General features: G+C 43.9%; 1 protein-coding gene across 1 annotated transcript; it reads right to left on the reverse strand.

Moving 5' to 3' along the window:
* Positions 1-1,276: 1,276 nt before the first annotated feature.
* arglu1a (arginine and glutamate rich 1a) lies at positions 1,277-10,253 on the reverse strand. The gene is made up of 4 exons (XM_069663037.1): positions 9,702-10,253; positions 7,434-7,659; positions 4,542-4,625; positions 1,277-2,812 (listed from the first exon to the last, which is right to left on the reverse strand). The coding sequence occupies exons 1-4, from the start codon at positions 10,031-10,033 to the stop codon at positions 2,648-2,650; spliced, it is 807 nt and encodes a 268-aa protein (XP_069519138.1). The 5' UTR covers positions 10,034-10,253; the 3' UTR covers positions 1,277-2,647.
* Between the last annotated feature and the right edge of the window lie 61,836 nt (positions 10,254-72,089).

The raw sequence follows: 72,089 nt of genomic DNA on the forward strand, positions 1-72,089 counted from the left end.
TTGTGTGTCGGAACTAACTATTATTTGATTTGAAGGTATGGAAGAAGGTCAGTAATGTACTATATCAGGAGGACGTGTTCTGTCTGTGGCCTGAGTTCAACACGCCGTTAACGTAAACACGGGGTTACTTACAGACCCCAGAGATGCACGCTTGTCATATCACAGCTGCTTTATTCCATCTTTTAACAATTTGATTATTTTGGCAATCCGTTGGTATCAAAAGACTTCATATTATTGTTTTGTTTATTGATTGTTTTTATGATAAAGTACTAATGCATTAGGGTCCAACAATCAATTCCATCTTTAATCTCATTGTTTTTTTTATTAATGGGACATTTTTCTTTAGTTCATGTTTTCTTTGGTGCCTGGTTTAAAGAATCTATACACTACATGTTTTAGACAACATGCAAATTAACTTTCCTTTTTCTCCAGTTCAACTACTTTCATAAAGCAAGGCTATTAAACCCTCTCAACTATTCCATGTTGTCATGTCACATCTGCAAATTAGAAGAGATTTCATTGGCTTGTACATAATGAAGGGGGGATAATACATGTGCGTGCTTTCATCATGTGTCTGTTTTCAGGACTGCCGTGTTTGTTAATCAAACAGTAAAAAGCACAAATAAGTCTATTTGGATTTCTGGATTTAACCCTGTAAAATGTGGAAAAGTCCAGGGGATGAATTATTGAAGAGACTGTAATGTTAAGAGAAGAAACGAGTTAAAATGTCCTATAATAGTTGTTTCATACAGTCGTTTTGTTCTCGGGGTAGTCCTGGGGTGTTAAAGACGCGGGCAGGATGAGGGTTAAATGTGTTTTGACAGCTACAATTGGATTGTTAAGAGTCCTCCATTAAAGCCAACCCTGGATACAGGACTAACTGGAATCACAAGTATTTGTTGATGTTGTTTGTGGTCGACTTTAATCCAATGAGCAGGAGGAGACGCTGTACCTGCTTAACTCAGGTCTTCACTTGCTGGAATCAAACCCACGGCAGCAGCTGAAGTCTCAAAACTGGAGCTGCCAACAAATTAACAGTGCTGTAGCAGGAGAACTTGATATACTGGTACGGCGCGGCTCGAGGGAAGAATCACAGTTTGCAAAAATCCGGCTGAAAAAAAAACAAGAAGGTGCTCAAAGTGTTAAAAAAGCTGCACTAACTGTGCAAACTTTAACGGGACTTCAGGCCAGCTTTGTAAATCACACTGAGGTGGGTTTATGTTACACTTGTCGGCAAATAAATGTGCATTAAAATCAGCGAGTAAACACGAGTGGAGGCATTCAATGGATTTATTGATCTGTTCAGTCCCTTGACAATTGGGGGGAAATTACATGACAAATTCAAAATTCCCACAATATAACAAAAAGTCATTATACCCACCTGAGGTCAGCACGTCAGTCACAACCACACACACTCGCACACACAGTCACTCATTCACGCTCACACACTCGCACTGCTGCCGACCTCAAACCTTATCTTACCTGAACTTGTCCGTCCTCTACGAATCAAGCGGAGTCGCCAAAGTTAATTCACTACGACAAAACTCAGGGACAGAACACGGACTGTACGCTCGAGTGTTTTTCCTCCAGAGTCTCATTAAACTATTTAGCATTACTGTGACTTTTTGTTTCTTATTGTGGATCAATTTCATACAACTCAGGAGGGGAGTGGGAGTCAGCACATCACAGCAAGGCTATTAACATTACGTCATACAGGAAATGTCGTCTCTCTCTCTCTCCTCCATCACCCACAGGGGCCCCTATCATAGATGAGACACATATCCTGTTGGAGGTTTATGGTTCGAGTCATGGGCAGCTTGGGAGTCGAGGTGGAGTCCACCTGCACAGCAAAAAAGTCGATCTCCAGATTTAAGTTTTTCTCGCAGAAAATGCCATTTGTTAAAATTAAATTAATACACATGAAAAAACAAATGTGAAGCCGTAAAATGTGTACAAGGACCCGACCTTTTGGGCGAAGACAGCGGAAGACACAAACCTGTCAGCTGGACGGGATGTTAACTGTGCTTTTAAAGGCCGTCACCACTATGACAGCCACGTTAGGACTCTTATTTTGAAAAGGGAAATCAAAACAGGAAACCACAGGCCAACTCCCAAGCTGCACATGAGCGTTTACAGTAAGCTGAACTAGACAGAGTCACACATATTCTTCTATATTAGGGACTGGCGATCTATTGTAGGTTGCTGGCTGTGGAGACATGTAAGAAGAAGAAGAAGAAGAGCACAGGCGCACAGTAACTCGCTGTTACACCAGAGTTAAGACTGTGGGGACATGTTATAGCATTCTACATCAAAAGTTCAAGTTCCCTAAAAAATAAAACCGAGAAAAAAAAGCACAAACAAGAGTCATCTGTGCAGAGGGGGATGAGGAGGGATGGAGGGAGCAATCAGGTCCTTTGAGGGGAGTAGAGCTGCCTCCTCTTCAAGGCCGGGTGGAACAACATGGCTCCTCACAGGGACGTTAACGCACCGGGTCGCACCCTCTTTCCTCGGCCTTCCTTCGGCACTTCCAAAACGAAGCGAGCGTTCCACAGAGGAGGAGGAGGAGTGGGGGTCGGATGATGAGGAGGCAGAGCTGGATGGGGGATGAAGGCAGGGCGCGACATGTGGAACAAGGAGGGGAGCAGTCTCATTCGGTGGCCTTGAGAGAGAAGGAGAGCTTGGGCCTGGACTTGCCCTTGCCGAGGATGATTTTCTGCTCCTCCTTCTGCTGTTTCTGACGGTCCTGCTCCAGCTTCATGCGCTCCTCGTGAATCTTTCTCTGCTCCTCCACAATACGCAACTGCTCCTCGGCCTGTCGAAACGCACAAACAATGAGGTCAGAGAGGGACAGAAAACAATAATCCTTCAAACCAAGAGCCCACAGACTGCTGGCATTTTCTTTATCCCCCCTTTAAGATCCAGCATTACACTGTCTGCTTTTCTTTTGTGTGCAGCTGTTTGCTCGCCTGAATCAAATAAACACTGCTTTGCAAATTAGTCAGACTTAAGCTTATATAGCCAGCAGGAAAAACAAACCCGCTGGATTGTTAACCACGGCTGATAACCATCAATTCAAAGCCACTCAATAGAAGTGGTTCTTGCCAAAAGGACTATTAAATTATTCGGTCATGTTGCGGTGTGGTGAAAGCCTCGAGGTCTCACACGGATCGAGGACAATCTTTGTAATGAAAGACACATTAGTGACATTCAAAAGCACAAAAACACACATGACGTGTCCGTCCCTGTTTTTCGTGCTGCGCTTCGAAATTGTGCGTGATCCGGAGAGCTCCCTCGCAAACTAATTAATCTGTGTGTTTAAATTTAATGCAGAAAGCCAAAACTGTCTATTAGCAAGCCTGCGCTGGTCAAGTTAACATACAGTACGTTGGCAAGTTGCAGAACAACAAAAATTACCTTTTTATGCAATGTTGCCACAACATCTCATATCCGTTCTTAAATACTTAGTCAGTTAGCTAGCTGCTAACTAACTAGCCAATTAGCAGCTGCAAGCCAGGATAAAGACAAAGGACTAAAGCTGGGCGGAGACTATGCTAAAGCTGAGTTTAAATAAACGTTCGGTCTCCGAGCTGGTGGTTCCCACAAATTCAGAATCATCATTGCTTTTGAATTTATATCTTTAACGCTCATTATGAAGGTTTTTTATTTCCCTAGAATGAATCAGTGTCAGCGTTTGTGATTTTTTTGGGGGTCTAGAATCTATTTTCTGTCACAAAATGCTTACATATTTAAATAATTACATTTTTAAAAGTGTGCTCCGATTGGTCGGGCAGGAAAATCTATAGTCAGTAGCAGCCCTTAAAATGAGAAGTGACTCGAGGCGGTAGAGCTGGGCGTGAAATCGTTTTGATCGATTCATTCGAATTTATGGTTTAAGAAGATTTAAAAACTGAAAATCGATTTTTAACTTAACTTTGGTGCACACAGCAGGAAACCGCCACAGCTTCACAGGGCCTCTGAGCCCCCATAGTTCATCGTCACGTCCACCCCCCCATAAGCTTACTTTAGACACAGGCAAAACGTCAACATCGCGGCACGCACTGATAAAAGCGTGCAGGGATACATTCATTCTTCAAGAGTCTCCTTTTTATTTGTTTAAAGAGGGTACGTTCGGTTAAAGTTAGGTTTAGCACTTTATTTGCATTGGTCAAATAAAACAAAATGTATTTGAAATAATTTCTTCATATTTTGTAGTTTGTTTTAAAAGACAGAACTTTTTTTTAATAAAATGGTAAATCGGGTTTGGTGTGAAAAAAATGTGATATTATATTTTTAGGCGCGTAGCCCTACGAGACGGGAAAACAACTCCACCTTTGTGTTGCTTGAAACGAGCATAAATGTTCGAGGGGGTTTTTAAGTGTTGCGTTAAATGCAGATGAATAGTCCCAGTCATTTTTATATGTGACCAAGTCAGCAGGCAAAAGCGACTAAATTGAAGGTTATGAAAATGACAGAAATGGTTCAAATGCATCAAAAAAAGAGGCAGAAAGCAGCAGCGTCGCTGTGCACAGAGCAGGGCGTACCAGCTTGGCCTGAGCCTCCGCGATCTTGCGGTTATTCTCCTCCAGGATTTTTTCCAGCTCCTCCCGCTTAGATTTTTCTTCCTCCTAGACGGGTGACACAGTTTCATGTTAGCTCACGAACAGGCTACAGCCACAAAGCACTTTATGTCCATACATACACACACGCTTGCCCTCTAATTGTCACACACACTCACCATCCCAGGACACACACACATACAACTAACTCATTTCACCACAGAGAAGTTTGTTTAGCCTCTCGCACGTAACCACACTGCGGCATTCTTTGCAGTCAGCCTGAATGTTTTAAGATACAAAAAAGGGGCAAAAAGCATAAAGAAAATGGGGGGAAATTAACCCGCTATTTTCCCCCCTCCCGCTACTGCTGTTAAAACCCTCCTAAAATAATCAAATGCTAAGGGCGCTCACATTAAAACTTAAACACATGACTTTAAAAAGGGGGAAACCCACTCATCACACTCAGATAGAAGACAGATATAAATGACAGACAATACAATCTAGAAGAAAATACATTTGCTGGTTTTAACATCATTATAAGCAAGAGAAAAAGGATACAAATAAAGGAGGGAATAGTTTTGGCTCACCAATGCACGTATACCTACGCATTTTCCTTGCCTGTGTACCTACACAACTGGTGAAAGCTTTCGGCATTAAACGGATGAATATTTACTGTCTCGTCCGGACTGTGTGGCCCCTGTAGAGACAGAAGCGCTCCTGGGGTGGGTGGGTAGGTAGGTAGGTATGGGGGGTATTCTGCCATACCGAGCCCGCGGCATTCCTCTTTATAACTCTGATCTCTGTACTGCTTAGCCTGCGCCTGCAGCCACAGCTCATTCTCTCTTTTTTTAAAATAGTTTTTTCCTTTCCTTTACAGCGGCTCAGTCCCCACTGAGACGATAGCAGAGTGAAGGAGAGTACAGTACAAAGTGGTGTCTGTGTGTGTTCGAGGAGGACCGGACCACGGTACACTTACAGTACAGGGCATGAGTCACGGGCTGAGCTGAAAGGCTGCAGGCCAGCTCAGGTCAAGTGCTAGTTAGGAAGGCTGGTGAGTTGTGTTTCCAAAATAAAAACAACACAAATGTATTTACAGATAACAATATCCAACTTAGCAGCAACCCTATAGGAGAAGCAGGTCATGAGTACAAAACACAGTACATTCGTTTTTCTGGGGAGAAAAAGCTCTTTAACTGTATAAAAAGCAAAAAAAAAATATTAATAAATATAAAAGGTTAGACCAGAGACAGCTATGTTTGTCAAACAGGAAACAGGAAATGTAGGAGTCCATCATATGTATCCCAGAGTAGATGCCATCAAAACAAGGATGGTTTAAGTGAAGGTAAGGGGGGGCCGGTAAAGAAAACCTGTCGGGATGAACTGTCTGTGAGTTAAACAACAAATCTGCACATGAAATTTATTTAAAATTTCAGAGTAACAGAGACATGAAATCTCCTGTTAGAGTAAAGACTGGACTGGTGCCTCGTCGATGACAGAGTGGGCGTCTAGCTAAAGCTTGTTTAACTCTACTGCCGTGCTAGATCTACTCTCCTAACACTGTCTACAACTGAGAGCAGGAGAATCAGACAGAGCAGAGTGGTAGCATGCAGACAGAGCATCAGGAGGAGAGAGATGACCGAAAAAGACCAGGAGGTGCGATCGGACTACATTTCTCATCCTATTAGTACCAAGCCACTGGCTGCTCCATGTACAAGTCGGGGTCACTAGGCTTTAGCTGCCCCCTCTCATTCACAATACATTATTACTGTAGTGTAAACAAATCCCATTTCTTAATGACGCCCGGGGAGGTGGGGCTCAGACAGCTGTCTACCTTTACTCTCTGAAACACTCAATGAAAAGCTTTAAAGAATGGTTCTGTTTAAGATCACAACAGGACAGAACTTTTTATTACAAGTCAAATAAAAGCCCGGCTAACCCAACACATAAAAAACTGTCTTATTAAAGGGACGTCAAATTAAGGCATTTAGAACGTTTAAAATGGCCAGTGATGTACAGAGACGGTGACTGTAAAAGAGAAGTGTCATCTTAATAAAAGAAAGAGAGCTTTCTATTACAGTCATCAAAAGATGCTTACAAATATGAAAGTAAAGATCAAACCGATCGAGGGAGGACAAAATATTAAAAATAATTAATTCAGTCAATTCTGTAACCCTGCCATGGCAAAACTCTCACTGGGAAGTCAGGAAATCCCTTAGAGGCGCCAAAATTTAAGGAGGCAATTATTAACGTTGCATCTTTTATTATAAAACAGGCTGTTAGAAGCCTAAATTCCTGTATTTTTAAGCTTTTACTGTGCAAAACCTGCTGCAAAAAAACAAAGATAGATAATGTGGAGACAGAATTTGTGACTGTTTGCACACATTTTATGTTGTTCCCTTTTTTAATAAATTTGGGGAACAGGTGCTCCGTAGGTCCTGCACAAATATTCTCATCTCAAATAGATGATATTGTAGAAATGACACTAAAGGACAGCGAATGCTAATTACTGATTATGGAGATGTTATTTTTTGCAGATGCATGCTTCCCTTTTGCTCTACATATAATCTTTTGCACACCGTGCAGAAAAGTGCATGGTTACACTTTAAATCAGTGAAATGTAGGAGTTCCCTGCTGGATGCCTATTTCCAGGCTCCGCACTTTCCCTCCCTGCAGTGAAGTTTCTACCATGGCTAGATTACGTTGTGAAAAGTAAATTAGATGGCGAGGGAGGTCCCTCCACCATCCTAACATGTCCCGTAGAAAGGCACCAGCCAGAGCAGGTGATTAGGAGGGAGATGGGGACAGAGGGGGTGGGGGTAAGGGACTGGGAGGTATGTAGGGAAGGGAGGGGATTCGTTCCAAACGACCGAGCGTTACCTCTCTGGCCTTCTGTGCCGCCAACTCAGCCTGCCGCTGCCTCTCCAACTCCTCCAGCAGCTGCCGCTCCATGATGCGCTTTGCCTCCTCGACGCGCCGCAGCACCTCCCTCTCGATTTCGTCCTTACGCTTCTCCAGCTCCTCCTCCACCCGCTTGGCCACCAGCTCCTCCACTCGCCGTGCCGTCTCCTCCTCGATCAGCTTCTCCTCGATCTCCTGCTGCCGGCTAGAGGACAGGGGAGGGAATGGATTAAGGATGGAGCGAAGCAGAATTATAGAATTTTTAAAGGAAATCTGGGGTCACACTGGGGTATCATAAAGCTGATCTACTCTCACCCTGCAGACTCAAAAAGATAAACAAGAATCTGCAGAACTGTTTCTTTATGCAGCTTCATAAGTGATATCTGTCCAAGTTATTTAAATTCCTGTAGTGTCCTGAAAATCAACATGCTTTTACTAGTGTAGTGTGGAACTCCACTTGTTTGTTGCATGCAAGTTGGTGTTGCCTTGTATGCATGTCCACTGTGCCCTCACGGCTGGGACAACCACAAAGCCATAATAATACAAGTTACTGTGGTCACTCCCCATTGAGAGTCTGGCCCTGCATAGCAGAATGGTTCAGGCTGAAGGGTTCAACGTGCTATCATGCAAAAATATATGGATGTGGTAAAAGAAGGTGCAGCCACAGTGAGCTGAGTAGATGAAGATCTGTGAGAGACAGGTGCTTAAGCTCCAACATGTCATAAGTAATCACCTTTTACCAAGTCACTCATGTATATTATAAGTAAAACTTTTGTTGATCTGCCTAAATCCCAAGTTTGCTGTGTACAGCACAGTCCAGCTTTAAGGCAAGTGTGTATATTTGAGTTACTTTATCAGCCTATTACCCCTGCAGGAATGAACGAGCCTTTCCAAAGCAGCAGCTGACAGATGGAGGTCACCTGCATCCTGTTTGCTTGTTGAAAACACTTTTAAATTGTTCTTTTTTCCCTTTAAATGCACTCTTAACAGGAAGCTATTAAGACTCGAGAGTTGTGTTGTCACATTGCTTCTGGCATAACTGTAAACACACAACGTACCCGCCCTGGATTTGATTTCACTCAGTCAACCAATGGGAAACCAAAGATCTTACCCAGCCCAGGCCCGAGTCCTTCCTTATCTACCAAGTCTCAGTGACATGATATTTACATTTGTATGCCTGGTTAAGTGGCCCTGCAGCTATTACGCAGTCAAAGAGAGCCACTCAGAAGGCCAGGTGTGGAGCAGCAGCTCGGATCTCAGGTGTCTGTGTGCCCCTGGCCACCACACACACTTTCACAATGGCAGCTTCCCTGTTCAACAGACTGAAGCTGCCAGCAGACAATAAACAGGCCGTGATCATAATGTGACACCACAGAAGTGCTTTACGACGCAGAGTTGTGACAGCGTGTCACCTAATCAGCAACTCCTGAAGCAGTAATTTCCAAGCTGCAGCAGCTGATTCTTCCATTGTTGCATGGTCATATACTAAGAAGTATAAACATACTAAAAACATGCTTTTGTGCATGCATACAGTGTACAAACTGGTAAGAGTTTTTATTGAAAATAAATAGCACAAAGTTAATACTTTTTAGCATCTCCAAAAAACCTTAAACCAGCTGTGAGGATTTTTTAATAGTGTGTTGATTTTGGATGCCACTGTTGAATAAGGGCAGCATATTATTACTTAGCTGATCCTGTACTGTACTTGTTACGACTTATATTCAGATAACTGTGCTATGGATTAAAAATGTATCAATGGTACCAGCACACTTCAAATAACACATTAAGGAGGAGCAGTCTTGCAATCTGCAGAAATGACAATGTATTCAAAACCAGACTGATATTAAAATATAGCCTATTGGATGGGCAGAATTGCAGCAATGATTCCTTACAAACTTTATGTAGATCTATCACATCCTCTTCACACTTCCAGTACAAATGAATAAACATTATTGTAAATATTTCAATATATGTTTGTAATTAATATCCAAACATAATTAAAATTAAAATCTCAGACAGGGATAATTATCTTTTCTGTGTGTCCAGGGCCCTGTGAAGCCTAGCTGACGTTAGCATGCTTTGGTGGCTAGCTTCATGGCATTAGCTTGCTAGTGCAAAGAGCTAATGCTATCTATTCAAGTAAATACAGCCAGCCTAGCTAGCATTTAGCTTAGCCCAGATTGCACCTCAATACGGGCAAGGTTATATAACATAAAACATCGAGTGTCTGATAAAAAATATACTTACATCTTCCGCTGTCTTTCCATTTCTGCCCTTCTCTCCTCCTCCTCCTTCCTCTGCTTCTCGTCCAGCGCATTTCTCTTGCTCAGCGTCCTGCCGAAGATGTCGATGCGCTCCGGCGGTGAGGCTGCTCTCTCTCTGCGGGACGAGGCTGTGGTGGACCGGGAACGAGAGCGAGATTCTCTGCGACGGTTCCTTTTCGATTCTCGGGACTTGGACCGCTTCTTTGACCTCTCCCTGTCTCTGGAGTGCGACCGAGACCGGCTCCGTTTCTTGCTGTGCTTGCTGCTTTTGGAGTGTTTGGACCGGGATGAGCTGCGGCTCCGAGAGCGGCCCATGTTGACCACCTCCGCTAGTCGAGCGCTAACACCAAACTACTGTCAATTATGGCTGATATATGTGCACTATCGGAAATAAAGTCCAACCAACTCCTTCTTAAACTTGTAAGTTGCAATAACTGAGCACGTGGAATTGCTTCAACCGTTCTGTTTAGCAGAAATAATCATCAAAAACCGGTTGTTATTTTCCCCTACAGATTCGCTACAAAGAAAGATGGCGGTTCTCCGAGTTTGTAGTTTCCCAGCAGGCACCGCGGCTTCGGCATTTCCCGGTGGTCTTCGGGTTTGCCAAGTCAACTGCATGCAGGAGTCAAAGGTACACTCCCCAAATCTGCTCTTTCTTTCTGAATAGAAATGGTTATGGATATTAATCTTCAAATCAACACAGATGGCAACTTGTTATGTAATTTTGTTTGTAGTAATTCGTGATAAAAATGCGATACGGAGGCGCCTTATTACATGAACTTTCTGACTTGCTAATCCTGTCCAAACTGTTTGGTAAAAATAAAGTTAGTAGCCTAGCGGATTTAGGAAAAAAGTCTTCCCAAAGAAACTCAAAGTCAAAGTTTTCTACCAAAATGTATGATAGAAAAGTGTATTACTCAAGCATCCTAGAATAACCCTTCCATTGTCCTTCTGGTCACATTAGCTGACTTCTTGCATTGGATGCAGGATGCAGAGGAGACTTTTCAAACAACTTAATCCATTATCTTTCTTTTATCTCTTAATTTAACCATTCTGTAAATTACCCACACAAAACATGTTATTTTTTGGTTGTTGTTGTTTGTTTCAGTACGATTTAAATCTTCAAAAATAAGGGGATGTAGCATTGGTTGCTAGTTAACAGATATAAAAGTTAGTCTGCTATGTTGGATTATGTACTTAGGATTTCCTAAATTAAAATAAGATTTTTTAAGTTAGTTCCTGAATTAGGCGGGTTATCGGCCGCAATGTGTTAAAAGAAGTGTAACAGCGCACAGACAGCAGAAACATGCTACATCACAAACTACGGATAACCAACGGCTATATTTATCCCTTTCTGTTTTCACTCGTAGAAACAACAGGTGTTTATCTTACTACCCGTTATATTCCTCCTTCTGGCTCTGCTCCCGGAGGTGTCCAATTCCCTAGTTAAAGATTTCAACCCCTGCCCCTTATAGCTCTGAGAGTTACTACCCAGTTAAGGGCACTCCAAAACTTGGGTTGTGGCCAAGGTGAGGAATTGGGTTTGGTCCTTGAATTGGCGAGACAGTTTTACTGTAAATGTTGTGGACATGACATTAAAAGAACTTTAAGCAGTCTATAGGTTCTGCCTCAGCTATTGAGCTTAATTTACCTTAGATGTATGCACTGCAATGATTTATTGCATGTGTGGCTCTGCTGCCATTTCGCCCTTATTTAACCTATATTTAACTTTGCCTGTGTCCATTTTCAAAGGTTGTTCTCATGCACTATCAGGGCTGAATTGATTATTTTATCAGACCTCGTAAATATAGCGTCAAGAACATCAGATAACCAACCAACAGACAGAGCAAGGGAGGAAAAATAACACAACTTGACAATGACACAGTCCCACACTAAAAGATTGCCATCCCACTCTGGTAAAATGAGGCCATTGTGATAACTCTCCCCGGAGTGCTGCGCTCAAAATAAACTGGCATTACTATATTTAAAAACACATAATTCAAACGGCCGGTGAATCAGCCATAAAAAGGTCACACCACTCAAGCTATAAATGAAAGTGTTCCAACTACAGAAGGATTTTTCTGTCATTTAGTTTTTTCTAATTACCTGCAGCTCTCAGCGCTCCAGTCTAATTTTAGTTGAAAGAAATAATTTGTTCACACGCAGAGTCACGCTGTGTGCAGCTTCAATTGTAGATCAAGAATACTCTTAGTTGTTGTGAACTGATAAAAGTTGTCAGATGAGTCACTTGCATACTCACACAGATGTGCTGAGTTACTGTGCAATCATCTGTGAGCCTGTGTCGTCAGATTAAGTGTGAGCAGTGCCGCAGAAATACAAATTTCCAAAGAATAAAAGCAAAGAGAGAAACAATGTGATTTTAGTGCCAGAAATTGAGGGCAAGTCTTGGTTCATCCATCCAGGAAACGCTTCCCCTCACAGCCCACCCCCCTTCCTCTCTTCCTTATTACTCCGCTGGAAGCCAAAGAATCAATTTTCTGTAACTTGTGGTTGTGTTTTACTTTAATGATCCACAATTTCTCTTCCCGGGGATGAGAGGATTCAGCATTAAAGAGCCAAAGATGTCTTGTTTTTTCCTCGTGTAACAGGAAGCGAGAGGTGCTTAAATCCCCTTTTGATGAATAATAGAAAATGTTTCACGGAGGTGCAGAGGAAAACAGTTCCAGTGCAGCTCCGGTGGGAAAAAAGAAGATGAATTGGAGAAGCGGTGGATGTATAAATGAAAGAATTTTGCAGAGTCGGTCTACTCTGCTCCTGGGTGGTTTGGGGTGAATGCTGGAGGAGAGGCAATAACATGAGCAGGGAAGACGGGGTTGTTAGAGGAGGTTTCAAAGAGCCCAAAGAGCAGGTTTCATATTTCTCTAATCCATATTTGAAAGGATTCCAAGCAGAGGTAATCTCAGGGAAAACAATTTGGATATAATAATCACATGTCAGTCAAAGCTCAAAGGTGTCTGTGTCTCGGGGGAGTGTTCCCCTTCCTCTGCTGCGAAGTTTTAGCCAAAATTGTGATTAACTTTTTCACAAAATGTCTCACTGATTGGCCATGTTATCAATGTCAAATAATCATTGTAGTTAATAAGATATTTTCACTTGTTCACACTGTTATCACATTCTAAAAGCCCCTTTGGTACTTTTTGAAAAAGATCTGAATGAATGAGAAATAACAATTAATGTGACACCTGTTTATTTTAACCAGCCAGAACTGTGCCAGAGTCAGTCATTTGGCTAAACCATTTTAAACCTTACATTGCTTTAAATTCCTGAAAACATAATGATAAGGTGCTCAACAGATCATATGTGAAAAAATGTGCTTAAAAATGTGCAATCTCAATAACATCGGATAGTTAAGTGATGTTGGGAGCTAATCAATGGCCCCTTAAAGGATATTCGATCGCCCCGAAAAGCAACCGAAACACGACAGTACAAGTGGACCCTGTATCCTCTTGCTGAGTGAGTGTGTCTGCTACACCGGCTCAATCTTCTTCAGCCTCACCAGGCTAATTTCCTGCTTGAGCAATTTAAAGCCCCTTTCACACATGCACTGCCCTCCTGAAAATTTTCCCGTAGGAACATCATGTGAAAAAGCCGACAATGAAACAGTTCGCCAGTTGCGGCGACTGTAGCGTACCTGCCTCATGAGACCCCCACCCCCGTGAGGGACGTGCGAAAGGGGCAACTCTCTGTTTTGAAACTTTCTAGAAATTGTCAGGAGTGCATGTGTGGAAAAAGCTTAAGAGTCTGAGCATCAATCTTTGCAAGCGCTAGTGGAAGACATCTGGATGTTTGTGGAGCTGTGTTGTTGGAAGGCTCACAGTATGGGACTAAATCTTAGCTGCCACAGGTGGTCACCCACTCGGAATATTTGCAGCCACACAGTGACTTTTTGTGGCCACCAAGTGCAGTGTCATTCCAAAATGATTTTGTGCATTTCTTCTAAAACCTTTGTTTAATAATTATTGGTGACGTCTGGTCTCGGTCTTCTTTTGTCTGTTCAGAGATCAATGAACAGCAAAGCCAAATTTACTGAATATTTTTAGTTTTCTATAAAAAAAACAACAATAAAGTTTGTAGTAAACAGTGGTAAATAGTGCATCTGTTATGGACTATAATCAGCTACAGATTAAAATATATTTACACGGCTGGTCTGTCTCAAGTAAAACTTAAGGTAATAATAGAGTCACTAATTCCTTTATGAACTATTAAATGAGATTACAGCCATCTCTGTTAATGCATCCACTGCTACAACAGTGCTTACAAAGAAGGTGTATATATGCTACATTATCAGAGAGCTTTTACTAATCTCACTGACAGCCATGAATAGAGATAAACCTCAGTAATCTTACAAGTCAACATAATTTCAAACTGCACAGCTACACAAAAAGGCAAGAGTGTGGAGAATGCTACGACTCACCCCGACACCAAATCCCTTTAACGCGTTTTCAAAACACTATAAGTCATTATAAGACTTTCTTAAAATACCCGACTCGTAACAAGTAAAGGTTTCTCATGTGTTCAGCTTATTTTAGAGAATTCTTGATTATCCTTAGAACTCAGATTTACTACACTTCAAGACGTAAAGAGAGCCGCTCTCCCGGCTCAAGTTAATCAAAAAGTCCATCCCTTTCACATTGTGTGATCAAAGTTGGCCCTCGTCTTTCATGGGCACTTTTCAGGTCCCCTGACCCTGCCCCGTGGTTGCTCTTCAGGGGGAAAAACACTTAACAAACACAGGATCTCTTTTAAAAAGCCCCGCCACATTGTCACATTGTCATGTTGATGGCCCAGGGGTCCTGGCATAAAGAGCCATTGAGGAGGGGGACCTGAAAGCAAGCTTTCCCCCTCCACTGCCCTGAATGAGAACCGTTCTTTCACCTCGGGCTGCGTATGGAAGAGGTGAGGAAGAGAAGGATACAAAGGGGGAGAATGGTGGAGGTGGAGATTCTAGGAGAGTGAAGCGATTGAGGATGTGGAGGAGGAGAGGGGAGGGGAGGGAGTAGTTTAGGAGGTGGAGGTTAGAGTTGCAGGGAGTCTGCCGGGGCTGAAGCAGTGACCAGTGATAACCACCAATCATTACCCCCTTATTAGAGCTCTTCATGACTTTCTTTGAGTAATCTCTAGTTGATAGCAGAATGATAGAAAGTCTGACTTGGTGTCACTGATCTACTCAGTTCCTATTGACCAAGATTTGAACAGTAACAGTATCAGGTTGAGTTAGAGATACAGTCTGATTTGGTTGTTGGGTATTTTGAGGATCATGTTGCCGTAAGGTTTGGGGTCCTCTCTTGAAATGGATTCATTCAAACTCTTTATTTTTTTTTGGATCCATCGGGATCAATTGTCCTCAGGTCCCTTTCAGATTGACGGTGTCGGTTGGTTATTCCACTGGTCAGTTTGTGACGGTTGGTTTAATCGTAATCTGAACCTGTCAGTGTAGGGCTACCTGTCACAGTTACTGAGACTTTTGGAAGCGCTGCTGACAAGTTTGGCGTTTGAAGACTCTTGGGGAATGTTTTAGTGTATACAGACCCAAACTGAGACTTTTGGAAAGATAATGCAGGACGCCTTTCTTTCTTTCTTTCTCTTGCTGATTGGGTCTTACCACTAAAGTAGTGTCGTCCCCTGTTTTTTCCCCTGTCATGCCCTAATCATATGACACATTTCCAGAATAAGACAAACAACATCAGCCTCGACTGGCCTTGAAAAAGTCACAAAGCTGTGATTTTAGTCTTGGTTTTCTGTGCTAGCTGTTGTTAAAGTCTGCATTTTGTATTGTTACTACTGTGTATTTGTGCAGGAGTTAAGATACTACTAACAGTATTCCTGTGTCCAGCAGCGATATCACTCCTACATGGAGTGGCAATCATTGTTTTATACCAGCTTGTTTTCAGGCATGTCAAAATGGGCTGTGATTTGTTTTGTTGTTATTGTTATTGTTTGGATGAAGCCAATGTTTATGGCTGCACAGGTGGGAATTGTCAATTTAGACAGACAGCTGGTGTCTATGTGGAACGATAACTTAAAGGTTATTGTCCTGTTCACATTGTGGCATATGTTTCAAGCGATAAGATAAACTAAGATAGAACTTTATTAATCCCTAAGGAAGTTAGGCTATATTGCCAGATAGCTCCAAAAATACTGTACAAAATTTGAGAAATATAAAATCTCTGAATGCAAGCACCATCAAATTTAAGATACCATGAATTAAAGACATGCCTTTCTTGATCTCAGAGTTTTGGTGCTTGTGTTTACTTGTGAAAAACTAGATTATGCCCACCATTTGTTTGTATTTTGTATTTTGTATACAACATTGAAATCATCAAGAGTTTGAACAAGTTTAATTCTCACACTATCTGTTACCGTGTGACCCTGACATTCTCCGCTGAGCCACTGACCAGATGTCCATCCTCTGACTGACCATTACTCAAGAATGACCATCCCCACGATTCACTCAATTCAAAATCACTAACCCTTAAAAGAGCTCCCCATTCACCACGACAACCATATGCCTAATGTCTTTCTCCTGACGATTTATTTGTGTCAAGGCGGGTGAAGAGCTCGGGTCTGTTTCGCATGTGTCAGCCATGTCCCCGTCCTCTTAAGAGATGTAATTAAGTGTTAGAGGAGCTTCAGAGCTGACCTCTGCGACAAAAGACTCAGAGGGAACTTGGCTGTCACCACCACATATATGTGACAAGCGATGGTCAGCACGGTGGATCATCTTTCCCGAGAGGGCTGAACAGGAAGAGAGAGAGAAGGGCAGGTGATTCTGACAGGCCAAACGGAGAGGTCAAGGGTCAGGTTTGAAGTAAAGGCTAGCGGGGAAGCTGATCTGACTAAGCTCTTGTCACTATCTTCATCTGAGACGAGCGGTCTGCGTCTCTTCTCGTCTTGGCGCAGCACCCCGGAGGTCTCTCCCTCCGCTGCCATTCAGAAGTCCACTGAGCAAAGGTTAGGTATCAGAGCAATTATCAGCTGAAATTAAAAACTGTGAGTGAGCGCAGACGGGTAGGCCCATGTTTGCTCAACTGAAAAGATGCATGAAAGGGCAAAGGATTGACAGGAACATGATCTACGCTGTGTGCCGGCACACCCCGTTCACTGAGGAGGCTGCAGTTTTATGTCAAAACATGGGGGAATAAAGTATTTGACTTAAAAGACTCTCCAACCTCTTGAGTGTGTCTTTGGCATATCCTTTGGTCCGAGGGGAATGAGATTTACTCCCGCGACTCTTTCATCTCCCTCCTCTCTTTCCGCTTGCACTCGCTCTTCACCCACAGCGTGCACAGAGAAAGCAATGCAGCGAGCGTGTGTGATTCACAGCATGGGAAAAAGAGCACTCCTGAGAAAGTACAAACAGGAAGAGAGACATATCCATCACAAGCACGCATCCCCCTCCCCCCTCCTCCTCCTACTGACAAACACACACACACAGTCCACAATTCATTCCCTTTGCTTGCCACTGTTCCCAGCTGTAACAATGGAGGTTTCCTGGGGTCACAGTGACGTTGTGAGCGACGAGCGGCCCGTGTGTGAAAGCTCAAGAAGCGGTGAAAAGGAAAGAGCCAAGGTCTTACTCAACATCCAACCATCACTCAAAGGGTTTGTCTCGAGAAGCCTGTGCAACAAGCTTTCATATTCATGCACCATTTCCTCACTCAGAATTCATCATCGCAGCATTATGCAAGCATTTCGCAAGGGAACATTCAGCTCACTGGACTGCTGCTTCTGAATACAGCAGATTAAACAGCACAGTGCAGACTCAAAGCACTGATTTCAATACCCACTGGCCGGTACAAGTTCTGTACTCAGATCTGGACTTTCTGGCTGCTGTATGAATCACTTGGCTTGTTCTGGTTTTTCATTCATTCTAAGCATAGAGTTGGTATTCATACCCAGATGAAAACATCAAGACTGCTTCTATTAATTTGATATCTTCAGAGCAACAAGTACATCAGAGTGAACGAGGTGTTGTGCCCCTCTGGCGTTGTCAAGCCGGCTCTCATCTGCAGCAGCTTGAAGTGAAAAGAAGCCGCTTTCTTATTCTCACAGAGCACAGGCAGCCGCGACGCTAAGCATGAACAGATGAGTTTGCCACCTTGTGATTATCCACCCACAACCCCACTGCCTCCAGCCTTCTACACCTGATTCTGGCAGCAAGAGTTACCATTTTCCCCCACCTTTTGTCACCACCATTTTTGTGCGTTCACACTGAAATCTGTCCAAACAGTTTGCTCTTCCTCTCCATGTTACAGAATCCAGACTAGAGACAAGAGGACGAGATGGAAATCTGTACTTTCAATTGCAGATTAATCCAAACACATGTTGTGGTGATATTATTGCAAAAACCATTAGTCCTCGTCCTCCTCCTGTACACGCTACCCAGACGCCACCCTTTGCTTCAACCAAACGGAGTATTTCCAGTAGTTGAGACGCGTGTGCTGCATTGTGCTAGTTTATATCTGATAACAGCCTGAAACCTTTAGTTATTATCTGCTTTGGGTGCACAAATGATTTGAGCACTGTTTTTGCCCTAAATGTTGCTTTGGGTGGTCTGATCACAAGGCGACACCTCCAGGTACAGTTGGGAATGCACCAAAGACACATCAAGGATGCACTGAGATCCTATAGCTCAGAACACATAGAGGGGTGGTCTGGGCCACATATGGCTGCATTGTTTTAGCAGTGAATTGAGTCCTGGGCCACATCAAAGGACCCCTGAGCAAACAGATAGTATGATAGTATCATGTTTACAATGTGACAGTTTCATTTAGCAGAGTCTTTGGTCCAAAGTGACGTACATCTGAGAGTTAATACAGCACAAGCAACGCTCTGGACAGGAGGGAACAAAGTCAGTAAATGCCAACAAACGATTTCTGCTTTTTCAGTTTTTAAAGAGACATAAAAACTTTTGTAAATGAAACAAGTGATTTATTTGTAGGACAGAACAGGTGATACCCATGGAGACTGTGACATAAATGAGTAGATGCAAATCATTGTCACACGTAAACACGATATTCAGAAACACAAACAAAGTGTGGACGACCCGACGAAGTATTGGTCTCAAAAAGAAGTACTCAAAAATGCGTGTGTGATGAGGGGGTATGGATTTTTCAGCTCTTTGGCTGGTCGTGTTAGCTTCATTAGCATTCTCAGGTTTGAAGGAATTGAGGACAGGGTTAGACACATTTACAGTGCCATTATTTTTTTGGCCTTTTTATTGGATAGGACAGCTGAAGATTGACAGGAAAGGGGGGCGAGAACATGGGCACCAAAGGGCTGCCAGTCAGAGTCAAACCTTCAGCCGAGTACTTTGTGTCTACGTGCGCTGCCTGCTCTACCGACTGAGCTAAACCAGCACCCCTTCACAGTGTGTTTTACAGGCTTAGTTGTTAAATAAGTTGCTGGGATGCTAAACTGAAGCCGTTTAACCAGCTTCTCAGAGCCACTGGCATGACTGTAGGCTGGGTTTGTGGGTTCTGTAAGCTTCAGGCTGTTTGTGCGAGTAGTTTAATGGTATTCTCAAATGTAAAGTTTCAGTGTAATTACTTATCAGGCCACTGATTTACTGATTAAATTGCAGGTAGAGTAAATAATTAAATCTATCTGGTCACTGATTAACGCTGAGGGGTTCAGCCGACTGTTAGTTGCCAGCTGTTGTTAATGTTGGACTCACAACACCTCAGATTATCCCATGATGTCAAGCCCGTCTGATTTTTTGTGACCGTATGGTCGATTTTCACAAAATCACCAGCTGGAATGATACCTGCTTACTGCAACTGCAACCTGCTGTTCCTCTTTCAGCCTCCTCTGGCCTCTTTTTGCCACCTCTCACTCTGCGAGTCCGGCATGTGCTTGTTACCACTTTAAATATGCATCATCCTCATTCCATTAACCCATAAAGATTCCCATCAGGGGTTAAATGTGGTCATAAAGAGCCTCCAGCTCTGCCCTGCCCTCTCTTCTCATCTCTCCCCCGCCTCCCATCCTCCCTGCTTACCCATCATCCCCCGTCCAGTTTGGTGACTGATGTCCTGATTAAACAGAGAGGATGATTGATCCATCATATCCATCACTCTGCCTGTCTCTGGCACAGTATGGTGTCATCCCTCCACTCTTTTGTGCAGAATTCCATCCTTTGTGCTGCACACGTGTGCATGTGTGCGTGTGCATACATGTGTGTGCCCTGCCCCGTGTGCGTAAAGCACCCTCCAGTCCCATGTGAGAGTGTGACAAATCTAATTCAGTCATCATCGTCAGTGGTAATCTAATTTCTTTTGCATATGTGTTTAAGTGTTCGGGGACACCATATGTTCATTGTGCGAGTCGGGGGGGTTGTGAAGTTTTTTGTGCATGTGTCAAACACAGTCTAAGATGTCACCGGGCCTAAAGAGACTTTCCCTCTCGGTGTGTTTCCCCCCTCATCCATCTCACTGACAGTGGCAGAAACAGTAGCCTCCCCGAGCGCTCCTACAGGGCCCTCAGCTAACAGTAGGAGGCCCCGCCTGTTATGTATGGAGGCCTTGTCTGCTGGAGGAAGCCTGTTTACAGTCGGGTTAACCTGTTGAGGACACCCCACCGTCAGGAGGTTGACCTCTATATGGACCTGAGTGGAGCTGCCAGGTCCCAAACTCATTTGTCTACTTGGTTTTCTGACAGCTATCCGCGGCCATTCACCTTTACTCAGAGATGTAAATGATACTAATACAAATGATCTGACAAATCCATCCTGTGTGCTGTAAGAGGAACCATGAAATATGAAGTTACGCTGTCCCTTTGTGTTAGTTATTTTTACAAGTCACATTGTACACACTATAGAGAAATAACACGTTTTTCAAGTATCAAATATAGCTCATTTAAACCCACTGAAATGGCATATATTTATAATAATAATAAACCTGTAACATTAGCTCTTTCACAGTGACACAAGTCAAGCAGGTATATTGAGGCTAACAGATGTTTTGGTGTAAGCCAAAGTGATGGACTGCCTGCAAGTCACTTCAAAGGACTTTTACAGCCATCCTTTGGAGGTCAGTCAAAAATAGTTCTGCATTATCAGCCCAAAGACAGTTCTAACCAAAATCAGACATTACCGTAACGTCTTTAGCCGACCGTCACTAAACTGGTCACAAACTGACTCCCCCTGTAGATGACTTGTGCGTCTAACAGCTTCCTCAACATCTAAACAAAACCTGAATGCAAACTGAGATTTGCTTGTCCGAATGCATAAAAAAGAAACGGCGGAAAAACTGTTTGCATCTTTCTGTGTGTCCTTTTCAACCTGCCTGCAGTGCCAGATGGGTGGAGATTCTTAATAGAAGACAATGCAAGTGCCAAGCTCTGAGACAATCACAGGAAAGCAATTGAAAATCATTCTGGCAGTTTAGCAGTGACCACACACAAACTGTCCTATTGCAGCATCACCCACACATCTGGTGCTCCCAGCAGGTTAAAGAAATATGAAGAATAATTTAATAAAACGTATGTGACCCTGCTGTGCTGGGGAGATCTGGGTGGAGAGGGAGGCGCAGTAATGAGTTCCATAAGGGAGCAGAGAGAGGAGCAGGAGGACAGGGACAAATGGAAAAAGGGAGCGAGGAGGCCTGTCATCAGGCTGAGCCAGAGGAGGCTGGAAACATGTGAAGTAAATTTAAGACTTCAATAGCTCAAAAGTGTGTAGTAATCAATGAGTGTGCACAATGAAGATGTAGCTCACAGTTTGCTTGTGAAGCCTTTGATCAGACAGATCTAAGTTTGATCCTAATTATCATATCAGCAGCACGCAGCCAGAGCTTTTCTTTTTCACAGTCCCTCCCTGTAGCAGCACAGAGATCAGCAGGGTTGATAGCAGGAGACCCAGAGGGCTGCTAACATCAGGACATGAAAGACAAGCTATTCTTTTATCCAGACAATAGAGGTGGACAGGCCCCCGCCCTAATTCACATTCAATATGCAGCGAGCTGCTCCTGCAGGAGGTGGCTCCTTTTATCAAACTCTCTGGTGAAACACTCGCTCCCTCTCCAGGGCGCTACTAAACTTAGCTGACCCTTGACTCTGAGTGTAAAACCTTCTAAACCCCGGTCTTATATGTGGCCCATCCAGGTCTTGTTAATGTTGGACAGGGGAAGGAGAAGAGAACATCTGAGGATCTGTAGTTCTGTGGGGAATTGTCAGAGCAGGACGCTGATGTTTAGGACAGTTAATTAATTGTCATGTTTGCAAACCTTCAAAGATGTCCACGTGCACTTGTAAAAGTCCCGAGGCAGGTGTACCGGAAATGTCGCTCATGGGGCCAGTGAAAGAAATCCCACACTGTGTCTGACAATCAGCAACATGTTTTAATACAACAAGGATCTCCCTCAGGTCAACACACAAATGTTCCTCATGCAAAACTGACATCAAGGACATTTCAATCAAGAACTTTAAACGGAAGTAGTAAAATTAGTAGTGAAGGGGGGCAGACTTAACAAATATAATGATGTGATCTTGTGTTCTTTTCCAATGGTTCATTATAAAGAGTGGGTCAGGACCTGCTCTGTATGAAAAGAGCCGTCATTTTGTGAATTGAGACTACATAAATACAATTGACTTGATAGCATCTCTCTTCAAAATAAGCACCACGAACTGTTTCACATACTTACATTAGAGTTCATGGAAAGTCCTGTTTATTCCATATTGTACCGATAGATTTATGGGATAATATTGGGATAATTTACATTTAAATTTGAATGGAAACCTGACTGTCAATGTTTCAAGTCCCTCTCTTTAAAGCAAATAAGACATTATATACACGTTTCATAAAAGTGCTGTAAAAATATGATATTTAATTGTTGTCTTGTGTGCTCTGGTGGACATTGTAAAGCAGGCTGTCAAAGTGATGAGAACTGATCTGGGGATTCACTTGTGAGAGGAGGGCTCAGGTGAATAACACTTTCTCATATGCAGAGAGCAGGTTTAGGGAATCCATAACTATAAAAGAAAACTGCTCAAGACTGCACTGATTGTTGTGACATCTGAACCACTGCTATCTCAAACTGCTGCAGGAAGAACTCCAGGCTCTCGAGATTAGGAACCACTTACTAATCAATTCTTTTCCTGCAGACCTCACACCACACGTTCGTGTCTCACACACTCACACTTGCACTCATCACTCCTCTCCCTGGAGTCCTCAGAGGTCCCCTTCCTCCCTTGACACTTTCGGGAACCCCCGCTGGACGAGCTCCCCGATCCCAGAGCCTGGTGCTGGAATTTGATGAGTCAGTGTTTCCCAAAGACCTCACTCCAAAACCCCCTCCTCCCCCTCCCCTACTTGTGTTGTTTAGATGGAGCTGCTGTGACTGACAGCTGCATTGAGCAGGATGAGTGGCGTGACACCGACTCCTTAAATGGCCGAGCCTGATTTGGGCACGCCCAGTGGCCTTATGACACCCGGGGAAATGAGTATGACACCTCCTGGGTGACCCTGAGCTGTTTAGCGCTGTCACCCCACCACAAACAAGCACTCAAATCATCCACTCACTCCCAACTTGTCAAATAGGGGGCCAACGCTTCAAAATAAGACGCAGTAGGTACCCCTCTTGTGTTGTGTGTGTGTCGTTAAGTCAGCTTAAGGAGCAAAAAGTCTAAGTGGCAGTTGAGGTGATGATTGAGTAGAAAACTCACAGGACTTTCATCAAGGAGACAAGTTCCAATGTGAAACCAATCACCAATGTTGGCTTCTTCTAATGAATTGACTCTTTTGTAAGATATGTATTATACATTAGTTGCATTTGTTCTGTTAAGTCCTTTATTTGTATAACTTCTTGTGTTTGTAGTTTGTCCACCAGTGTTTCATCGGGCTTTTGTAGCATGCAGGAAAGAAGTGTGTGTTGAGAGCAAAAGACGAGGAACACGTATGATGGGGAGGGTTTCTTGTTCAGTCTCTTCTTGTTCGTCTGATGGGGATGTGGCATTTTATCAATGTCTGTGAGCAGGCATCTTCATATGATCGCAGCTAGTAATCCTGTCATAGACATCGAATCTCTACTCCAACTCTGTTGCATCTCGAGTTTGCTTGTGTGACTGTGAACAGTGGTCGGCTTTACAGCCTAACTGAGTCTTGACAAATTGGCCATTGCTCCCAGACCTCAGACCTCTCGTCAGACCATGGCTGATGGGTTGTTGGATTGTTTAACTACTTATGTTAGTATTTATTTGAACCCAAACCGCAATACTTTTCCTAAACATGACGTTAACCAAACTGCTACCATTTAAAGAGTCATCACAAAACGTATTTATTTTGAAAGTCTAACCAGATTTTGCAACTGCTAACCATGACCATGGAGCCGTGCACATGGAGGGGTTCCTTGATAATCATATTTTGCAGCGTAGGACGTCTGACCAGGCTGCTGGATTTGAAGAGTTGGGAGTGTTGACATACTCTACACACACACTGGTTACAAACTCAATCTTCTTATTCAGTCCTGCAATTATTCTGCCTCCACAACGACGTAATTTTGAAAAATGCCAATTGTCTCCAAAAGAAATACGGCCATTTATCACTTAAGACTTAATCCAATATAACTTCGAGCCTTTAATCAAAAATCATATTTGGCCCTTCTCGATGTATACTCTTGGCAAACTCAAAGTTATCTAATTAGCAAGCTGAGTCTCCAGGCGCTCTGAATGCCAGGCGGTGCTACTGTAAATACACTTTCACCATCTGGAGTGTGTGTGACTGTGCGTCTCGCTCTTCTCTTGTGACCTGAGATAGCCTCTTGCTAGGTGGTAACAGCATGCCAGGCATTGGACAGCTGTCTCTGTCTCTCATTTCCCTCCTGAAACATGCCCCATAATCAGCAAGTCATCAAGAAGTTCTTTTACTTCCAACAGTGAAGAAAACTTCTGTTCTGCCATCTTGCATTTGAATTCTCGCCATTGCATTCGAAGCAAATGATTCCTACTCTTCATCCTGTAATGTGCGTCTGTTGTGATCCACCTCCCTCCATCCCCTGTAGCCTTTTCCTACTGTAAGACGACCCCCACGCATTCATGGTGCGTACTCCAGAATGTGGCCTTGTGCTGACCCTTTAGCTGCTTTCATGTCCCAGGTTAGCTGCTCAGCCTCTGGGGAATGTCCACCACCCAGCACTCCTACATCCGTGTGCAGATAAGGCCCTATCTGCCCCAGCCAGCACATTCCTCAGGTGTTAAATTAGCAGTTAACAAGCACTCTTCAATTAACACCCTGACAGGAGGGTTGCCTGATAGTAAAGGCTGTTTCAAACCTGCTTACGACGACTTCATCTCCTGCCTTGTGCGCAGTGGACGAGCGAGTCAGGATATAAAGAGACGGCCTCTGTCCTTCAAAGGGAATCTGCAATAACGTCAAGTTGTGGAGGAAAATAGGATTTTTCATAACGTTGTCAGCAGGAAGTCAGAGGCGATATCAATTTGGAGCGACCTCCTGTGTCAACATATTCCCAGTGTTCTCAGCTTCACGCAGCGTATTTTTGATGCCTTTAGTCAGGTAATACAGTGGGATCATAAATATATGACCATAGTTCCATAGACCATTGTCGTATTAGCATCGAGCTCACCACTTAACTCACTATAGTCACACATCTAATCTCCCAAACTAACCAGTCGAGGCAGCATTAGACCAGCAACCCCTGTGTTCTCATTGAATCATTGAAGAATTAGACATACCTGTAAGTTCCATATATAAAAAGATGGCCGACATGACAGCTCCCTAAAGTGAAGCCAAACCCTCTCTGTCGCCCCCTGCTGACCGGCTGCAGTATAGCTCATAAAGCCCGCCTCCTCCATGTTAACAGATGGGACATGAGTCAAACTATAAAATCTAAATACACGTCAAATACATTTTTCTCAAACATGGTTTCTGTCATTATAGTTAGTTCTTATCATGCTGATTTATGTCCAAGTGTTCACAAGTTTTCTTTAATTAGTTATTTGATGCTGTAAAAAGGGTGTGTGGCCTCATGATTGACAGCTCTGCTGACAAATGGGGCTCCTGCAGCGTTCTGTTCCCAAGTAGCAGAGTAGAGGAGGAATGGTGAGAGGAGACGTAACTAGAAGGAACCCTACAGTCATTGAACTTTCCATAAGCGTGAATATCTGCTTCAGACCGACGCAAGAAGCTGTTCTGCTGCAGACTGAGCCCACCTGAGGGCTCCAACACGCCAAGGACACCTGAGGGCTCCAACACGCCAAGGACACCTGAGGGCTCCAACACGCCAAGGACACCTGAGGGCTCCATTACGGCAAGGACACAAGGTTAAGGTGTGTGTCGGGTAGAGGAAGGGGCGGGACGTCAACACTGCGGCTCCAACAGCCGATCTTTACTGCAGCGCCCGCACTGGGGGTATTTTTGCCTCACATAAGTACAATGAAAGGTGGTCGAGATGTATCGTCTATCTTAAGTCTATGGTTCTTACCTGCACTTGCTTTCACTCAGTCCAATATTGGGAAATACTCAAATGTGGCAAAGCCTCATTAGCCATGCAGTGGAGATGTCACTTACATTGAACATAGCATTATTAGCATTATCCATCATTAGAAACAAGCGTTTTCGCCTCCCCCCCGCAGCACTGAGTCCCTTATAATTAGATGGTGCCATCTGGCCGTGAAATCATGCATATTCAAAGAGGAGCAGAACCTGACATAACACCCCATGGCCTTATTCACAGTCACCTCTTACTGAACCATAACCTGTCTAAAATGTTCGGATCACCTTTTACTAATGACCAGGGAGAGCATCGCGTGGCTGCAGGCAGTGTGTGTGCAGCTTTGTGTTGTGTTTCTGTGTGTGACTTTTCTCATTGTTTGACCAACAAACTAATTGTGTCCAGTGTTTATTGGTGACCACCAGGGGGGTCACAGGAGACCCCACATGCATCACTTCAGGGGATCACCCTGGTCACACTACCATCTGCTGCTGTCAATCACACAATCACACACACTGGCAGGGATTGAATGCATCTCATCTGACTTTCACTCCTCCTCACCTCTGCGTGGTCGTAAGTGAAAGGAGTGATCTAAATATACCAGGTGACATGTTCTGCCACAACAGGAGGTGACTTTCATTTAGGTTGGGAGGTGTTATGGCAGATACAGCACCCCGGTGAAAAGGCATAATCCCTCAACCAGCTGGCACTGCCAACGTATATGCATCTTATACCTCTGCAGCCAGCCTTCAGAGAGGGATGGCAACATTTGACAGTAGAGCCAACACTACCCACTTCAGGCACTTTACCGTTTGTTTCTGTCCATGCAGGGCCCGTCACAGTATTACATCCCTGCTACTGCAAACAGAACACTTCCTGTTGATGCCTCTTCACATTAAAAGCTTTCAAACCATTCATTGGGAATGATAGGACTTGCGACCTGTGCCCTAAAGCCCTGACATCTTTTCTTTTGTCCATGAATCACTGAACCATCCCTGCCTGACTCTTTGGCCCTGCTCCTCGCTGCAGTACACGCTGTGACAAAAGTAGTCAAACTGCTTTTCTGAGCTCTTCTGTCCTTTTGAGGCATCTCAGCTTGTATGGAAACTTCTGTTGTAGTGACAACATGTTTGGTCTTAGTTAAACCTGTAATCAGCTGACTATAGCTCCTTTTACACTGCCAACTCAAGGCAGAATTATTACACCACTGTAACGTTTCGTCTTCTATAAAACACACGGAGGCGGGACATAGTTGCTCGTCTGAGCCTCAACTTGTGCATATTTTGCTTCTGCAACCAGAATGCAGTGTAATAACACACTGCGGTGGCTTTACGCCCGGGTTGCTTGGTCCAATGTAAAATGACTAAGGCGGCATGGCGGCGTAACCCCAATGTAAAATGGCTATTAAGTCGCTGGCAAGAGATGGCAAAAAGAGTCTGAACTCTGAGATGCAGTTTACACGTTTTAAAGCAACTTTTGAGAAATTAGACATCAGAGCAGCGTCCTTCGTCCTTCAGTTAACTCATCAGCTGAATTACTCTCAGTTTGCTGCCACAAAGCAGATGATCACTCACCCCTGACAACGTCACCGATGATGGATTGTCAACTTTGGGACAGGCATAGATGGATTAACGGCTTTGCCAAGAGTGCAAAACACAAGATGTTGGACCTATTGCATTAAGCGCCCTCTTTTCCACCAGGCTCACAGCGGCACACACACAACGCAACTGCCATTGCAAGTTTCCAACCAATGCAGATGTACTTCTCTTACCCAGCACCCACATGAGTTGAAAACATACTTGCGCCCATCTGTTTGGCTTGTTGGTCTTAAATGATTGCGAATTGTTGGACAATTGTGATCATTATACTTAGCAGAAAACTACTGTACCACTGACCAACATAAACCTGGTGTGAAGTCAATGCCGCACCGTTTTCCTGCTTAATAAAGGGATCATCATTCAGTGCATAAGATGCAGTAAAGTAAGTGAATACACACTCTTCTTCTTCTGACGTCAGTGTACCACTTTGGCAGCCGCTCCGGTGATGCAAGAAGACAGTGACGTGCTCATCGCTACCTCCTATCAGCCTGCTTCACCTCAGGGGGCTGTGGCTGATTCCTACTGCTCCTGTAGATTGTCTAAAGTGCGCTTTCCCATCGCACATGAGAATATAATGTGGTTGAATCTGGCAATTAAATTGCATCAGGGGCCGAAAATATGTGGCGTTTAATCAGAAAAAGTTGGACAGGCCCTAAATGCATTTGGCCCCATGCACGTCAGACCATCCATTATAGATTTTAGTCAACCTGCAGTGACTGTTTCATAATGTAATACTCATTAGATGATGTCATTACAGGAAGCTGATGAGTAAAAGAAGGAAAACCCCCGATGAAGTTGGACTCTTGCTCTTAAGATTGAAGCAGTGTTGCACACAAAGCTGCTTTTACTCACATTAACTGGCGTTTAGTCACATTATTGATTTTCTCAGTGTTGCCGACAGAGTTTTTCCTGCAACATCATCAACCCTCTGACTTTGGGCCGCACTGAGGAAACTAAGGTGGGCAGGATTTAAGGAGGAGGGGAAGAAGGGATAGAGAGTGTAGGGAGGAAAAGAAGGGGATATAAGAGGAAGATAAAGCCACGCAGAAGGAGAAAATTAGTGAAAGAGTGGAAAAGGAAGAACAGGTCAGGGATGATGCAAGAAGAAGGGATTTGTGGGTAAAGGAGGACGAGTAGAGGGGAAGGAGCGGCGATCGATAGAGAGGAGGATCAATCTGCTGTCCAGGGAGGAAGACTGATTGGGATAAAGGAAGCATTCATCATGACACAATCCTGATACACGCACACACACACACACACACACACACACACACACAAATAAGAAATTAGACACTAAACTCTCATGTCACAGCAAAAGTATGTAATCAGCCAGCATGAGTCAAGGTGTGTGTGCACATATGAGAAGAACCTCCCACCCCTGCTCCCTCCTGAAGCTTCCTCCGTGTGCCATCGTAATGCCTCGTCAGCAGCTGTTTCCTCCCACAAACGCGTGTTTTCACGACCTGACATCGACCTCCTCAGAAACAATTAACCAGCCAAATTTACTACATCAACACAAAGTGCTCCCCAATCACAACACCCCTGCTTTGACCTCTCTGTGAGTACACCCCCGCTCCGGGAGCGGTGGTATGTCCCATCTCTGCAGAGCTGCAGGAGACAGACACTGTCCACTGTCACAACACGGGAGGTACTGAGATAACGTTTAACAGTGAGGGCTCCCAGCTCACATCTGTGTCGGGTCTTCATTGTCTCACTGCACACAGACAGAGCTCCTCGTTAAGGTGGGTGGCCACCAAGACAGGCTAACACATGCACTTTGACATTATAGGCTTTGCAGTTGATGCTTGCATCCAGAGGGGACTGTGATTTTAGCAAAGGCATAACCAGAGGGTACTCTAACGATCAGTTAACTGTAGCTGTGTCCCAATTCAGGGGATGCATCCTTCGAAGGACACATCTGAAGGCTGACCGTCACAGCGGTGTGTCAAAGGCTGACGCGTTTCAAAGGCTCCTTCAGAGGTGGCTGACAAATGCGTCCTCCTTTTCCCGGGCCAGGACGGATCCATCATGGGCATCGTTCATGGCCCAACGTATCTCAAGATTCATTGTGCGCACAATTCAAACGAGATGGCAGACTTTCAAGCAGCCGAGGAATACACTTTAAATGTAAAAGTTTTTGGTTTCAACTCAATCGAATAGCTCACAACACAAGTGTTAAGAATAACAAAAGGGGCCTTGAAACTTCAAATTATGTTTAAAATAACAGGTTAAGTTACACAACATAAGTTATGTTGGCCTGCTAGCCCGCTAGCTACCTGTTGCTAATGCGTCAGGAGTCGCGTTTGGTGACGTAAGGTTAAGGGCGGGAACAGCTGGTGACAAACAGGAAATCCTCCGTAGACCAGACCGTCTCATTTCAGTTCAGCTTAGGGTCTACGCAGGCTACGAGTGACTCGTCCTCCATGGGCCGCGTCCTTTGAAGGATGCAGCCCCTGAACTGAGACACAGCTCATATGTAAACCAATAAAAAAATGTTTAAATTGATCTAAACTTGAAACTATAATAGCTATTGCTGTCATTCTTTTTTGCAACAGAAAGCTAAGGCTTCTAACTTCCTTGTCATCACCTTGCAACATCTCCAATAAGGTAACAGCATTACATTGGTTGCGGTGTAAGACTAAGTACAAATGCCGTAAGAGGTTAAATATCAGCCTGCTCTAATTGATCCATATTAAAGCTATGTTAGCGATGGTGTGTTAAGAAATGTTTTTACATGTTTCTACATTCACAATAGTTTTGGATCAACATGTTTTTAACCTTTTGGCCGAGTTTGAGCAGATTGTAAAGTTCTATTAACCTCCACAGGTTCACATGTCTTGTCCTGCAGTAACGCAGCTGCCACACACATAAACACACTGTAGATCCACCTTCCATTTTAATCCCTGTTTCCAAACACTGAAGCTTGGCATTGATTCCAGAGGACGAGGCCTTTGGCCTTGTTCGGCCCGTTCCCACCCCCCTCCCTGTCCGTGTTTATTGCCGTCTGACGGCATTTCCTCCCTGTTGGCTGCCGTAGTCACAGCCAAAGGTTAATTATAGAAGCGCTCGTCTGCCCGCTGCTCCCCCTCCTCTGTTCAATCATCTTATCTCACGTTTGATTGTCAACACACAACAATACTCCACGGTGCTGTCACTGCTTTTACTTTATTATACTGAGTGGTCAATCTCTGCAGAAGGATTCTACCAATCAAGTAAACGATGACTGATTGTAAAAGTTCAGGGATGTAAATCCCTGCTTACATAATGACGGTTTAAAAGCTCTAGTTTCCCCAAATTTCGTCATTCAGTATCTCTGCTGTTTCTAAAACAACTTTGCAGTATTAAATATATACGTTCTCTCCAAATGGCGGTGCGGCATGTTTGAAACAACCTCTTAAAATATGCTCAAACCTCAGTTAAAACATTTTCCGTGCAGCATTCTGCTGATTCTCTGTGGGTGATGCAAGTTTTTCCTGCTTTTTAAAGCCCGGGGTGTAGAGAAATGTATTCAGCACTCGTAAAATGTTATTCCCACCAGTGATACTATTTAAAGATGCTGTTTGAATGTTTTGTCAAAGGGCCTGATGTGTGTAACTGAGATAAACTGTGTGAGGGAGGGTTTTTTTCTATCCGAGCAGGCACCTGATTTTCAAAGAGCTGCAGCAGCTCAAAGAGGAGAGGGAACGTTTCCCATGGATGGCTCACAGATCAGCGGCCCACATTCTGTTATATTGTAGCATAAAAATATCTGAAACAGTGACACACACTGTATACTGAATGTAACACATTTCCCATGTCAAGTTCTTTCCTTATAATAGGAAAGTTCTTCAAATTTGGTTGAGTAATAAAGTCTGTTTTGTACATGCAGGACTCCCTCGGAAAGTTCGCGGAAACTGATATGCAACACCTGATTAGCCATTGATAATCAATAATAATACAGCTTGTGTTTTAAAGTTCAATAATTTTTAACTTTAATTTGTTATTTTTCTAAAACGGTTGCAGTTTGGACTTAGGCCCTAAAATGACTTAATTTTGTTTCGGATGTTTAATTTCGAAAAAATATAATAGTCTGGATTTAAAGCTCCTGTGAGGAACTTTCTGTTTGTGTTGGTTTTGGCGCCCCCTGTGGACAAAGCTGTACCTCTTATCTTTTTGCTGATTTTGTTCTGTATGTGCTTAAGTGGTGTTTTTAGCAAAAAAACTCATCCTGCTTTCTTTAAATTCAAATTTTTGCCCTGGAAAATGTAAAACGAAGGCAGCATGCAGCTTCGTCTGACACCTACCCCCCCCGCCAGCAGCAATAACTATATAGAAATAATCAATCTTGTCGCTGATGGTCTGGTTTGCTTTTTTAGCTCATCAGAATTAATTTCAGTCTGTTTCATAACCAGACTGTCTTTGGCGCCCCCTGTGGTAATAAACAGTAACTGCACACTTCCCAGATATCCAGACAGTGCTGCATGTGAGACGTCCACGGTCGGCTCCGGTTGTAACTCTTGATTTTCCTGGCTGACGGTCGCTTTCCTTTTCAGATTGTTTGCTTCATCTGAGCGTCGAGTTTGTTTCTTCTTCTTTGGATTTTCACTTCTTGTTGAAGTTGTATCTGTAGTCATCCCTCTCTGGCAGACCAACCACTGCTGGCTGATGGAAAACGCGTCACTAATTGGGCGCCGCTTGTGATTTTTCCCGTGAAAGTCGCCACAGACACCCAGTCTGTAATACTGCACATGCAAGGCTTTCATCAGTGGGCCATAGGCTCAGTTAGCATTGTGTTAGCTCATTCGGTGATAGATAGAGACTTAACAGACATTTATTTACATGAAAATCTTTGAGATCATCACTTTAAGTAAGAAGGCTGCTGTTGTATCCAAGACGTAAAAGATGTAACTAATGCATGCTCCGTAACCATATAACATTGCATTCTTATATACCTGATCTGACAAACTTAGTTATGTAACCAAAAAACAAAGTCACCTTCCTAAAATAATTCAAGGCAAATAGTTTCACATGGACTCAAACCCGTCTGGATGAAAGTTATGTGCTTGTTTGATCCATCCAACGCCCCCACCGCAACCCACCCTCTTCACACTACACCAACTGACTTCAACAGCAAATCAAACAACTGTAGTAAGAGAAAGGGACACATCTTTATCAATATCTTTTACCTGAATATTAAAGGCCACAGTCTGGTTATTATTAAGTTATTGCTAGAATGTATCATTACCAGATGGCAGACAAAGAGCAGACAGGAGACTCGCGTTGACAGCAGACAATAATAGCATTGTGCTCTAATGAGTCAGAGCTGTTGTTGATTTATCATGGGAAAAAACATGAGGAAGGATGGAGGGAAATCATCGTGCAGGTACAATGCAGCACAAAGTCGTAAAAACTCAACTATGACAAACTATAAAATCTTCTGTATGAAACACTCCAATCAAAGAACTTCTCACAATGACAAGAAGCTTTTTGTCCAACAGAATCACTTGTAAAGAATCTGATATTAAAGCAGCACTCCACATCGTTTACTTAATGAACATCATCACATCAGTGCACTCATCATACGGAGTACAGCTGCACTTATATAATGTCTGCGGCACCATAAATCCAACTGTCACAGTTTTGAGTTGGAAAGAGTTTGCATTCTTTTTCCTGGCAAGGATGCAATTAAGTTGCATTGTGGGAAATGTAGGATTGAACATTTTTGTGAGCTTGAACTATATTAGAGACTGAGAGCGAGGTGACTCCATCTGTGATGCATCAATTTTGACAATACCCTAGCGATACCTGCAGAACGTACTTTCAAAGTGCAAAAATATATGCTTTGAATAGATGGTTTGTATCATTGTGTTGTGTTTGTTCTGAACCAAACTTGGAACCCATCGGCTATCGTCTGATAACTACACATCCTCTGGGAGCAACGGTGAACATGTCAGGCATTCTGGTGAAGCCAGCAGTTAGTGATAAGGACTTCCAGTCAAGACTTCCTCCTCCGTGTGCTGCATTGTTTACAGTCCAGTTAGCAGTTTGAGAAGCGACCGTGTGTTCAGATCAAAGTGAAGTGAAATTCTCCCTCCAGATATGTCTGCTAAATAAACGCTGTCATCTCTTCGAGTCTCAGTCTCACTGTAAACAGTAAGTTACACAGAGGCTGCACTCTGGCTTACTTCAGCGGGATGAAGCCAAAAAAGAAACTTTAATTAACGGCTCTTCAGTTTGCTGACATAACAACATCATGATGCAGTTTGTTGAACGGAGGGTGGAGCCATCATTTCTGATGCATTCCAGGACGCATCATCACCCTGTCAAACAAATTGAACTGCAGATGAATGAGAAGCTAAAACATCGTCAGATGACCGCCGATGGTATGCCATTACGGCGCATTACGTCCCGCCTGCTTTTGCTCTCCTCATGGGCTGTTTTTCCAGCATACGCCGCAGCCTGCTGATACGTGATTGGTCAATATTACTTGGCCTGTACACTTCCTGTATTAAAATACGGTTGCGTGCCAACAGAGTGTACATTTTTATATTTATTATAGAGATTAGATTTGAACTAACCCTTTAAAACACCAAAGTCGGATGAAAACACGAAACAACTAGCTGATTGAGGCAGCAGTAAACCAACAACTCCAACGTAGGCGAAGGTAAAATGATCTGTCAGTGGAGTCTGGTGTCTTTGCAGAGAGCGATATAATGTTTGTTTCTGATTTCAAATGAGCATCTTAGTCTCTAAAGGTCTCTGAGGGATCTGAGGGATCTTTTCTGTTGTCGGGCACTTTCTGCAAAAACAAGTACGTTAAAATGCCCTAACAGATTACGCTGCAGCCATTACAGCCTGTTTAACGACTGACGGCTGAAGCAATCTACAGAAGCAGTTCATTTCCAAAATACGTCACTGGTTCATAATTACTGGGATTCTCCTTTAAACTATGGAAGCAGCTTTGATGCCTGCACCAGTCCCACTTCCTGTTCGGAGCTGCAGATTTCTAAAGAACTGAGCAGAATATACAACTGGGATTAATCAATACTGATGACGTATCAGGTGTTCTTTCATGTGCTTCCTGCAAACAGCTCAAACCTCCCGTGTGTACGATGATAGCATCGGCCCTGTGTTCGGATGGATGCACTACAGCATGAGAAATCACAACAAAACATGAATTTCTTAATAAGCAGAAACACATACAGGTGAAAGGTGGACACAGCCACACATGCACAGCACAAACACACACGCAGCGCGAGCGTGTGCATGCGTCTTCCCAGCCATTGTTGTGTTGTCTGTCAGGTTTTGTTTATGGCTCTATTAAGTGACCTGCGGTGGGAATCTTTCTCTCCCACTAACAAGAAAACAAATGACAAAGAGAAAGAAAGTCTGCTGTCATCTTCGGCTGCTGCGGTCATCCTTTGGTCAACATGTTATTTTCATTACTGGACCTTGGCCAACTGCCCAGCCAGAGACAGCGTCACACACAGACAGTGGACACTCACACACACACACACACAAAGACACGGGGGGGGGCTCCTTGTCCAAAACAATAGACATAAATATAGCAGCCTCTGGGAAAAAGAATACAAACGCTGCGTCCATCCCTGCACCGAGGAGCTACGCCCAGTGCTGACTTTCCTGTTCTCTGAACCCCACGCAGAGAAGTGTAGGAGAACAGAGCCCCCTGTCCTGTCTCTGCTGGACCTGAGACACAAATCAACCTCGATTACCTTCAGTCGAGATTCACATGACCGTCCATTTATAACCTTTCTTCTACTGCAAAGAAACCTCTTCAGCTCTGTTTGTTTTCACGTTTCAGTATGTACTGTACCTGAACCGGAATACTAAAGGATTGTATCCCCTCCAAAAACACGAGGCACTCGTCTGAAAAGGGAAAAGCTAGAGAGCCCTTAAGAGATGCATTTCCTTGTTTTTGTCTTCAGCTGAGATGCTTTGGAGGCCACTGGTTGCTATGATATAGAATATTGGTCAAAATAAATTGCTGGCACAGGGTAGAGTAGCTGCTCTGGCCTTTGCTCTGGAAAAAGGGGAGGCTGGCGCACATGAGGAGAGAGCAGTGTACGCTGCGGTCCCAGGAACTGGCCAACAGTTTCAGCATCCGCCTTCGCAGTCAGAAGCTGCTGAATCTCTTCATCTCTCCAGTCTGCAGACATCTTTGCTGTCGCCTTCGTCTTCAACCGCAAACGTTTTTAATCATCCCTGCAGCGGTCACATGATATGAACATCCTCTCAAGGTGGATGTTCCTGAGTATTACCTGCTGCGCTCACCCAAAAGTCTGTGCAAAGTCGGGGTGAAATATTCAGCCGTTCACACATGCAGCCCACCCGGACTGCTGTGCATGTGTGAAACGAGCTTGCACAAGATGATCTGAGTCATACTGAGATTCAACCCTACTGCTGTTGTTTTACTCGCTTATAGCTTCACATTTATTAAAATGAAGTACAGGATGAGAATAAAAGCAGGCGCTCAAACCTTTGTGTGATCACCGACACAGGAATAACAGAATGTGCAGCTAAACTGTTTCAATTCCCATTTTTACATCATGGGAACAAAGGTCCTCAGATCCCACCAGTGACTTCTCATGACTCTCCCTTTTCCAGGAAACAGTCGCACAATGTTCACAGACCAAGAGGCCTGTACAGCTGCGTGCATGCTGTGTGTGCATGCTTTGTGTGTGTGTGTTCACGGTGATATTTGTCATTGCTTCTAACTCGATCAGGGAAGCATAAATCACCAAACAGCCTCTACCGCACACTATGAAAGCTCTCTCTGGACATGAGGGGAATAAAATAAAGAACTGAAGTGTTGTCTGTATTTAAGAGGAAGCAGGGATGCAGCGGGGAGGGAGGGAGAGTGAATAAGGGTTAGGGGAGAGTTGGCGGCAGGCCAGTAGGATCTGAGGGGGCGACAACGAGCCCTGTGGGCTGTGACCTTTTGCTTCAGCGGGTCAGAGGGTGAAAGCCCAGGTGGAGCTGCAGAAGACACCTCAGCAGAGGAGTGCTCGGGCCAACAGCCACAGGACAGAGAGGCAGAGAAACAACAACAGACATCACGGTTGTTTATGATATATGTCTCTGCTGAGGCATCTCCCCAAATTCCAATCAGCTTCTTTGGCTTTCTTTAGACTCGTCTGCTCGGCCAAGTCGCTCTGACTGCACGATATCTGTCTCACAAATGAGACAAGATTCACTTTGGAGTTAGATGATGTAAGGTTCAGTGACAGATTACCGTCCAAGGACACATGGCTTTAATACAACGTCGTAGCCAGTAACCGTGGGATATCTGTTTTTTTTTACATATAGGTTTGTTTTCCTGCAAAACACACAAATACGAACAGTTCAGCTCACAAACACGGACACAGACGGGGGAAAGAGACGCTGAAATTAAATATGCAAGACTGAACATGAATGAAAAAAACACACTATGAAACCCTTTAGGAAGAATAGTAGAAATATTCAAATAGGACAGAACAGCAGGAAAAACCAGGTTAAAACAGCTTCAGTGGAAGCGTCACAGAACCATCAGAAGCGTCCTTCTATTTTGGACCTTGTTTACCACCACTTATTGTCTGATCTCGGTGCTTGTTTCCATGAATGAAGTCCGTGTTTGTGTGTTTTTGTGTGTGCACATGCAGGTTGCCAAGTCAGTCAGCGGTGTGATGCATACGTACCTGAAGGCCTTAACTGTGTGCGTCGCTGTTCCTCTGTGTCTCTGTCAGAGGAAGATCATTGTGGTCTAAAATAGTCCCTTTGTTGCCAGAGGAGGAAGTTATATTGTTGCGGGGGGGGCTGAGAAAAAGAGTGAGGTCATGAGGAGGAGAAATGACCTTGGAGACTCTCACACACTCAGGTTCCCACTGGCCCACACACAGCAAGACACACAGAAACACACACACAGGAACACGCACACATTCAAAGTAACAAATCCTAAAGATAAAACCTGCAGAAGTGCAGCTCAGTCACAGCTAGCTGACAGACACTGGCCATATGAAGTAACCTTTTGTTATGTGTGTAATTAAAGAGAGTTGGTATAGACGTGATTTTCAAAGGGAACATCATAATTAACCGCTTGTTATATTTAAGAGTTAACATATTATATAAAACAACATACGGGTGTATGTACGGTGGCTGAGCGCAGTGAAGTGATGGTGACCCGGCAGAGTCAGCTGGTAGTACAGCTAGCTGCACACAGCTAACTGAGATCCGTAGCTAATGAAAGCAACACTTAGCTGTTACGCCGAGCGCCCCCTACAGGCCTGGAGCACTTCCGTTGTGTGGACTGTATTCGCAGTGTTTTTCTTTTGCATGTTTTCTGTGTTTGTGTGTTTTTTACTTTGCATCATGTCTGTATTTGCAGCACGTTTAATGTTGATGCATTTGTTTCAGCTTTTTGCAGCACGTTTGTTTCATTCGCAGCATGTTTCTGCCGTTGTATTTGTTCTGGGCTTTTGCATGTGTTTTTGAATTTGCAGCCTGTTTCTTCTCATGGAAACCGCTTGGGCGGGTGCAGTACCGTTGCCCTTGTCAGCCGTTGTATTCATTCACTAAAAAAGAACATAATTTAATTTAATTTGAGAACAAAAAGACATAAATTAAATTAAAAGCACTTCAGTTAATAGCACGAGGAAAACAGCTTTTAATTTGCATTAAAATGTGAATGTGAACACGAAAACAGATGAAATACTTTGCTGGAAAAACTTTTGTTTAAAATTTGATAATGTAATTAAAGTCACTTCTTTTATCAAAGGCTTTTGATTCTAAGTGACCACAACCATAAGTAGGTCTACTGTGAGAGGGACACACCACACGGACAGAGTTTTACAACTTCACACATAAGTTATATCTTCTTTGCTTAAGTTTTTAACGTACGTTTTTTTCATCAATCTGTGAGTCCAAGTTCATCTTGGATGAGATCCAAACCCAGAAGAGGAACCACAGACTTCACCAAAGTCTCTGGAACAAAACCACAGAACTCCAAAGTCGTGTTATCCCAAAAGCCGACGACCAACTAATCGCAGAAGTTACAACTAACACCTGAAGTCTCCGTATCACCTCTGAACACACCGCTAAGTATCCCTGCATCTGTTAAGAATGTGACATGCCTCCCTCCCACCTTCTCAGGTGTGTACTGTAAGTGAGCGCATATGCAAGTGTGTGTATTTGAGGTGTGAGGGAAGTGGGTGTGTTCGTATCCAGGACGTTGTCAGTGTATATCTGTCTCCCGTGGCGACGGCCCTGTCACTGTTCCCTTATTGGCACCGCCTCCCCCGCCACGTTACCAGCTTTGGAGAGCGGCCCCCTGCTGTGATGTCACCATCTGTGACGCATTTACCTGTCAGCGCACACACACACACACACACACACACACACACACACACACACACACACACACATTAACTGCAAAAAGTAGTGTCTAAAGAAGATTCAAACGTTTGTTCTTTATCCGTAAAATGTTTTTTAATTCTTTGTTACTTTCTGTGAAATTAACAAAAACTAAGAGCATAATCAGTTCATGCGGACGAAAATAAACATTAATAGCATTAAAAGCAACCACGCTATTCACACACACACACACACACACAGGTTGTAATTAGTGACATAGAGGTGATGATGAGGGGGAGGGACTCACACGGAGCTGGTCTGACAGCTTTATCAGTTCCACTGTGGTGAGGACAGATGGCTCAACCATCTCCTCGCTATAACTGCACACACACACACACACACACACACACACACTATGCTTGGCAGAGCCCAGCGTGCAGCTTGCCATACATCGAGCTTATACAAATGTACACAGCTCACACTCAGTCTTTTCAGTGGCAGCAGAATCAGACAGACTGTAGTTCAGGCTGTCTGTGAGAAGCACATGTTATTATGGGATGGCTGGTTCACACAAAGCAGGGGAGGTGAAAATTAAACTGCAAACAGACAGAACTGCGGAGAGGAAACGAAGCCTGGAGAGGACTGTAGCTTATATGAAATGTTAGCTTGCTAGCTTAAAGCTGTACAGAAGAAATGAGTATTATTATTGGAGCAATCAGACGGGATCGATTGAAGCGAGAGTATAGGTGATATATTTACAAGTATTGTGTTGTAATTGTTGAAATTCTCCTTCCAGAAAATAACCAACAAATATAAATGAATCTGGCTACCTTGGACTCAATGAAGTTAGTGGACACACCTGCCTGTTTTCCTACCTGCCATTAAAAATGTATATCCTTTACACTGTTTAAGATGTTTTGTACACATCTTAAATAATATTTTTAATGTTTTTCATTAAAGTTTGTTGACAGTTAATTTGTTGTTGTGCACCAAACACACTGAGCCACCTTCTTTGCATGTGTAAACCTTCTTAGCGATTAATTTGCTGGTGATTATTATGTCAGAATTCTATACTTGAATTCTGAAGACGTTCTGAAGACGTACCAAACATCCCCAAAATTCATGAAAACTAGGCGGGGAATTGCTGAAATTAAAAGGTGGAAAGGTTGAAAATCTGAAAACAAAGTATTCATATGTCCCTAAAACAACTCAACAACTCGTTCGTGCTGTTCTCTTCTGTCTGTTCAAAAACACGATTCACTGCCATCATGCCAGAAAAGCTGCATCACTGATATTTATCCCCGAGTGCAGAGGAAACAAACCCTGATGCCTCTCCATTGATCCGTGGCACAGCTGCTAAACAACTATTGTGATATGGAAATCTCCTTCACTTCCACACACACCAGTGATCCGCAGATAGCAGCTAGCCTTTCCCTGACTCTGCTTTGTGGATATCAGGAAATAAATCAACATCAAAGGACACACAGCAAGCCGGCGCAATCAATCACAGATGTTCTGTGAGCCTTTCAGCTGTTAGAGAAATGTTGAAGTAATTAACTATTAGCAGTTCAAAGAGGAGGTGACGGGCAGGAGCAGACCCACCTGAACTCGTGTACTTGTAGAGTGAGTGACAGCGTGTGCTGCTGTGTGTTTTAACACCCCCTTTTTAAAAGCTGAATGCTCAATTAAACTGCCAATCAACAAGCCGCTGTTGTTTATTTCAGGGTCGACTTCCTCTGAACAACTTCAGATGTCTTCAGGAAAAAGACTTTAAAGCACATTAACTTAATACACATCACAATCCACCTTCCACAGACAAGCTTATCAAAGCATTCACTGTTCATACATGCAGCTGTCAGTGTGCACTGTAAGCCACATCAGTAATAAAAGGGATTTCTGGTCTTCTTACATTTTGTCTTTTAAATGTAATCATTTTCTCTTTGACCTACGTTAGGGTCTAAGTGAATTATTGGTACAGAAAGGTGTGATTCGCCGCAGGAGATTGTTTCAGGCTGTAACTGCTGCAACAAAATAATAGCAGGGCCAATGGGACCGATCAAAGTGCGTCCACTCAAAGTTCTTGGTTTTTACACTGACAGGCTCAGAGTGTGCGCTCAGAAGTGTCGCTCTCAATTGAAAATAGTGTTGGAACACAGCCGGGCTCCTCAACGTAGCTCCTTTTGGCAAATCAAAATGACTTCTGAGATCAACTTTGTCAACAACAACGGCGAAGGAGAAGCTAATCCCTTCGTTTTTTCGAGGGTACAATTTCCAGGTGTGGAGCTGCTGCTAACGCCAGGACACGATTCCTTTCCTTTGTTTTTATGTTTTCTTTGTAAAATTAACTTTAATAAAAGCTAATATTAAGCACACAGAGCAATTTAAAACAGCCCGATCAGACAGAATACGTTTTAGCAGCTGGGGGCTTTTTTGTCATTGTTTTCAATGAGACGCTTTTTGCGTGCTGCCTTTGCGTTGCAGAGCGCCTCACATTTTTCTGCTCCGTGCGCCTCACGTTTTTGAGGAAACGCTCTGAGCGCCTCGAGCGGAAAAAACTTCAACTCAAAGCAGAAAAGCGCCCGACGTCATGAGCGTTTTTTCTCATTGTCCAATCTGATGAAAGGAGAGGCGGGCCTTCTGTCAGTTTACAATATAACGGTTAGGTTAATGACAGCTACGATTCGGTGGTTGCCTTAACAACAGTAGAAAAAAAAAGGTCTTTTTTAAGGCTTCAACAAAAATAGCGCCTCGTGTTTTACAGCCTGCAAAACGCGCTCTGTCTGATCAGGCCCTGAACGGTCACTAAGGAGATTACATGTACCACCAGACAACTTTCGTCACCTAGCAACAGTAAGTGCCGGTGAGAAGCGCTTTAAAATTGAGGTTGTGGGCGCTGCCAGCGCAAAAAAACACCAGTGGACACAGGCTCTTACTGCTGCTTGACTGGCTCGTTTGCTGATGCAGCACAGGCGGAGATATTCTGACTGTTAGTCTCTTATCAAAATGCTTCACATGACATTTCCTAAAATGCAACTTTAACGCAGCCTTGCTTGAGGCAACATCTTTAATCTCCAGAACATGTGACAGTAAGCATCCTCACAGGGTTTATTTAGCGACAGATGAAATTATACTTCAGTCTGAGTGGTCGTCCTGATGAAGAACAGATCAAAAGGGAGCAGCTTTAATAACAGGTTGTTTACAGGTGAATCTGTTTGGACAAAAAGCTTCTTGTCATTCTGAGGAGTTATTTCACTCGAGGCTCATAAAGCATGTTTTTGGGGTATTACAGATTAGCCAGTAATTAATTATTCATTTGTCGGGGTTTAATTTTAAGAAAGCAGCATACCAGGTAGATATTACACTTTGCGGGCTGCTGTCAGCATGTCCTACCTCAATGTTACTTAATAGTTGCACACTGGCTTGCTGTTGGGACAGGGTGTTAGCAAGCTAGAATTTAGCTTAAGGGATCCAGTGAAAGTAGGGAGGGAAGAAATGCCTCACTCGCTCCTAATGCTAATCCAGCTAACATCACGGCCTCAATCACTACAGATAACAACAGCTGCACACACGAGATCAGCTGTGGCCAGAGGCTGCTTCTGTTTCTGCTCCATTGTTCAGGTATTTTCTTGCAAATATTCTCCAGGAGCATGATGGGAAACAATCTCAACAGGAAGCGAGTTGTAGTTCTGTAAATAGCCTGCGAGATACTCTGTAAGGCGTCGGATTGTAGTCTTTTCAAACTCTCCTAGCGTGTGGAAGGCATGAGGAGAAACTGTTAGAGTTCATGCTTAGTTTAAAAAGCGCTTTATAAAAACCCGGTGACACGCAGTGCCAAATAGTTAACTTAAAAGCTTCAGCCACTTCCTTCACCTCTCTCAGTGAGTCTCTCCCTGACATTACCACCCGACAGCGCCGCCTAAAGCTCTTCCCCTGTCCTTGTGTGAATGTGGCTCAAACTCAGGGTCACATCAGAACCAATTCACCCGAAAGATTCGAGATACTTATTTCATATCTCAGTCGGTCCTATTGTTCTGGTCGTTTCCCCTTCAAATTACTACCGGCAGTTTCCCTTTCCTCCTCTGCAGACTGGACGCTGATGACTTAATTGTTTTCTTACTGGTTTCTAACTGCCGACACGTCTGCCCCTGGGAACCCGCCGTGTCTACTATCAGCCGGAGGGCATGGAATCCGGTGACACAGCGTGCGAGTGTGTGAATGTCTAGAAAATAAATGCCTCCATGTGTGTTTTGTGTGTGTGTGCATGTAAAAAAAAGTGTGTGTGCGTGGTCACCACATGAGTGGCAGGCGTGCTTAAGCCCACTTTGTAACGATGTGTGGGAAGCCAGCTGAGAGGGCTTCCTCCCTGTTTTCTCAACGCCAGCGATTACCAGCCGCGGAAATGCTAATGGCTGTTTTGATAGCCGTGGACAGGGGCTAAAGCATTTGTTTTACTATGTAATCCTCGTCTGGCCTGCACAGCCCCGAGCCTGTTGATTTTAAATTATGAAGGGATATTGCTGCCTCTGCTAAAGGTGCCCACGAATCACCCCAAACTCCCCTGCTTCCCTCAGAGTGCTGACTGACTTCAGTTAGGAAACCTAACTAGCAGCTTTGGCGTCTCATTGTAGAGCTGATTTATGTTTGAGGTAATGCTGTTACAGCACACTTGGGGAGGACTTAATCACTGATAAATGAGTTGCATTATGTGCAAGACTTTATGGAAAACATGCTGCCGGTTGTTTCTGGGCTGCTTCAGGGCAAACACCGCCATGCTAACGTGTGTTCCCTTTGGAGGCTAAAGGCGCTAAGTCGCGTTTCGTGACACATCAGAGGTAAACAAGAAAATGTGGAGATTTTCTGTGCTTCTGTTTGTTCAGAGGGGCAGCGTGTCTGCTTTTTAAACAGGCAAGAAAACCGTTCCAGGCTGGAAACTCTTTCCCTGGCGGATCCTTTTTACAAGACGGCCACCATTAAAAATGTTCTGAACAGTGTGAGTTTGAGAATTCAGTGGTTGTGGTGTTTGCCAGCAGCAACAGAGAAACTTTAATTGCAAACATTAATAAGCAAACATGTTCAGCCCTGCACGTTCACCAAAATTAGGAGCAGTGGGTTTGTGTTACTGTGCTCAAACTTCTGCCTCTCTGATGAGTGTGCACCTCCTGGTCCTGCTATTCTGGGTGTGTGTGTGTGTGTGTGTGTGTGTGTGTGTGCTCTCCATAATAAAACCAGGCTTAACCAGCTCCGGACTCCAGAGAGCATCTGAAGGGTCTGCCCCGTCTTTAGCCCCTCAAAGCCAGAAAAAACTGTCGTCCATTATGCTCGTGCTCAGCCCGTCCAGATGTTAGCATTTAAGCTGAAAAAATGTGTTGTTGCTTGTTTTTTTGTTGACTTTTTCTGCTTCTCAGAGAGGGGCACAAAGCCTGCAGTGTGTTTGTCTCCTCCTCCATTAGTAACCATAAAAAATACACTTATCTTTTTTCCTTTGAGCACAACAAACATCAGCATCGTAGCTGTCTTTAGCTGTGATGTCTGTTTGTTGTTTAGCTACATGCTAAATCATGGTTTTACTTTCCATTCGACCCTGCGGGACAAGCATTTTGCAAACCACAAGTGTTGCTGGGAAGTTTTAGGAGGCTTGTGTTGCAGTCTCATAGTACATATGGACAGTTTATCATAGACGGAAATAGTGACAGTAACATCACCTGTGGGTTTGTGGATTGTAACGTTTTTGAGACATAAGTTTGGCATGTTAGCTGTCGCCATCTTGTTTTATTGGTGCCAGAAATTATCATATTTGAACAAGGGGTGTATACACCTCTTTCTTGGCTGTCGGGTGTCTGTGGATGTCAGTTACAGGTAGCATGGGCGTCTTTTACCCTCGATGGGAGCATAGTTTATTAAATGAACATCATGCTGTTTTGAAGAAGACTTGAAATTAGAGATTGAGACCATAGCCTAACCAAGCTGTCATTGTTGTTGTCTGTAATATTGACCAATCACGTATCAGCAGGCTGCGGCGTATGCAGGAAAAACAGTCCGTGTGGAGAGCAAAAGCAGGCGGAACATAATGCCGTGATGACATCCCGGCTCCATTCAGCGTGATCTGACGATGATTTAGCTTCTTATTAATCTCTATAAACAGACAGCGTTCACATTTCCAGACTTCCTGGAATGCATCAGATGGATCCGACCTCCGTTCAACAAACTTCTCATTGTAAAAGTTTTCTTCTCCTCTTGAGGACAGACCTGACAAAGCTTGAATTTTTTCTTCTTACAAATCTGCATCATGATGCTGACATTTGGGCAAAGGTAAGACCCGTTAATAACGAGTCAATCACAAGAGAACGTTTCTCTTTCTGTAACAACGCAGCACGCGGAAAAGGAAGTCTTGAAGGGAAGTCGATTACCGCTTACCGGCCGGCACGTTGGTGCCGAGGCTACATCGTCTCAGACTGTCGCTGATGGAATAAATCAAGAAGTGGCTTCGATACAATCAGACTTCTTTTTGCAACCAGTGGCGTCGCCCCCTGCTGGCCGTTAGAAAGACAGTCCACTACAGTCTGTGGTCGATCCATGTAAGTTTGCTATGATGGTTAATCCATGGAGCATTCATTTATTTGTGCTCTGTTGTAACTCTGAGACGAGTGTTTGTATTTTACATGTGTAGTATTGTTACAAAGTCACGGTGTTTTAACCCTCACATGAATGATTTAACTGCCCTGACTTATCTAGTGACACATGAGATTTATGGCAGATCAGAAAGATTTCCATGCAAGGGTTCATAACACAAACATTAGCCTCACAATCGACTGCCTCGCTTATTTATTGCGCTTGTTCACATGGCATTCCTCTGCTCTGACATCAACTGATGCAAAGCTTGATCACGCTCTGACTCTCGCTCTTTGTGTTTGTGAATCAGACTCAGTTAGTGCCCGTGTTCCACCTTAAGGGAGTGATTTGGTCATTACGTGACGGCTGTGAAACGACCCTCTAATGGGCTGCTGCAGCTCGGAGCCGCGGTGTGCGCGCGGTCCCAGGCTCTTACAGGGTATCAGTAATGATACGTCAGCCTGTGTGCTGAAAGGTCGCAGCGCTAACACGACTCTGTGATGAGTGACAAAGTGGAGTTAATGTGGCGTTCAGAGTACAAGACTCGAGCATAAGCAAACATACGTACGTGCACATGTGGGGGTGTGAGAGGCAGAAACAAAGAGGTGGAGAGAGAGAGCGTGGGGCAGACGAAGGGAGTGAAAGAGAGAGAGTGATTAAAAGAAAACACAAACTTTACGCTCAAATTAGCTCCATGTTTAGCTTCATGAGGAAGAATGCATCAGCTAAAACATGTCCTAAATTATAAAACATTCATTCTGTCAGTGTCTTTATTTCTCTCATCATCTTATTAGCAGATTTCTGGAGTTGATTTCTGTTACGTGCTCACAAAAACACACATGGGGTCCATCTCTGTGGTTCTCAGTGAAGTCTGTGGATTTCCAGACATTAAATATTTCCACAGCTCACCGAGAGAAATAAAGTTAAGGTGAAATCAGACTGTAGTAATCAGGTCCGAGCCAAGAAGTTCCCTAGTAAACACACGGCAAAGATTCTTTATCCAATAGACTCTTTATTACAAAGATTTGCACTTTTGTACCAAACGCAAAAACACTGCTTTCCTCATTAGTCCTCACATTTCCTCTCTCCTCTGTTAAGCCCCAGAAACACCAAACTCACATCAGTGAACCAGCAGAGTTCAAATGGAGCAGGCCGACTGTTACGTAGCCTTACATCACCTCCACCTGGTGCGAAGAAGCTGCGCTTGAACACACCAAAAAGACTTCGGCTGATAGACAATTAGCAAGAAATAACTGAAAACTGAACTTGTTACAGCAAATCTACTAATTAACTGAGAGGCAGATGAAAGGGTGCAAATACCACCGGCAGGGTCAGCCCTCGATGTTTTACTTGATGAAGAAGAAAGGAAAAGTATTTTTCTTCTTTCTGTGAACGGATTTATTTACCTGAACAGACAATCACAGTGATTCTTCTCTCGATCGTTCCAAAAGCTGCAGACAATGTGCAGCTTTCTGTCCGTCTTTCCTTTGATCCTGCCGCTCTGAACTGATTAAATCACCTCTCTTGCCTGCAGTCTTTGCAGGACACACGTTCAAATGTAGAACATCATTTGAAACCTGGTTACGAATGGACTTTAATAGGAATTTAACTTTCTTAGGGAGAAATCTATCTGCGCTAACCATGTTTACGTAATCCCCTGCTACCAATTACAGAAACCAAATTTCTTTCATTTACGCTTCAAGAATCAAATTACTGCAGAAAGTGATTCTAACACAGATATGAGGTGAAGGCTGTGGATTAGCAGCAGAAACTGGGAGGTTTTTTCTGGAAGGACAGGCGAGTGTTTCCAGAAACAAAATGTGTTTAACCTCCAAGCACAACGAGAGATAGATGCATAACAAAGAGTACGGTCTAAACCTGCTCTCTTTGTTTCCAGAGATAACTTATATAAATAAAAATTCATTGATGGATTGATCGATATCTGCAAACCTCCTTTTCTTCTTCAGAATCAGAAATACTTTATTGATCCCCCGGGGGAAATTCAGGGCTAGTTATTCATGGTTCTTATGGAGGACCAAAATATGTCACATTTATAATAAAGCATTTAATTCATTTAGTACAATTTAACATATTAGCGAACAATTCCATAAGCTAATTAGAAAATGAAATATAGAGGAGAAATAATAAAGCAAATTTGAAGTAATAATAAAACCTTTATTCTTTATTACATTTGTGAATCTTTTTTTTTCTCTTTAAAAAAACACATTTCTACATTTAAATCCCATTTTGTGTAAATCCCTTTAATCTGAACTTTATATTTCATTTGTAAATCTTTTATGATTCCTTTTTATTGTCATTACGTGTGGTTGGATATTTGGAGCTAAAAACTCTCGTGAAATGAACCGAAAAAACGGTGAAAAAAGACACAAGACGTGTTGAATTGTTTTTGCTTTGCTTCTGTTCAATATATTTTGGTACTAAACTGTGCTGCTTGGTTCGACTCTTACTTGTGTTGTGGCTGGTTGTGTGTGTTTAATTTACTGCATAAACTGGGTACTTCTGAGAAAGAAGCTGAGGCATCCTTGTGCTGGTTTAAATATAATAAAAAATGAAATACCGACTGGGACCCCAAAAAGTCATCCAAACTGCTACCGCAGTTTTTATTGTCTAATTAAATGAAAGCTACGCTAACTCTGGTACAACACACTGAATGGCAAGATTAATGTTTAGAATGATACATGGTCCCTTTTCAAATTAAACTATTGCTGTGGCCCTGCTGGGCCTCCGTAGGACAAATGCTCCTCGAGGTAAATGAGAAAACATTTTATTGTGAACTGTCCCTTTAAATCACTTTAATCCTGTCTCCTGACAACGTCCTGGACAAAAGGGTTTAACTGATTCAAAGAGATTTTCCGATTGTTTCATCGATGATTACGCTGAGTCACTGTTTGGGACACTTGAGTGAGCAGCTGACCAAATCTGTCATTACATGCAGATAAAGCTTCCCCTCACACCCCCGTTAGCTCGCCCTCGGCTCATCTCGTTGTAGAAGTGTACGATGATGACAATTGTTCTTCATTTCCATTTAAAAGCAGCTTCGCCTGCACGGCCCTGTCAACAACTGAGGGGGAGGATGCCTGCTCTGTTCTGTACTCTGGGTCTATGCTGCATTGTGTGTGTGTGTGTGTGGTAGGACTCAACAGTTGCTCCCCCCTCCACTCGAGCCCGACAGCATGGCCCCATTCAGGTGCAAATAGAGGTTGTGGCAGCAGCAAATTTACAGCCTGGCTTTACGGCCTCTAGTGGTTTTGGCCTCTTTGGCTGCAGCACTTTGGGTGGCTCAGGGAAACATCTGGAGGGGACAAAGGCCCTGAGGCAGCCGCTGCGGCGCACACACGCCGCTGCTGACGCATGCAAATCAAACGCACCCACACACAATCCCAGGCTCTATGGAGGGCCGTTTTTATAGTATCACAGGCGAGGTGATGTGGACGTAGTTTGCAAACAGTCACAGCAGAAACAAAGAGGGGAAGAAAATAACAGGCAGTCTCACTCTGAACAAAGTGAATGAGACTAACAGATTTGATCCAACACTCGTAATCTAGCCCGGATTCTGCCAAGACACAGGGCGGGACAATGACATCATTACTGCAGAGCAGCCGTGCCTGTCGCCTTATTTGTGCTGTGCAACATCCATATTTTCAGCGTTGTAGACACGACGTCAGAACAGGAAGTGAGAGGAGGCTTTGTGAAATCTTTTAAACATCTGTGAGCGGTTTCAGAAGAAGGAAACATGAAGCTCGGGACACCTTTCTGTACGGAGGTGTGCGTTTCCTCCAGGTTGTGGGTTTACAGGTTGAACTGACCTCACGCGCTGCAGTGGAGCTTCCCACAGCTGATTAGTAGCAGGGATGGGTCAAATGCAAAGGAGGAATCTCTCCACAGATTAATAACTCTGCCTGAACTTTATTTATGAGTGACTCATTTATGACATTTGATGGATAATGAAAGCGCTCATGACATTACACTTGGAAAGTGCACGGCGCAGGGCTGTGCAAACGCCCACCCTGAGTCAGTAGCAGCTTTTGCCAGTTCAAGGCAGGATTATTACGCCTCTGTTGCGTTTCGTCTTCTATGTAAAACACACGGAGGAGGAATGGTGGGGCGAAGTTGCTTCGCCTAAGAGCCGGCATCGGAGGTAGTAACAGAGGAGTAACGGCGACCACGTAAACAGCAGAGCCGGCAGAGAGGAACAGCATCTTGTGTGTATCTGAAGCACGTGCTGTTTGTTTACACCTCGTGCACGTTTTGCTTCCGTTTGGCTCAGCGCCAGCGTTGCTTGGTCCAATGTAAAATGGCAAAAGCGGCCTGACAACTGTGGTGGAACCGCAGAGTAGAAAGGGCTACTGAAACTGCATTGTGTCGAAACGCGATGTAACCTCTTCATGTCCTGAGCTTTGACACAATTATAGAGGGAGTTATGAAGACATGTAAAGTCGAGGTGAAATGAAAAATGTCATTTTAATCCTTGTAGATCACATCCCCAGTAATATTGTGCATCTATTTGAAAATATAGGCCAAAAAAAATACAGATAATCCATTTCTTCGTATTCTTATATCAAAATACGATCCTCTTTTCTTCCGCTAAAACTAAATATCACGCGTGCTTACGTAAGTTAGCACCAAACAATTTTAACCAATCAATCTGCAACATTTAGCCACAGAGCACCAAGAACGCTCGGTCAGTTAGCTAGCTACTGCGCTGTGGAGAACGACTGTCTACGCCCACTTCTCAACGATCAAATCAAATCCCTCTGATGATATGTCCCGCCTGCACGTCCTGTTTCACTCGGAAATACGTCACAATACGGAAGCTAGATACTCTCTTTCAGCTGGACTTCCTACAGACTACAGAAGGACTTCCATTTAAGGAACCATTTAGTCGCTAAGCTTAAAATGAGTTTGTTTGCTGCAGCTCGTCTAAAAGTTCAACATAACTAGTCAGAATGACGTCATCCCACGAGCTGCTGGGATAGCTGGTGCTAATGGTTACTGTTTTGTTGTAGTGTATGTAGCTGAAAACATGCTGCACTTTTGCTATTTGTACCATCTACGGTAATACCGAGGCAGAGTGCAGTAACAACATTTTAAGGGTCAAAGGTCAAATTGGTTTTTGGGCACAAAATACAAATACATATTAAATTAGTGCAATACGACTTGTATACCTCCAACCTATCTGACAGACTAAAACAGTTGTTATTCTTTACACAGCTGCTGCAGCCGGCTTTGTAGAGTGTTAGCTCTCACAGTTTGATTCATGCTAACATCAGTCGTTAAAATGAATAACATATCTCATGTGCTTCCCTTTGGCTTGACTTTTATACGTTATTTGTTCGACCTCAGCGATGGCAGCAGACGTGGTTGCTGGGAGATCGGTGATGAATGTAAAGACTTTGCGAGGTGAAGTGCTCTCAGATAAAGTGTTTCTCTGTTTGTCATCAAAGGCACCTGGTGTGCACTTAAGGCATGAATGGGACGGAGCGGGGTCGCACTACTCCTTCAAACATCCTCTCAAGCTTCACAGTCGAAGGTCTTCAAAACAACCGAGTTAAGCGTTAGTGGAACGTAACATTTACACAAGAACTGTTTTAAATTCTATCTACGACCTTCTGGATTTCTTACAGCAGCAGAAAGACAGAAATGAGTGATTATAAAAGAGAAACTGTTTTAGGTAAATGAATTAAAATATATAATCTTTAGAGGAGCAATCAGCTGATGCAGACTAGTAACTAGAGGTGTACCTAGTGCGTCGTACTGGGCGGCCATATTTGATGTTTTAGGAGGGAGAATCTGATGGATGTAACACTGACGATGGTGTGCTGAATAATATGTTTATTTAGCTTTTACTTACTTAAGCTTGGAGTATGTTTACATGATTGTTTCTAACTAAACTTAATCTTTCAGCATTAAATGTAAACAAGGAATTAGCATGGCTAACGTGTTAGCAAACACTTGCCTCTTCACACATCCAGCAGACAGAGAGAAACATAAGCATCCATTGTGCGTCATGTGTCCAACATGAACTCTTTTTAGTCCTATTTTGGTCTCTATCAAATTCTACTCCAACATTGTCTGTTAAACTAAATTAAAGAGCTGAAAGATGCTAAAATGCTCTGCAGAGCTGAGAAACGCTGCAGATTAGTGAAGGATTCCCTCTTGGTTCTTTACCTTTAATGACACCTTTCACATTACGCTAAAGCCCCTTTCGCATAGGCACTGCACTCCTGAAAATTGTCGGTTGGGCTGCATGTGTGAATGCAAACGGCAGAATACTTCACCCTGACTCCATGCAGACTTTTTCCTGCCAGCCTCTGAGGAAAATGTCTGCAACAAGTCGAGGTGAGTCGATGTGTGAACACAGCAGGTAATACTCAGGGACATTCACCATGAGCGAATGGGCGGGGTGATGACGTTTATATCATGCGACCGGAAGATGATTAAAAACACCCCAGGTTGAAGATGACGGATAATTTACAAGACGACAGCAGAGGCGTCTGCAGACTGGAGAGAGGAAGAGATTCAGGAGCTTCTGCGAGGGCTGACGCTGAAACTGTTGTGGCCAGAGCGTACTTTTTGTGTCCTGCCTCATGAGGACCCCCCCGACTGACAGGGAAGCCTCCCACTGTAAGGGACATGTAACAAGATATATGGATAAGGATAAATGAAGTGTGTTAACATGATGTTATTACACTAATCTGACACATATACAGTCTGTTTTGTATTCTACTCTCTCGCAGAGATTAACAGAAGTCCCTCTGGATCTTTAAAGTTTCATCTTCTCACATCCTGAACGTCCAATTTCTGTTTTACAAGAACCCTTTTCCTCGGGTCCTGGTGATCCGAAATGAAAATAAAACAGGCGTTTAAATTCGAACCACATTTAATATCATCTTTCAATACCATTATGCTCACACACACACAGGGGAGCAATTCAGAGCCACATTCACGGAGGTGCAGAGGGATACACTAACTCACACACTCTCACACACTCAGCACTCGGCCTCTAATCTGCTCTTAATTCAGTTCTGGCCCAGGGAGACTTTAACTCAATTACACTCTGCCCCCCCTTCTTCTTCCCTCGTCTCCCTCCACACACACACACGCACACACACACACACACACACACGCACACACACACACACACACACACACACACCTTAATTGAGCTCTTCCTCCTTCACATACTTGAGCGACATCAATCAGCATGAAGTGATTCTGCAGCTTTTCTGTGGGAAGACAATTGAATTTGTCCACAGACGGTCTGAAGAGGGACTCCAACACAAAAGGAAGCATAACAAAGATAACTTCTCTCTTTATTACGACACAGCATTCATCACGTTGTAATTCTCACAGCACATTCTGCTCAGATAAAACACCTCGACATCACACAACATTACTGCTCCATTAAGGCTGGCCGATCATTCCTGATGGGATTCAGGCTGTTAACCGTTTGAAAAACTGGATATCCAGTCTGATAAACTGATCGCTGAATAAAAAACAGCAAACACAGATTCATGGAGCAGCATTAAAAGTTTCTAGCGACATATTTCCTGATGCAATTTTAAAAAAAATTGTGTTTTCCTGCTCAAAAAAGAATTATTGATTGTTAAACTTTTGAGCTCTGCAGTAGAAATGAGCTGCCACTGCATATACTGATACTTCTGCTTCCTGTGATGTCATCTCAAGCAGGATCTTCAAATGCTTTACATCCCTGAAATCTGAACAACCTAAAGGTTACGTACATTTTGTAAGTTATGATCGAACTATTATGGTTTTTATTTTACAGCAATTAAAACAACATTATGCAAACAACAATCCTCTGCAACCAGATGCCGCCCGCCCCCTGCCACCGTGCACTTTCACAATGTTTTCCACCACCTGTTAGGTACGGTAATGATGTCATCAATGAATGTCAAAATGATGCACAAAAGATGGAAGCCTATAGTTTCTGTTGCAAAAAGAATAAAGGCTCCATCCACAATATGATGCTCAATAATGTGCGTCTGCCTTAAATCGTCTTCCAATGAGGGTTTTGTTAAGACGAACGACTCATTGCTAATCAGGATGCTAGCAGGAGCACACTAGCAAGCAAAGCTAACCGCTATGCTAATAGAAGCAGCAAGCTAAATTGCTATTACATTTTACACTGCCAGGTCAAGGCAGGATTATTTTTTTTCCTCTCTCACTTCTCTTCTTCTATGTAAAACGCACAGAGGCTGAATGGTGGGCGGAAGTCATTCCGCCTCTGAGACGTAATCAGAGGGAAAAACTGAGGCGAAGCGGCGTCAGTGTAAACGGCAGAGCGGACAGGGCGGAACAGCGCCGCGTGTGTGTACGTGAAGCACGCGGGGCAGTCTACGCCGGCGTTGCTTGGTCCAATGTAAAATGTTAAAGGCTGCTTGACGGTGGAGCCTTGTGACGGTGCTGTGAGGAAACCGCAGTGTGAAAAGGGCTTCAGAGAAGTTATTGCTGAATCAGGCGGCAACCTCCGGTGTTGAAAAATTAAGCCAATGCGGAAGGGTAAAAAACTGCAGTTCCTCGAGTGGCCACTTGATGCTGGCTTGAGTGTTTATCAAACATTTATTTTATCGTCGACCAGTGAAGAGGAGTCAGAAGTTGCTGGCTTTTCCTCGGAGAGATTACAGTGGACTGTAGTGATGAGAAGATCGGTTATTTTACGTTTCCCGTTACGTGTTGACTCGTCGCTCTCTCACCGCTACTTCTTCTTCTTTCTTCTATATTATTTATACAGTCTATGGCTAATAACCACTAGCTTAGCTGAGGAGCATATAGCCTAGCTTCTTAGCCGTAGCTGGCTGAGTCATGCGGCCCGCCCATCGAGCTCAGCCATAGGCTTCAGCTCGCTTGCACCCCGCCTCTTTGCCTGCCTCTGGATTAGCCGGCTCTGGCATTTCCAAAATGGCGACAGCTTCAAAAGAGCTTCAAAACACAAGAGTTGTTTTCTGTTCTGTCTCACATGATTACTGTTCAGTGCTGTATGCTACATGCTAACATGCTGATCAGTGAGAGGAAGTGACATGTTAATGACCTGGATAATGTAAAAAACGAACTCGGGGCCACCTGCACATTGTTACAGGGATGTTTCACCACACCTAACATCACCTTATAATGTCATAGATGTACGAACAACATAATGACGCCAGAGATGGATGTCTTAGCTTTCAGCTGCAAAAAGAAGAAAGGCCTACTCCTGCAAAACCTCCTGTAATCTCTGCAGGTGGCTGATGTATGTGTGGGACTCTCAGACCCTAATTTCTGGTCCTGGTGGGCCTGTGCCGCGGGGAATTTGTCTTTGTAAATGCCAGGCGGTTCACTGGAGCAGTAATGAGAGTTAATGTGTTGGTGGAGAGCACCAATCAATAATATGTGTGATACCTGCAGGATGGACCCTACGCTGTGGCTGCAGGGCTGACGAAGCAGCTACATCATGCTGCTGTTTCAGAGTGAAAATATTTCCATCACTTTAGTGCAGTGAAGAAACATTTATATGACTGAATGTGTCATATAAAATGTGCACATTATATCTGTTCAGTTTACAGCTTTAAAATGATTTTCTTCAGTTTGGCCGTCTCACTGCAGGTGCTTACAGCTGAATAAAGGTGGTGCAGTTGTATCATAAAGATCTGAATGTAAACTCTGCATCAGACTTCTTTTTAATACTCTTGGGGCCTTTACAGCCTCCACTTATACGTCCCTTTTCTTTAACGCTCTCCTCAGCGGGATGACAAACACCGAGCTGTAAAACCAGACCGGAGCTGTGGTCTGGATGTTTCCACCTCTCGGCTCAGCAGAAGAAGAAGATTCGTCCTTTAAATCAAGCATTTATTTATTTATCTACCTGTTCTCTGTGGGATTCGCTCCAAAGCTTTTGCTAACTTGCTTTAGCGGCGGTGCTAAAGAAGACGGATGGGAGTAATTAGCATCCCCTGGAGCTCTGCCACCGTTACAAGTGACCTATCCCCGCCACGTATGCCGGCGTGTCCCTATCTCTCACCTGTTTTCTTCTCGCCTTTCTGACTTGTATCCTGTTTCGTTTTTGTAATAAGATGTCTAGCTTATGGTTCCTCCGCCTCTTTTTCTCTCCTCCTGTCTTCCTTTGTTGCAGCAAACTCAAACAGCTCATAATGATGGTTTATGATGCTGCTGCGGAGTCTGAAGCAGAGCCAGGAGAAGGTTACAGGGACAGCAGGAGGAGGAGGAGGAGAGATGGAAGGTCAGAGGAGAGAGGAAGTGAGCAGGAGGGAAAGAAAAGAGGGAGATGGAGAGATTTATTTGCTGGCCTTGCAGACTGAATCCAGCTGAATCCAGAGGAGAGCTGCAGCTCTGAGAGGGCGACACACAGTCGATCTGATTTCCAGGAAAGGAAAGAGGGACTTGGAAAGTCAGAGAGAGCAGCAGCCGGGCATCCAGTCTGTTTTTCCCTCTTCTCTTACCATTTTCATCTCTTTTACACTCTCATGTTCACATTCTCCCTGCACTTATTTCCTCCTAATCGTCTCTCTGTGGTTCTGGCTCCGGTGGGAGGTGAGTCAGTAGATGGGGTGTAAAGAGCGAAGGGTTTGGCCGGACAGAAGTGCCAGCAGAGGCCCACCTCACAGCTTCACATCCAAAACCACTCTTTCACCGACAGAGGAGCCAGCTCGCAGAGCACTTTCATAAATGCAGGATCGCAGTTACATCTATGAGCATTAAGGCAATGAGAGATGAGCCAGATCCAGCAACCCCAAATCGTTCCCTTACTGCCATTAAAACCTTCAAATTAGATTAAAGGAAAGAAAGGAGGAAGGAGGAGGAGGGGTGATCGGAGCTTCGGCGTTTTCTTGATTTGGGGCAGAAAATCCTATTTCATGGTGGTGTCGAATTTGGTTCCAGAAAAACTTTTTATCATCTCCCTCATCTGACTCGCTGAGGGATTTTTTTTCTAATCTATCCCTCTCTTTCCTCTCTCTCTCTTCCCTCTGTCATCCTCTCTCTCTCCCTGCAAAGAGCCGAGAGCGGAGAGCAGCAGACAATACTCCATTCCCTCGCATTTGTTTTTGATTTGCAGTCATTGAAGGCTTGCCCGCGCGGGCTGATTGTATTACCAGGAGATACAGAGTAATTGAAGAGATTAAAACCTCCCCCTTCTCTCATTTGATCGTCTTGCAGGAACCAAAGAATGTCCATTAGGCCCATGAATGTTGATTAGAGAGACAAATCTGACGTCCAGATAGCTGATGATAGGAGAAGTGGATTCTCTGTGGTTAAGTGTTTCATGATGTCACGCAGCGCTCATTAAAAAAAGGAAAGAAAGGAGGATTCGGCTCGGATGACACGGCTGTAACGTCATGTGGAGCCGTCAGACGTTCTGGAAGAGCATCACAGGAAGGACGGTCACGGATGTAAGAGGGAGGGGAAGTAACCGTGTGTCAGATGTACGGCTCAGTCAGATGCTGAAAGACGAGGGGGAAACATATGATTGCCTCTAAGTTGAAGACATGTTGTGATTGTCAGGTTGTCTGCACGTCGTAACAGAGTCCTCAAATGTCGGGGCTTTGATTAGCGGAGTTCAAAACATCAAAAGTCTTTGGACTTGCCTGTTGAGTAGTTGGACATGCAGCTTTTTTACAACCTGAATCGTGTGCAGCTTGAATGAGAGTCTGTCCACTAAAAGTTCTTGTTGTTTCCACTGACAGGCTCGGATTGTCATTCAGCATCACAGAAAGGATCCCTGCAGAGACAGACCTTTTGTTACAGAGGAAGATGATTTATTTTAACCACAAACAGACGTTACGTCGCTCTCTGCACACACACCAGACTCCATTGATAAAAACAGTGATTTTACCTGGCAGAACACAGGAGCTGGTCTACTGCTGCCTCATCCGTCACAATCACTGTTGGGTAAAGTTACTTTTAAAAGTAACTTGTTACGTTGCTACGTTACATCCTGAGAAAAGTAACGGGTTAGATTACCAAAAATTAACCCCCCTATTGGGCTCGTTCAACATGTGTGTTATATTGTCAGAACAGCGTGTAGCGTGCTGTACGTCTACCTTTGAATGTATCGACTCTACTGTCGTTGCAGAGCCTCGTTTACGGCCCATAATCTGACGCAGTATCACCTTTACAGCTCTTTATGATGCTAACAGTCTGTGCAGAGGCATACATTATTAGTTTCCATGACAACAATACAACACAGGCTCAGAAGCCGGACACATACTTCCTATAACTACGCGTTCATGTACGAATGATGTCTGCTGTGCGTTCCCTGCGTCTGTTTGGAGCGTCGGCTGTGCACGTCCTCAAAAATAAACGCTACATGTACACGAGATGCAGTTTGAACATGACCTATAGGGGCAGTGTCGAGGCAGAGGGGATGTGGGACTTTTTATTTCCATTAGCAGTGAACTTTAAATTGAAGAAACAGTTTCTTGTCCTGTAAAGCCTGGTCAGTGGACTAACATGCGTGCAGCCATGAAAAACAGGCTCATAAACACACACACCGACCGAGCAGCATGCTCACCAGCAGACATAAAACACCACCGTCCTCCTCCGTCCTCTGCCCGTCCTGTAACTGCTGCACGACCTTTGACCCTGACTTTGGAGGTCCATCGCGGCCAATAATCCTCTCAGTCTCGCTCTGAGCTCGTTCTCTCATGCCTGGTCATGCACAGAAACTGCAGCCAACTGACACTGCTGCCAATATTCGCCTCCTTTTGCTCCGTCCTTGTTGCCTCAGTGCACACCGCTCTGAGTGCAGAGCGAACGCTGCTTTCACTTAGAGCCACACTGGCGTCATAAAGGATGTTCGGGTATCACATTCAGTTTTCCCTGCTCAGGGAGCCGGTCAGTTTCAAAGTTGCCTCGTGGATGATACTTGAATTTAAACAATAATTTCAATGAGCCATTCAGAAATTCAAAGCTTGTTCTCTCATCTTTCCTTTGATTTCACCTCCACTCAAACATCTGCCTCGTCATGTTATCCTCTTTCTCTTCCTCCCTAAAACTTTTTATTGCGTCAGAGCCTCTGTTCTTCTTCCTGCTGCCGGGATAACGCTCCGTCTCTGCCTCCATTTACACTTCACACTCCACCTCGCCCCGTCCCGGCCGCTCTCAAGGTTAATCATCACCTTCTTTTCTCCTGTGAAGGCTCCGCAGATTGAAACAGAGAGGGGAGCACTCGGAGAGTTAACGAGGGAATCTAATGGAAAGATTTGGGAAAAGAGTGAAAAAGAGAAAGACGTCTGTGTGACAGAAAGATAAATAATAAGTCAAAAGTATGAAGATGCTTCTGTCCGTCTCTGAATCAATACGTGTAAATCCACACGTCGAGCTCAGGGAGGTCGATCAATGCGAAAGATTTCTCCATTTGCAACCGCATGCATACACGCTCATCCACACGACCGGGGTAATGAGACCAGTGTGGCTGCTGGAAACCACACACACACACACACACACACACACACACACACACACACTCTACAAATACCCATTTTTACCAATCTGTCCTCTCGTCGCTGATGATGTGGTTGCAGTGTGGCTGAGAGATGAGTGTTGGAGGAAAGGACATATTTTTTGCACAAAGCTGCACACGTACATGAAAGCAGACGAACACACACACTCTTTCACATGATGTGCTGTAGCTGGGGCCAGTGCAGCCTCTTCATTACTTTTAAACCAAAGGGGATGAAAGTGAAACACTACATTAGTCTTCCGCTCGCTACTTTACCAAACTCATTTGTATAATCTGTAATTGAAACGATCCAGAACTCCTCTCCATGTTTGACTCAAGTTTCCACCTTGGTCGACCTGCAACAACTCACCTCTCTGCTCTTTACTCTAACACGTTCCCTTTCAACAAATCTTATACATATAAGATGTACTATTTAAGTCATTTAGACACCAACACATACCAAAATCCCGCTTTAAGCAAGTTGCTTTTGTTGACTAAATTTAACCACACCAAGGACTTAAATTTGGAAAACAAAGTCGTACTTAATCCTGAGAACATGTTATCCTGTTACCTCACACATATAAGAAGACATACGATAAAAACTCTGTTAAAAAAATGTTATAACTTCATCCATCCATCTCTAATCACTCTATCCATCTGGGTCTACCCCGGAGTTCCTCCCAGTTGGACGTGCCCGGAAAACCTCCAAAGGGACTTCCAGGAGGCATCCTAATCGGGCGCCCGCTTGTCCTTCTACGCAAACGACAAGCGGCTTGACTCCGAGCTCCGTCTAGATCTCAGAGCTCTTTACCCCATTTCTAACTTTTCATTTTGTCCGCTTTCTATCCACAGCCTCATTCTTTTGGTCACTTGGAGCTCACGACCACAGCTGAGGGTTGGAACGTAGAGCGACTTTGCCTTAAAGCTCAGCTCCATCTTCACCACGATACAACGCCCTTGTTACTGCTGATGCTACACCGACCCGTCTGTCACTCTCACAATCTAGTTTACCCTCACTAACAACAGGATCCAGAGATACTTGAACTCCTTCACCTAAGACAGAGACTAAACTGCAAAAGTTACAACCTTTCAGAGTTGTAAAATTAACTTGTTGCTCTTCTTGCAAACCTCAGCAAACAAAGACCCGATCCCTTGCTGGTTTCCTGATCTTAAACAGTATTACTTTTGTTTGTTCAAAGCAAGTTGCGGTGCACAAAGATGTAATTACACTAAGCTAAGTCTGCTCTCAACATAAGCAGCAATGTTTAGAAGCAACTTTGTCTCATGTCGATCTGCAATCACCTTTCTTTTTGTTTGCAAAGATCACAGATCAGAAAATGAAAATAAGGAAATTTAGTGACCTGCTGTGACAAAACGTAGTTATTGAAGTGCAATCGACACATTTCTTCCTGAGCTCTGCATTTAATTCTTAGCTGTTGCTGCTTTGCATCAATTAAAGTTCAACTTTGCATCATGAATTATTCCCAGCGAGGCCACGATCAGCCAACAGGTGCAGATATTGATAGAGTCTAAAGCAGCAGTGAAGGATAGCCTGTGTGCATGTAGTAGCATTCCTTTTAGGGATTACCTCTTGCTGCTGTAATTCAGCCTTTCGATAAGAGCTGATAACACCTGGTGTCAATTGGTCTTAAAGTATTTCCCTGGGTCACATCGGCTGACAGAAGAGAGATGGCTAACTCCTGCATAAATCCAAAGCCTGAGAGCTAACATAAGTTTATCTGTCACATCTAAGTTCCTGCACAAAAACACCGTCACTGTCCTGAAACTCTTATTCCTATGAGATCAGGTTGTTTTATAAAGACCTTTTTCTTTATTTAAATCTGTGGTTTAAAAAAGTTTATTTCAGGGTCGGTTTGATCGCAGGTTCGGCAGCTTGCACGTGTTGGTTTGAGCCCATGTTTAGTTTTTCAGATAAGTGAGAAAGTGCATCAGACAAAGAATGAACAAAGAGAGGACAGAGAGGACGGTTAGCTCATGTCTGATGTCAAAGATATGCTTCTTAAAACGTCAGCAAAATGACTTTAATTGGACAACCTGTTAATTCACCTTGTTACAGTGCACACCATTAAAGGGCCAGTTCACCGATTTTCAACCTCGGTCCTATCATGCTGTTATGGGGAGCTAATGCCATCATGGCAGAAATAAATGCAACTTGGCTCTGTGCCTTTGGAGGACGCTATCTACTTCTCCACTGGGCCCTGGAAACCTCCGCCAGACTACATAAAACGCGTCATCTGACGGAGGCCAGGGAGCTCGCTAAACTATACTTCCTCCATCCTGGACGCCCGCGTCCGATGTCATGTCTCAGGTTTGAAATGTAGACTGTAGACGATCCACTGGTATATTCTCTGCGTTTTTCGGATTCTGTCCCGCTCTGAGCTGTCAGTTAAACGGTAGTATTTCACTCCAGCGTCTCTCGCTGGGCCGTTCCTTTCAGAGGGAGGGGCGCAATGCATGCTGGGTGTTGTAGGAATGTAGAATGGGTTGTTTGTACGACCTCCTCCACAGCTATGGCGCCACTTTCAAATATTATTGCTTCTATCGATACAGATAACACCAGCTTTGACTGACAGGAGAGAACTGCTCCTTTAAATCAGAGACCTGGATTCTATTCCAACGTAGTGGGCCTTCCTGTGTGGAGCATGTTCTCCCCGTGCATGCGTGGGTTCCCTCCAGGTACTCCAGCTTCCTCCCACAGTCCAAACACAGGCTCGTTAGGTTCATTGGTGACTCTGAATTGCCCGTTTAGGTGTGAATGTGAGTGTGAAAGGTTGTCTGTCTCTATGAGTCAGCCCTGTGATTGACTGGTGACCTGCCCAGGTGTAACCCTGCCTCTCGCCCAATGACAGCTGGCATAGACTCCAAATTTTTGCACACTTTTCTCCGACACTTGAATCTCTGGTCAGAACATTCCTGCCACCTTTTTGTCTTTATCAGTAAATGTACACATCTGTTATTTGTGACATGTAACCTGTACAGTATACTACGTAGTATATACAGTAGAACTGTGTGTGAACTGTGTAGATAACTGTATCTATGATTCTCAGTACTGTGCCTGAATGCATCCTGCGCTGCTGCCCACCTTCTCTTCTTCGTCTCTCTCTCCATGTTATATTAGTGGGGTCTTTTTGTAACAGATTTTGATGCTGCCACTGCTTCCATTCACATCTCTGTTTTGTTTCCCACATTAGCGCTGCTTTAGCCGCTGTTATGATAACAGAGGCGACCTGACCTGACCGGCCGGCCTCTTCCTCCTCTTCTAGCCTTCCGTGACGGGAACCTTTGCCCCATTGTTCTCTCTCTCTCTCTCTCTCTCTCTCTCTCTCTCTCTCTCTCTCTTTCTCTCTCTCTCTCTGCCTCTTTCTCTCTGCCTCTTTCTCTCCTCGTACACCCACAGGTCTGTTTGCGTGCTCGATCACTCTCTTTTACAGCATCTTAGTTTATTTACCTTGGCCTTCCACAAAGGACAAGCGTTTCTCTCGTTTAATGTCAGAAGTGGCGTATGGTAGGCAGACGAAATCCCACAGTTGTTCTCAAGGTAAAAAGCATCGCCAGCGGTTTGTGTAGAGGCGCATAAAAGATGTGAGACTTCAAAATGAAGCTTTTAGGATCCTCAGATGAAATGTGATACTCTCCTTTCTTTAACTGCCACAAATCAATTAACAGAAACATTTTATCAGCTCGAGCTCTCGACCTGCAGGAATCTGACTGTTTGCCTCTGTAACTTGTTAAGATGAACTCGTTAAAAACAACATGAAGCCATCTTGAATGTGAAACTCCTGGCCGATGAGATAAGAGGATTAAGTCTGCCTTTAGAATCGACTCTTATCATCCTGTATTCAGTTTCTCCTCTCATCCACCTGACACCTGTGTGTTTGTGTTTACAGCACAGCTAATCCCGCTCTGCCGCTCCTCTCACACTTCCTCTCGCTTTAAAAGAAGGCTCTGGCTGTAGGTGGAGCATCAGATGTGAAATGTGATAACTTAAAGCCCAGATCAGAGTAATAATGCAGCTCGCGGCGAGAAGGAAAGAAGCAAGGAGGAATATGAAAATCTAAATCCACTTTATGGAGTTTAATAACTGCTTCAAGTCTTGTACTAAAGTACAAGGCTGCATCACAATCTCTCTGCTCTGGTCTGCATCAAGATGTATAAAATCACTTCTAGGCAGTGTGAAGACTTCTTTTTCATTCTTCATGAGGGCCAGAGGCAGACTCCAGGTATTTTCAGTGGTTAAACAAGTTTTAAAATAAAAACTTTAATACCACAATTTGAACATACTCCTTTATAATTATCAGAATCTTACGAGAAGAGTAATGGACTGATTTTGCATTGAACTCTTTAAACGTGAATTGCTCAGAATTGCTGCAATAGAACCACATGTCTTCTTTTTATGCACACAGGTGAACACACGTGTCAGCTGCTCGAAACTGAATAAATGATTCTGGCCACCATCAACAAAACGCAAAATGAGGAAATATCTTCTGGAAAATTGGTTAAAAATGTAGGTGATGCGGTGCCGGTTTAGCTCAGCGGTTGCCCCATGTATAGAGGCACAGCACTCGACACAGCAGCCCTGGTTTGACTCCGACCCTCGGCCCTTGGCTGCAGGTCATCCACACTCTCTCTTTCCATATTTCTGATTCTATCCTCGGTCCGATCCAATCAAGGCAAAAAGCCAAAAACATAATCTTACATTAAAAGATATTAAGGTAACAGGAGGATGAACATGATAGTTAAAAGCTAGCTAAAGTTAGCTACATCTCATCTTGTAGCCCCAAAAGCTCTGCTGAAGAGTGATAGAGAGACACTGGAGATGTTTTCAGGTTGTTATTACAGGTTCTGTTAGTTTTGCAGAGGAGGAGACCTTCACAGGTAATCAAGCTTCCAGTTCGACTTGTGAACGACAAACAGTGAATGCATCCTGACCTTTTAAACAAGCTAGCAGCAGCTCGGCTCGCAGCCTCTCCTGGCATGCTGTATCTGCAGAAGAAGAGTGATAAAGAAACACAGACTTTTAACATGAAGCTGCTTATTTAGTGATCTCTTTGAATATTTCTGCTTCCTGTAAAAACCTCATGAACGAGGATGAGTTTAGGGTCAGACAGAGCCCCGGTTTATAAAGTTTGTAAACTGTATAACAAAACAGCGCTCAGCCTCGGTACATATCTTTCTGTATCGGTGTTTGTGCTAAATGAGCTCATATTATCCTCCATCAGTTCCCATTTTTCCGTCCCCACACACAGAATAATTCCCCACACACTGTAACCGTGTTCCTCATCAGGTCGTCTTTATTAAAGCTCTGTGAATAACGTTTGATGTGCGCCATCGTCGTAGATTGACCCATTTCATCACTCTAATCAGGGTAGCGAGTCTGCATCCAATCAGCCTGCATCTGTCCGCTGAGTCCGCACACACTGTGCATGAGCGTCCCCTCATATATTTAGACTCTTTGTGTTTAATGCAACGTTTCAGAGGGACATGAATCGTGCTCTGAAACCTGCAGCTGGCCCTCGTCTGTCTGCAGGAGCGCGTGCTGCAGGTTAACACTGTGTTTACTGCTCAGAGTAGGCACTGGAAGTTTGACTCAACACGCATGTTTATGTGCATGAAGGAGCTTGTGTATAGTGCATTGTGGTCCTTATAGCATGTGGTCTACTCCATGACTTGACTTCTGAGGGTCATTTATTTGTTAAAAATGAGGTCAGCTAGAAGTGAGTTATTTCCATCCATCATTTATAACCACTTACAGTCTGCAGAGTGAAGACGGAGGGCTTTGGAGGCGGCTGCAGGGCTCTCATGTTGGGTTCCAAAAACGTGCACATTCGGGTCATTAAAGCTGGTTTATTGATTTATTTCTATATTTATTTCTGCTGAATGCACATTTAACTGAACTGAGTTTATTACACTTGTTTTGTTGACTGATTTAATTTGATCCATTTGTTTTTGCGTTTGTGTGTTTGGATTCGTTTCGTTGCTGGATGCAGTGTTGATGTTGTAACTTTGTTGGTTACAGTTTAAAGTGAAAGTACAACACTGTTGAGTGAGTAATCCAGTAAACAATAACAAGCGTTTGCTGTGTCTGTCGCCATCTTGAATGCAGATGCTTTTTAAACTCACTTGTGAGCATTTTGATAAAGCTGTCGTCTCACAGCCAGATGTTCTCACGGTTCAGACGTAGTGGGCCTTTCTGTGTGCAGTCTGCATGTTGTGCTCCCTACAGGTACTCCGGCTTCCTCCCACAGTCCAAAGACATGCTCGTTAGGTTCACTGGTGACTCTAAACTGGCCGTAGGGTTGAATGTGAGTGTAACAGGCAGAACCGCATTGTAAAAAGGGCTTATGTGTCAGCCCTGTGACTGACAGGTGACCTGTACAGGGTGTAACCCCGCCTCTCGCACAATGACAGCTGGGATAGGCTCCAGCCCCCCCGCGACCCTGAACAGGATAAGTGGTATAGATAATGGATGGATGGATGGATGGATGGATGGATGGATGATCCTAATTACATTAAAATATCTTACAAAAGACTCTCAGGTTTAAAATGATCACATTCGTCTCTGCATGATAGCGAGTTGGTTAGCAGAATGAGATCATGCTGAGTGACAGGAAAAAGCTTTTGTGTTGCCTGAACAAAATATACCTCCAATTGATTATGAATTTGTTAAAAGTTCTGACTGACAGGAGCAAAAAGGGAGTCTTGTGTCCGTGTGAATGATTCTATATGTTATATTTTATATGTCATACCTCCGTGAGACTGTGTTGGGATGTGTCTGCATGTTGTTGCGCGCATACTGATCACTGGCATGAACAGGTTGTGTTTGCATTGCTCCTTTACATGCATGTACGCACACATTCATGCCACACATGCGTTCATCTGCCTGTGTGTGCGTTTCATGCACGTGCAGACCTGTGTGTGTTTGCAGACCTCCCTCTCCCTGATGTTTGCTCAGAGATGAGGATCACAAAGCCTCTCTGTCGGCTGTGAAGAGCCAGATTAAGCACCTTCACACCTTGACTACACACACGCAGCCGAGCGCTAACAGGAAGGCACACACACGTCCGAGAGTGAGCAATAACACAAACACAGCCGCCGTCAGATCATCATTTCACCTGAGAAGTCAAACTCTAATCCGGCCTTTTAGGTTGGCTGGTGAACTGCAGAGGTACAGGGCAGGTCGCTCTTTGAATTAGAGAAGCACTATGTCACTGCGGCGGCAAAGACAGCTCAGACAAAGCGCTGTCTTCAAAGTCATGAGAGCGGCGTGTGTGTGTGTGTGTGTGTGTGTGTGTGTGCGCTTTTACAAAATACGTTCAGCACAAGAAGAAAAAGTTGTGAACCGAGAGGAAAACATCTGAACCACCTTCGTCTGATTTTCGGTTGCATCTTGCTCCTTGTATCGGGCAGTTTTTAGTTGAACTATAAAATAAAACATTGACATGTTTTTGGCAAATAAACGCTGAGTTTGATCTGGAGATCTGTATCCCACCTGTTTTCCACAGCTGGATAAGGTGGAAGGCCTCACTGTTTTTGTGTTTGCTTGTTTGATGGGAGTTTTTCTCTTATTTTTACAGCAGTTTGTGGTTTTCTTTTTCCACTGACGGATGAATGTTTCAAATATTTCTACTGTCTTCAGACTTTCGTTCTGTTTTCACGCTGATTCTTTTATATGGTCATAAGCTCACATGAAGATTTATGGTGGCCCAAGCAGAACAGAAAGAGTCATTTCTCTTCATTATTGTTCTGTTTTTTTGCATATTTATGCTCATATTATTCTACAGGGCATTTTACCTTATGTAAAGACAGCCCCATCATTTTTGCCCTCAGTGACTCTGAATCTCTGGAATTACATGTTTCCAATGTTTACAGTGGTGACCTTCTATCAAAGCCAAACTTTTATCTGAAGCAAAACTTCTTATATGAGCTTGTTCTGATCTGGAGCCAGGCCGGCACATCATTGGTCAGCGCCTTCAAAGAGCTTTACTAAATTGATTGACTGTAGTCAGAGGGGATTCAGTAACTGAGCTAATCTTTAGACTGCATCAAGAGAACTTAAAGAGCAGCTCCTGTCATGTTTTAGGACAAATAAAATGCTCTGCTTGAAATGATAAATTGTGTTCGATATGTTTTTTCTGCAAAATGCTCCCAAGACATCTCCCTCATTAAAAATTCCTGAATCTGCATAGGCCCCGCCCACTTTGCTTATTTCCAACCGCCCCCTGCGACACAAAAACAAAACCTGTCTCTGCCATCGTTTAGTGACAGCTTGTTGAAACTTAGCAGCTTGAAATGTAGTAATTAGCAGTAGTAACGTTAACGTTAGCAGTCAGTACTGAGTTTGCAAAAATCGCAATGATGGTTACAGCTGGCTCATGCATCGCCAAAGTGGTTGCCATTGGTTACACATAATGATATGCATAGCGTCACCCTGTCCATTAACGGGATTGGCTCCTTAGGTTTGTGACGTCTCAAACCTGCCAATCAGAAAACGTGTTGTTCAGCCTGTCCTTGGTACACTGCAGGTTAACAGCAGACAGGCCCAGCCATGGAGATGATGCTGATGTTGTCCCTGATATGTCTTGTAGCACATGAAGAACACCACATGGAGATGTTTACAAGGTTACACACTGGATTTTACCTGGCGGGGGGCTTTAAACGGATACAGGCAGTTTTGATTTAAATTTTTGCATGCCAAGAACTGAAAGCGGCTTGTGGCAAAAATAGGCATGCCTCCTGTTCTGTGGATGTGCGATGCTGCAGCAGCGTGTGTCTGTGTTCCGACCTGTTGACATGCAGGCTGAAATAAAAATCAAAGGTTGAGAACAACATGCTCAGATGGGAGGCGTGGCCATGGAGAATCACAGACACAGGAATGTTGCAATTAAGTATTCAACGAAGCTGTATATTGAAATTTTTTTTTTTGTCCTTTTACTAACCTTTAATCATTCATTGCCCCTTTCCTCCTCTAAACATAACCGTCATGCACATCATTTATCAGGGGCTGTAAGCGTATTTGCTTTACGAGCCGCCTTCCTCCTCCTCCTCTCACACACAGACACGCTGACCTGCACACACACACGACCACCAGGTGATGAACTCACACATCTGTTTCCTAATTCGAGGTCTCCTGGGAGATCTCTCAGGGGTTAATGGTCCAGTGATGCTGCTGATGGTCTGATAGCGTCCCACAAAGGAAACTGAGCTTTTAGAGGAAAAAAGGCCTTCACCATTAGCTTCCATTGATTTTTATTGATCCTGCATTGATTGTTATCAGGATTCCTAACAGTCCGGGCAGTAACCAGGCTGTGTTTTAGCTCAGCCAAGCCTGAATCCTCCCTAAGAGCGTGTTAGTGCTAATGCTGCTGGTTGTCATCAGTGCGGGGAGCCACAAATGGACGCGTGTTTCTGCCTGATGTAACTCTACACTAAGCAGGAGACGCTCCAGAATCAAAGCAGAGGTTAGGCGAGCAGTGATGGAGCTGATCCTGAGTGTTGTTAGGTCGCTTTCTGCTGACCTCAGACTCCTGACAAACAGAATATGATCCTGAGATTATGTGATAGCGCTGAGTGGTGTTTAGCTGCCCGTTACTCAGGAGAGTCTGGGAAGGAGAGAAAGCAGAGGAAGAGATAAAATGTGTTCCCTCAGGGTGACGGCGGAGCTGATACGCATCTTTAGTCAGAAACAGAGACTGACATGCAGGAGGGTGTCCTGCTCCTTCATCCTGCTCCTTCATCCTGCTCCTTCATCCTGGTGGATTTGTGGATGTGACGTTAACGCATGTCCACTTTTGTGCGTTTTTCATGTCCTGTGAGTTCTGTCCTGCTCTCTAATGATGGAGTATCCCACAAATAATTAAATACCACAAAAACATTGTAAACAGTTACTGCAAACCGTTAAATCTCAAATTATTTACCTCAGTGTCCTGTAATTGTTTTGCTTTTACAGGCCACGATCCGGCCTTTATTTCTAATTTCCCTTGGCCTCAGATTTACCCTGTAAAAACAGACATTCTTTTAATGGTCCTGTTTAATTCGATAAAAAACTATAACAGCTAGAGCACTCTTTTTGCAACAGAAAGCTGGCGCCTCACAGGATCGGTGTCCGGCGTGTTCCGTTTGCTCCACGGTTTTGGTCCGTCAGACGGCGAAGTTAAGGCCTCCATGTTGTTTTTCAGTGACGTCATTAAGTTACATTACATGCATATTAAAACGGGGTAAAATCACACTGGCGGCCACAAACTTGCTGTGGGAGGCTGTCGTTTGCATAATCCTATTTACATTAATCCAAAACCTTTGACGCGAGAGTGTAACTTTTGGTACATGACTTGCATAACCTGGGGATGTGAAGTATTTGAAAATACTCAAAGAAATGAATCACAATAAAGCAAAAATACAGACGTATGTACGGTATTTTTCTATTTTGCAGTCACGCTCGTCACACTGCAGAAAAATTGGCTTCACCTTTGGTCTGAGAACACCTTCATTCTGTTGCACTGATGCAAACTCTTACCTGGCTCTTACTAGCAACAAGCCTTTTCCTCAGCCAGCTATGATCTGTATGCTGAGTGTTTCAGTCATCGCTTACATTTTATACATTTATAGCTCTAACTTGTATTTCCAACAAAAAAATGCCTCACACAACGTTTGAAGCCCTTTTGAAATCTCTGTTTAGATTCAAAGTATTTGTTTCAAGGCCAAACATCACAAAGCACTTTCCTGCACTCCTATAGAACAGAGAGCAGCCAACACAAACATCAAGTGTCAAATAGTGGGAAAATGAAAAATGAAATCACTTTTGGAAAGTAGAAAGTAAATATTTGGCCTCTTGAAAAGAAACAACATGAAAGGGTCAGATTGATTCAAGCTACAAAAATGTAAATACAGATCTGTTTCCTGCCTGAACGTGGAAACTTTTATTTTGTGCTCCATGCGAGAACAACAGAGGCAGACACGTGTTTCAGTCTCTCCTGCTCCCAGGAGGGACTCCCCGTGTGTTTACTATCAGCTATCACAACAGACTGATTAGCACCTTCTCATCCATGTACGGCCAAATATGTGTGAACAAATCAAAGGCGTATCATTGCACACAAACAATATATCACAGCGAATCATTGAAAAAAACTGATGTTTATGGAGGACGATGAAGACAGACAGAGAAGCAATCATGCTGGATTATACAGGCTGCACACATATACACACCAGACTGTCTAAATAATGGACTCTGTGACGTGACCCATTGCTTTGTAGACTTTGTAGCTTTTCTTGAGACCGCAAGTTAGGCAATTTAGCCACCATATTTGGGAATGAGAGTGGACCTGGAGAGGAGCGAGGGGTTAGCAAACGCTAAGGTATCAAAGCTAAAAGGTCTGCGACCTGAGCTCGTGGAAGATAACAGACTTGTTGCTCATTCTCCAATGTCGAGAGCGAGCAGCATGTGAACGATACGAACAGCAGGTCTTCCCATAACTACAACCCATCGTCTTCTGTGTTTGAAATAACCAACAACAGTCCCAACTCCCATTCACAGGCCCCAACACGTGAATGAAGGATAATGAAAAACACTAGCTGTGTCCCAATCTAGGGGCTGCACCCTTCGACTAATTATGCTCGCTAGTTAGCCCACTAGCTACCTGTTGCTAGGCGACAGGAGCGGCGTTTGGTGATGCAAGGGTAGACCAGACCGTCTCATTTCAGTTCGGCTTTAACGGTCTACGCAGGAAATGAATGGAGCATCCTCCATGCTGCAGCCCGTGGATTGGGACACAGCTACTGCAGTTAACAAGCCAGCTACAGTTCAGTGAACAACACAGCCAGCTTTATTATTGGTTTAATATTTGCTCGGAAAGGCTCCAACACAGCTAAGAGGTTACGTTCAGTGAGTGAATTAGCTCAGATGACACCTAGCAGACAGCTAGCAGCTCCCACCTGTCACTCAAAGAGGCCACGCCCCTAATGCTGCATCACTGTAAGCCTTAATATAATGTAAACAGGTGAGCTGTATAAAGATTCTCCCCGTACAGTTGTCATGAAGAGAGAAATGAGCTATAGAGACCCAAACTGTTTTTTGTACCAGGCTGTAAACATGTTTATTTCTGCTGTGAAGTTTAACATGGGGCTCTATGGGGACTGACTCACTGCTGGAGGCAGCCTCAAGTGGACACCAGAGGAACTGCAGGCTTTGGGAGCTCCACGTTGGCTTCATTTTTCAGCCCTGGAGTTTGCAGCTGGACATTCAGTGAAGCAGTTTAATAAAATATCAAGAGCTCTCAGATGTGAGAGCACTTGATGTTTATTAAACTATAACACCTTCCCTTACACTTTCAGTTTCTTCTCCTTCTTCTTTAGTCTTCCTGGCATTTCTTTTCTCCCTCTCGGCTTTCTTCTTCATCCTTCCTTTTCCAGACTCAGCCGCCCCGAGCTGAGCAAACAGCCTGAGAGAGGATGTTGTAGGGGGCAAAAAAAGAGGCAGAAAGGGAAAAGAGGCGTCAAATGTTGGAATGGAAAACGGGGAAAAAACGCCTCCCTCCTCCTCATCGCAAAACTCCATGTTCAATTAAAAGACTGGAAAAAAGGTGGAGGTGGTGGAGGAGGGGCAAAAGAGAAAGGAAAACAGTTTTGATTGACAGTTGGGGAGTTAATCCCCTATCAGTGGCTCATGGAGAGGGGAAGGAGCCTCACAAAGGGCAGGGATCAGTGACAGAGAAGAGGTGGAGACAGGAGCGGAGAGGGTGGAGAGGAAAAAGAGACGGAGACGGAGGAGGGGAAGAAAGGAGTTTCTTTCAAAGAACAGCTGTTGTGTTAGAGACCAAGCGAAGCGCATACTGGGAGGATTTACAGAATATATTTCACATTGTGGAGCCAGGAGGCCACAAAGATGG

The sequence above is a fragment of the Semicossyphus pulcher genome, unplaced genomic scaffold (assembly GCF_022749685.1).
Source record: "Semicossyphus pulcher isolate SPU_LCO1_2020_fin unplaced genomic scaffold, fSemPul1.0.p SCAF_15, whole genome shotgun sequence".
NCBI lineage: Eukaryota > Metazoa > Chordata > Actinopteri > Labriformes > Labridae > Semicossyphus > Semicossyphus pulcher.

What these genes read in the sequence shown, in the direction of transcription:
- arglu1a (XM_069663037.1), bottom strand. Translation starts at nt 10,033, where the DNA reads ATGGGCCGCTCTCGGAGCCGCAGCTCATCCCGGTCCAAACACTCCAAA. An exon ending in CGGCACAGAAGGCCAGAGAG is followed by an intron (nt 4,626 to 7,433) that starts GTAACGCTCGGT and finishes TCACCCGTCTAG; the next exon opens with GAGGAAGAAAAATCTAAGCG. An exon ending in CGGAGGCTCAGGCCAAGCTG is followed by an intron (nt 2,813 to 4,541) that starts GTACGCCCTGCT and finishes GCGTTTCGACAG; the next exon opens with GCCGAGGAGCAGTTGCGTAT.